General features: G+C 33.7%; 6 protein-coding genes across 10 annotated transcripts; all 6 read left to right on the forward strand.

Annotated features, from left to right (window-relative positions):
- Positions 1-11,828: 11,828 nt before the first annotated feature.
- Positions 11,829-14,396, forward strand: LOC135847983 (uncharacterized). Its single transcript, XM_065367734.1, has 6 exons — positions 11,829-12,235; positions 12,339-12,497; positions 12,647-12,794; positions 12,915-13,026; positions 13,112-13,354; positions 14,037-14,396. The coding sequence occupies exons 1-6, from the start codon at positions 12,169-12,171 to the stop codon at positions 14,202-14,204; spliced, it is 897 nt and encodes a 298-aa protein (XP_065223806.1). The 5' UTR covers positions 11,829-12,168; the 3' UTR covers positions 14,205-14,396.
- Positions 14,397-14,683: 287 nt separating this feature from the next.
- On the forward strand, positions 14,684-16,379 carry LOC135847982 (carbonic anhydrase 7-like). The gene is made up of 6 exons (XM_065367733.1): positions 14,684-14,886; positions 14,995-15,159; positions 15,246-15,393; positions 15,492-15,600; positions 15,724-15,972; positions 16,069-16,379. Exons 1-6 carry the CDS (start codon positions 14,766-14,768, stop codon positions 16,222-16,224), a joined length of 948 nt encoding a protein of 315 aa, XP_065223805.1. The 5' UTR covers positions 14,684-14,765; the 3' UTR covers positions 16,225-16,379.
- Positions 16,380-27,906: 11,527 nt separating this feature from the next.
- LOC135846932 (uncharacterized) lies at positions 27,907-35,130 on the forward strand. Of its 3 annotated transcripts, none has more exons than XM_065366295.1 (16): positions 27,907-28,268; positions 28,345-28,458; positions 28,552-28,684; positions 28,810-28,921; positions 29,047-29,298; positions 29,386-30,394; positions 30,472-30,564; positions 30,668-30,785; positions 30,864-30,975; positions 31,076-31,321; positions 31,448-33,460; positions 33,568-33,630; positions 33,945-34,062; positions 34,161-34,272; positions 34,368-34,616; positions 34,740-35,129. In XM_065366295.1, exons 11-16 carry the CDS (start codon positions 33,388-33,390, stop codon positions 34,866-34,868), a joined length of 744 nt encoding a protein of 247 aa, XP_065222367.1. In that variant the 5' UTR covers positions 27,907-28,268; positions 28,345-28,458; positions 28,552-28,684; positions 28,810-28,921; positions 29,047-29,298; positions 29,386-30,394; positions 30,472-30,564; positions 30,668-30,785; positions 30,864-30,975; positions 31,076-31,321; positions 31,448-33,387; the 3' UTR covers positions 34,869-35,129. The 3 variants fall into 3 exon arrangements, 2 of the variants coding, with proteins under 2 accessions (XP_065222367.1, XP_065222366.1); XR_010559046.1 differs by having other exon boundaries at positions 28,094-28,268; positions 34,740-35,130; XM_065366294.1 differs by lacking the exons at positions 30,472-30,564; positions 30,668-30,785; positions 30,864-30,975; ... (5 more) ...; positions 34,368-34,616; positions 34,740-35,129 and having other exon boundaries at positions 28,115-28,268; positions 29,386-30,298.
- Positions 35,131-35,429: 299 nt separating this feature from the next.
- LOC135847862 (uncharacterized) lies at positions 35,430-37,618 on the forward strand. Its single transcript, XM_065367591.1, has 6 exons — positions 35,430-35,977; positions 36,069-36,173; positions 36,240-36,357; positions 36,449-36,560; positions 36,666-36,914; positions 37,274-37,618. Exons 1-6 carry the CDS (start codon positions 35,905-35,907, stop codon positions 37,400-37,402), a joined length of 786 nt encoding a protein of 261 aa, XP_065223663.1. The 5' UTR covers positions 35,430-35,904; the 3' UTR covers positions 37,403-37,618.
- Positions 37,619-39,322: 1,704 nt separating this feature from the next.
- LOC135847947 (uncharacterized) lies at positions 39,323-43,204 on the forward strand. Of its 2 annotated transcripts, XM_065367688.1 has the most exons (6): positions 39,323-39,454; positions 41,897-42,017; positions 42,122-42,233; positions 42,319-42,430; positions 42,565-42,810; positions 42,962-43,204. In XM_065367688.1, the coding sequence occupies exons 2-6, from the start codon at positions 41,993-41,995 to the stop codon at positions 43,085-43,087; spliced, it is 621 nt and encodes a 206-aa protein (XP_065223760.1). In that variant the 5' UTR covers positions 39,323-39,454; positions 41,897-41,992; the 3' UTR covers positions 43,088-43,204. The 2 variants fall into 2 exon arrangements, with proteins under 2 accessions (XP_065223760.1, XP_065223761.1); XM_065367689.1 differs by lacking the exon at positions 39,323-39,454 and having other exon boundaries at positions 41,269-42,017.
- A 4,197-nt stretch (positions 43,205-47,401) lies between these two features.
- LOC135848709 (uncharacterized) lies at positions 47,402-49,735 on the forward strand. 2 transcript variants are annotated; one of them, XM_065368675.1, is made up of 7 exons: positions 47,402-47,561; positions 47,656-47,862; positions 47,944-48,058; positions 48,517-48,628; positions 48,743-48,988; positions 49,111-49,241; positions 49,449-49,735. In XM_065368675.1, exons 1-6 carry the CDS (start codon positions 47,474-47,476, stop codon positions 49,234-49,236), a joined length of 894 nt encoding a protein of 297 aa, XP_065224747.1. In that variant the 5' UTR covers positions 47,402-47,473; the 3' UTR covers positions 49,237-49,241; positions 49,449-49,735. The 2 variants fall into 2 exon arrangements, with proteins under 2 accessions (XP_065224747.1, XP_065224748.1); XM_065368676.1 differs by having other exon boundaries at positions 49,111-49,237.
- Positions 49,736-71,213: the final 21,478 nt, after the last annotated feature.

Consider the following 71,213-nt stretch of genomic DNA (forward strand, 5'->3'; position numbering starts at 1 on the left):
TATTTTCTGATTTTACCGATGTATCTGAATCATCGGTGGGCATTTGGCTTTTAAATTTTTGTTGGTCCTTGTTTTGATTTCCTTGTAGTTGAGGGCGGTATTCTTTGTTTGCAGTTTTATCCGCATATGATTCATTTGTTTTGGGAGCTTGAGGCATATTTTGCATATATTCTTTATTTGAAGCCGAGAGCGCGTTCATGTTACCGACGTTTAGGAGAGATTGTTGGCCTGGTGGTTGTTGGCCCTGAGATTGTGCACTATTTTGTGCGATTTGTTTGTTATCAATGTCAAATTTCAGCTTCGGAGCAGTACTGATTTGTAGAGCCCTCTCGTATTGCTTTGTTTTCTCCGCTACCTCTCTTTCTAACGTCTGGATTCTTTTTTCGAGTAGGTTGATATTATTTATGTAGGCTTGCGTGTTATTTTCAAAAATCTTAATACGATCTTGGGTGATTTTCAATTCAGTTTCGTACGCACTTTTTAATTCTGATTCGAGGCTCTGATTATTTGTTACTGCTGGCGTTATTACACGCGTCAATGGATACATCGGGTAGATTTGTTCCATGTTGATCATCGCACCACAAGTTGGGTATATACAAAATATTGTTTTTACCTGGTTGAACACGTTTGTAGTTGAATTAAATGTGTCGATCAAGCAGCTGTAGTGGTAGGTGTGACGACACACGGTCATGGTGATAGGATCGCCGGTACCCATCTGATCGGTTGCCATCTCGGAACCATCGCCGAATTATTGCATTTTGGGCATACCGGCACAATTACACCATCTGAAGTTGTTATACTATTCGTTGGCTGGGGGTTAGGTGCCCCTGGTGACATCGGTGTGGCCATAGGTACGTTGGCCGTATTCATCTTACGTCACACGTGGTACGCACACGCGACACAGTACACTTTCACAAATTTCTGCGAAAAAATGGTTCGCAATCACGATAAATTAATCGTTCGATCAAGAGTCACGACGATATGTAGCACATAAACAAGAAATAATTACCGAAAGGCACATAAAAACACACGAAAAACCGCAAAATAGCGAGCTGATACGCAATGAGAAGTTCGCACATCGAGAGAAAGAAAAGAAATGTTCTCGAATGTGTTGCGTTTGTGCGTGCGTTGAGGGTGTTTTGTGCTTTTCCCTTTCCCCACCTCAGCGGATGGTTTCTATCGCTTATCATATCTGCCGTATTATCGGCGACGTTCAGACGGGTGTATATCTGATGGAATGCTCGAGGCAGTTTTTCGTCTACTTTGACGTATGTGTGAGTGAGCTAGAGCATTGTATTTCTAGGAATTTCGCTGTGTCGATACTTGCTTCGTTCGATACGAATCAGATTTTGTACAATACTTTTTGTATGCTCTGTTGCCAAATATATTTTTTAATTTGTTGCATTTTTTATTTGTTGTTTATTTTTCTAGGTTTCAGATTTCTCTTTTTGTTGATCGAATTTTGTTATAATTTTTTCTAGTCATTTTCTGTTTTACTGAATCAATTTTGGCTACTTTGCCATTTCCTTTCTATTCGCAAGACAAATAATACGTGTTTGAAAATATAATGCTTTTATTGAATAGATCAGATCATTCTCTTATTTTTTAATTTACTTCGTAAAACATAGGAACCTTTTTTTCTTAACGTATTTACATCTTACACATTAGTTTGGTTTTTGTCTTACTTCAGACATTGAAGTTTTATGTTCGCCGACTTATTCTTCAGCTTCGTTGATTTTTAATATTTTAAAAATGAACTCAACTTCTCGATATGGGATTCTTGCACGTTGAATTTCACCACCGTTGATTAGAGTCGTGAATCTTCGATATAATAAGTCATCTTCCATCGTTGTTACATAGATATCAAATCGGTATGGTGTGTTTGGGACGTCGAATTGATAATTGATGGCCATAATTTCCAAAATACGCGCAAAGATTGAGAACGGAATCTGGATCGGCTTGTTTTTTCCAATTTTCAGTTCGTAGTTCGAGCTGCCGTCGTCGTTGGTCGATTTTGACATTACATGGATCGAAAAATACATGATACAGCTACTTTGCTGTGGAAATACGTTCATGTTACTTCATCGTAATGTAATTTCACTTAGATAGGTATTTGAGATTTGGTACTTACCACAGTCGATCTTGAATATTTTTTGTGTTGGATCTTGCTATTTTGCAAATTGTATCTATTTCGTCAGTATTTACCGCATCCGAAAATTACTTGTTCTATTTTGATCTCGATTTGTACTAAGCTATTTTGCTCGAAAATCAAACTTTGCAATTACGCACGTTAGCTTTGGCTATTTTGTTCACAGGGTACTCGCGTTGATGAACTTGTTGCTTACACGATACTGTGACGTAGTTTGTTGTATAGCCAAGGTTGCTAAAATTTGTTAGGGTCGGTTTGAATTTTCGACGAAATAAGCGTTTTATTATATTATTTTTTTATTTTTTGTTTCAGCCATGCTTTGAATTGATTGAAATATTTTTTCTTATTTTCCTTTTTTGAAGTATTTATCCAATTTTCCTCGGATGATAAGGAGTCATCTGATAGTTCTGTATCGGATGTTTTTTCGTCTATGTTTGTTGTGATATTTTTCACTTCAAAAATCTCTTCTCCTTCAGATTCATTGGGTTCATCTTCATCTATCATTTTATCCACATATCCAACATCCATTTTCCGAATCAATTCTTTTTCAGGAATTTCATCTGGATAATTGCTGTAGTAATCATGATGACATTTTTCTACTTCGTTTTGAAATTGAATCTGGTTTATTCTCTGATAGGTACGTTTTGATTCGTGACCCATTCTCATTTTTCTAGCCGCAATTCGTGCTGATTTTCTCAATTTGTTTTCCAAAATAGGAATCTCATTTTCACTACTCTGTGAGGTTTCATTTTTTTGTGTGATTGGTTTGAGTGGTGTAGATTCAGGTTTCGATTCATTTTCACTTTTTTGTTTTTGTTTTTTCCTCTTTTTTGCTTCTGCTTTTTCAGTTTTATTTTTCTTTGTGATTTTGGGGGTTTTTGGTAGTTCTTCCCCTTTTTTGAGGAGTTCTTCGCGTTTTGCTTCTCTTTTTAATCTTCGTTCTTCACGAGCTGCAGCGAGCAATCTTTTTGTTACAATTTTCGTAGCTTCAGACATTAATTTTTTCTTTACATTGTCTGGTACTTTTATTTTTTGAATTTTTTCTATGCCTGGTTCGCTTTCACTGACGGTTTCTTCTTGCGATGAATTTTTATATTTTTCAAGAAATTCGTGAATCCTTTTCATTAATTCTTTGGGATCCATGTATGATTGTAGACATTTTTCTGTCTTCATTGTGTCTATTTCAGCTTGAGTTAGGAATAGTGTTAGCTGTCGTATATTTGCGACACGATAATCTTTTGTTCCATCAGTCGGTTCTAGTAGGTATGAATTAATACCAGTTTTACTTACTATTGTGTAAGGTCCTGTCCGTTTTTGGTAAAATTTTTCAGCCATGCCTTTATCGCGGCTCGACTGACGATGGTTTGTAAGTAAAACCAAATCTCCTGAATTCAATTCAGTTGGATCGTTATGTTCTTTGTTATATTTATATTCTTCTTCTATGAATTTTAGTCTGCGTCTTTCCCTAATGTAGGCTTCAATGATTTGCCTTTCTGTCATTTCTTCAATTTTGAATTTCTTATGTTCGGTTGTGTATACTGCCTTTTTTGCTAGATGGTCAGCTATTATGTTGGTGTATTCATTTTTTCGAGCATACACATGGTGGAATTCTATATTGAGAAATTGTTCTTTTAGTTCTAAGATTCTTTCGAATAGTTTTCGATGGTGAACTGGTTTTTTGCGCGAATTTAACCAGTTGTTTTTCTTCCATGTATTTATGGAATAATTTAGTGCTTTTATTGCGTAGTTCGAATCCGAATATATTTTTACTTTTCCTATTTCGTTATGTTTTAGAATTTCTAGTGCTCGAATTATGGCAATTAATTCCGCGTAATTATTAGATAAATGGAAATCTTCTTCTGCTTCGAGTCGATCAGATACATTTCTCACTGAATCTGGAGCAAAACATATGCCTATTCCGGCAATTGCATCCGTGTCTCCATTTTTGGAGCAAGCCCCGTCAGCTGTTACTCTTACGTAACCATCGGGGTCTATTATGAGGTCGTCCTTAATATTTAACTTTTTTGTGTAACACTCAGCTGTTGTTACGGAAGGAGCATCAATGTTACTCATTTTTTCAGTTAGTTGTACTAATTTGAATTTAAAATCATATGGGTGTTTCTTATGTGGTATTTTTTTGCTAAAGCGGTCCTTTATGCCCCAAGCCTCATTTGGTGTGAAACCAAAAGTGGTGGGGGTGTTATTGATTTCATCTTCTATATCACGCACATGTTTTTGCCATCCAAAATGAGATTTATGAGGATTTTGAATTTTGTTTAATTTGACACGAATTTTGTCACCAATAATTCTCATTGTCCTTTCGACGGATGACGATTGCGGGTTGTACGCATTCGTGTGTGCGACTTTTATGTCATTTGACTCCAGTAATTTGTACCACGAATCGCTAATGAATTGCGATCCATTGTCTGTTATGACTTTTTTTATTTTTAAATTATATTTCTTTACGTCAGTTAGTACTGTTTGCATGGCTGTGCATACACTAGTGGTTTGAATATTCATCATTGTTCTAATCCAGTTTTTTCCAGAAAATATGTCTTTTATGACCAACAGGTATTTTGGGTTATTTTGGACGGCAGGAATTGGTCCATAAATATCGACGGAGAAAACGTCTCCAAGCGCGTATGCTTCAATCGATCCAAATTCAATAATTTTTGGATTCGCATAATTTTTATTTACCTTGCAAATTATGCAAGAATTTGTAATGTCGCGAATGTATTCCAATGATTTCGGATGATAATACGTGCGTCGAAATATGACGTCTAATTTAGCCGCTCCTATATGCCCGTATCGGTGGTGCAAGTGGTCCACTGTATCATAAAATAATAAATCAGGGAGGTATGGAACCCTTGCCCCATTTTCCAGTATTTTTAATAGAATCTCTTTTTTTTTTACATTGTCTTCAATTGGTTCATCTGCTTCTGTTGTCGTGATTTCTTCCGTTTTTTCACGTATGTTCACATGTTTTATTATAAATTTTTTAGCTAATCGCTTCTGTTTGTCTAATTCTTTTTTGGAGTCTGGTTGTTTCTAGAGTATCGTCATTATGTCATTACATTTTGTATCAGTCATTTGATATTTTGGGATATCGTTTAAATTTTTGTATAATTTTTCAGTGTCTTCTTCTACCGCATTTACATCGTAGGGCTTTAATTCAGTCCGAAAGTGTTTCAGTTCTAATTCTTTAGCTCTCATTGCGTATAACATGCGTTGAGATTTATCATCAGTATATCTTAGGTCAAAACAATTCAGCCAGGTAATCCAGTACGCAGCCTTACGATGGGTTTGTACCATTTCTCGGTATCTGTCTACAATTGAACTTAAATTTTTTCTCACGTGAATAACACGTCCATTTACCCACATTTGTACTTTTTTCAGTACTTGCACCATACACATCATTTCTTTATCGAATAAGGTGAAGTGTTTTTGGTGTTCTTCGAATGCAATCGACACGAGTAAGCAAATTTGCTTTTGACCATCTTTATCAATATAGAACAAGACTGCATTCATGGCATCTTCAGTGAGATGCGTGTCTAAGTGTAGGTCTCCCGTTTTCGGAGGTGGTTTTAATTTAAAATCTTTACAGAACTCTGTTTTGAGTTTTTCAAATGCTTCTTCTTGTTCTTTATCCCATTTCACATTTGTGTTGGCTCTAGTTAGTTTGTAGATAGGTGCCAGTATTTGCATGTATTCATCAATAAAATTTCTATATAGACCAGTTAATCCTACTAGGGCTAAGATTTCTTTTACTGTTTTGCATGCGAATTTGCCCTTGTGAGTGTGTTTTTTTACAAATTCCATAAATTTGGTAATTTTCTCATTTTGTTTCGCGACTTCATCTTTTGAAATCACAAAACCTAGGTGGTCCGCATATTTGCGGAAAAACTGTGTTTTATTTGGATTCAATTTTAGTCCATTTTTACGAATTGCTTCGAATACGAGCAGTAATCTTTCCAATGTTTCTTGGAATGTTTTTCCCGATACTTTTACGTCATCGACGAATTTTGTTATGCCTTCCTTGTCCGGAATAACTTGATTGATCATGTGGACGAATTCTCCACTTGAAATTTTAAGTCCATAAGGCAGACGACAAAATTCATATACTTGTCCACAAACTTGGAACGGTGTAAATTTTCTTGATGCTTCGTCTAAAACAATTTGCCAAAATCCGGCAGTGAAATCAAGTGTGCAAAAATATTCGTCACCTTGATTTTCGAATATAATTTGTTCGACTGGATTTGGTTCAGTAAAAACTGCTTTTAATAATTTGTTTAATTCATCTGCGTCCAAGCACAGTCTTATGTCTCCATTCTTTTTTATTACAGGTACGACTGTATTTATATATTTTGACTTTGATGGGCGAATTATGCCTAGTTTAATCATTTTCGCAATAGTTCTGCGTAATGCTTCGATTATTTTTTGTGATGGACGAAATTTTTCGCCTCTCCATGGCCCAAGTGCGGGATTTTTATCGAACTCGAATGCTATTGGTTTTCCCACATATCTTCCTGGATTGTTACTAAAAATATCGCAGTATGCAGTTGCTTTTTTCCAGGCATCACTTGCTACTTCTTTAGTTATTTCACCATTTTGAATTAATGCATCCAAATCAGCTTTCAGATTTTTCTTGAAAATTTCTATGGCTTTTTGATGCTCGTGAGCCCAGTCATCGTCTAAGAATCCTGTTTTGGATTTTATTTTATGGATGGTTTCATGTTTGTATTTATTAAGTAATCTAATTTTAAATACAGCGAGCGCGTCTCTGTATTCATCTTCCATCAAGTAAGGAATTCTGATTTTTTTACCATTTTTTAGTGTACAATTAGCGTAATTTTTTCCATTTTTTATCCTTGGTTCAATATTTAAATATCGCATCGCAACACGTCCCATGATCATGGACCTACTTGGGCAGTCCATTACATAAAAAGGTGCATGGATGAGTTGCGTTCCTACACGCATACAAATTTCGACCATGTTTGACATGGTACGTATTGGTTCACTATTCGGTAATTTTAGCAATACTTCTCTTTTAAGTGGTATGTAGTTTATCCAGGCTGGGTGCTCTCGTGTAATGTACTCTACAACTGGTTTTGTGATTACATTCGGGAGTGCCCCAGAGTCCAGGAGCATCGCTAAAGGTCTATCACCCACTAATACTGGGATTACCGTTGCTATATCTTCAGTACTTTCTGATATTATCATTTCATCAGTGCCGGGGCGAGGATGTCCTGGTTTAAAATGTGTAAATTCTAGATTTTCAACTAGTTTTACTTCTTTTTCTTTATCGGGTTCTTTGACCTTTTCGTTGCTTTTATCCGGTTCTTTTATTTCAGTTTCTACGTTTTTTACGTCTAACGTTATTTTTTTCTTTTTAAAATTATTATTTTCATCTAAATCGTCATCGAAAATATCTTGTAGTTCTTCTCGTAATTTGAGATATTTTCTTCCTTGGAATTTCGGCTCTTTAGCAGGTTTTGATAATTGTCCTGCTCTTGCTTTTTTATAGTAGGTAATTTTTTGGAATGTAGCGTTTCCATCTTTATTTATTGTTTTGCGTTCGTATTCGCCATCTTCGGGGAGGCATTCTATTTTTTGTGCCAATAGGTAAACTAATTTTTTCATTGATATGTTGTCAATATTTATATGAGTATCTATTACATTTGGGTGTAGATTGACTACTGGTTTTGGTTCATAATTTGATTCTTTAAATATCTCATTTTTTTGCTTTTGTTTATTTTCCCCAGTTGAGGGGTCATCAAACCATACTCGTTTGTTTTCCCATTTTTCCAGAGCTTCTTTTGTTTGTTCGTAAATTTCTTGGTACATGTCTAGGTGCATGTAATATTTTTCAAATGGTACTGAGTAGTAAAATCTTTCCGGTTTTGGGACGATTTTCTTTTTGTGATCGACCATTGGTCGATAATAATCGTCCCCTATTTCGGGGGTTACTATTTCCAAATTTAAGAAATTCCAACATAAATGTCTGAAAAATGTGATTTTTGGATGTTCAGCTAGTGCCACAAACATATCACGATATGCTATGTATCTATTTAGAGGTACACCAATTTCTCCGGGTTTACAGGGTTTTACTACAGGAAAAATTAAAATGATATGAAATGGCTCTTGTTCGAGTAATAATTCAATGATATTATGTAGTTCACGTTCTACTACTGCGTAGGGTTTTCTGGAGTAATTCAACTCCAATTGCGCTGCTGAGAGAACAATTGTAGCATTTTTTGGAAATGTTACATTCAATAATATCTTGTATAATTCTTCAAGCGGTATTTGGTCTCGTAAATATCGAGGCATATCTTTGGCAAATGTTTCTTTGCCGCGCCGTAAATGGTGTACTAAACCATCTCCTATCCAAAAGTATCTTTCAAAAATTGATGGTTCGGGGGGGTGTGTGCTAGGTGATTTCCCATTTTCACCTAGCTTTATTTGTTTCCCGTAGTTTGGGTAACTTTTGTTTCAGCTTGTGTAGCGTGTGCTGTTTTTAGTGGTATTTTTACTTCTGTATTTTGAGTGGCTCCTTGTTGAGTCTGTGTGAGTGGTATGTTTAACACTCCTGGTGTAGGTTGCATGGTAGCGCCTACATTATTTACGTCTAACGTTTGCGTACCTTGGCCAGCATTGGAGATTTCAGTCACCGTAGCTCCTCCTCCTTGTGTACCTTGGGTTGCAAAGTTCGCATCCATAGGCATTTGTTGTGGATATGGATAGCCATAATTTGGCATTTGTGGGGGGTACTGAATTTCGTCCCATGTTTGATCATGATTTAGATCAGCATAATATGGGTCAAAATTTGGATCAGCCATTTGTCCATAATTCGGATAACTGGGGTAGAATGGGTTTCCATAACAGTCGTATGAAATTTGATTCAAAGGTAGTGCAATTGCATTATTGTTTTTATTTTTATTTTCAGCATCTGTATTTACTTCGGTAATCGTTGGTCCTTGTTGGATTGCATTTTGTCAATTTTGTCTATTTTGATTGTTGTATCTGGGGTAACCGTTTCTATGGTAATTTCTTGGTGGTCTATTCATCGCTACGCCATGTGGGTACGATCCATCGTATGTTAGTCTATATCCTTGGGGGGTATTGTAAAAATTTTGCCCCTGTTGTAGATACCGTGGAGGTGGGTATTGGAGGTTTTGCGGTGGTGGAAAACGCATCGTACCGGCAAACATATTCATCATATTCATAAATGCCATCGCGTCGGGTGTAGGCGGGGTTACATTTGTCATGTGTTTATCTACTTTGAACCGACGTCGTTGCGTTAAATCAATATCTTCTTCGCTTAATTTGCGAATTTTTTCGACAAATTGCTCTATTGTTTGGCCAGGTTCTTTCAGCCTTTCTTGGAAAACTAATGGAACTTTTTGAATCATAGTTTTAATCACCTGTTCTGGTGATTTTGTTTCTACGTGGCTTAACGCATATGTTAATCTAATCATTTGACCAGTAATGTCTTGGAAACTACTGCCCCTTTCCGCTTTGTCACATAGTTCTATCATGTCATTTTGGGCTCTATCGTTCCAGTAAAATCGTAAGAAACATTCTTTTGTTTCTTCGTAGGTATCTTCTGGTCTTAAATTATTTACCCATGAATCTTTGTCAGATGTTTCGACTAATGAACAAAATAGTTCAGCTTTAAAATCGTCATTAATGCTCGTATTACGAGTGTGACGTTCAAAACGTCTAATAAATTCATGTGGAAATAACCTATTATGGTCATAGAATCGAATATTTGATTTTGATAAAAAAACTAGGTCTAATTTCGTACCCCTGTGGCCTCCACGACAGGGAGTTTGACGTTTGAATTCTTCTTTTAATTTTGTTAATTCTTTTACAGTTTGTTTGCTTATTTCAGCTTCCTCAAGAACAGTGTTGGCCAGTGTTTCTCTGGCGTCGTCTACGTCTTGAACCTCTTGGACGAGATTATCTAAATCTGTACGAATATTTCTTATTGTTTCTTTAGTCTCAGCTTTGTACTGGTTATTCTTTTCGACGTATTCATTAGCCCAACCTTCTAATTTGCTAGTTTGCTGTTCACAATTTCTCGCTTTTTCGTGTGCTTTTCTAGCACACGCTGCCGTTGATTCTTGCAATTTAGAAAGCTGTTCTGTTTTTGTTTTTAGATCGGTAATTTGGCTTTGTTGTGCCATTTGCGTTTCTACTACTTTTTTCATTTTTCGACCTTCTAATACCCAAGTCATTTTTAGTTTCTTTGCTAATAGATCGGAATTGACTTCTTCGTCAGGTTTAAATGGTAAATCTTCTTATGTGATTTCATTTTCATCGATATTATCGTCGCGAGTCATTTTATTGGTTTTGGGAGGAGTAATATCGTCTTGATGATTTTCCACTGGTATTGTTGGGATTTTGTTTGGTTTTTCTTTTATCGGGGTGTTTTGATAGCGATTTTGTAATGCTTTTTCGTTCAGATTTTTTCTCTCTTTGTTACAGAGATGATACATATATTTATTACTAAAATTACAACAATACAAAATAGTATTTAAAAATATTACAGTATTCACAATGTGGTCCACGAGGTACCGGTGGTAAAAAGTGCGCGAAATTTGGCGCGAATATTCGTAGATCTGTTCGTAATAGAACAATCAGGTGACGAGTTCGTTGCGCGGCAGCTGCGGCTACGGCACAACGGTCGATGCGAAAACGTCGGGTGGGTGGGTGCGGCGTGGATAGCAGCGGGACCGTTACCACGTTTTCGCCAAATTTGGATTTTGGCGCTTCTGGAAAAAATATACAATGCTTTTAATTTAAAGAATGTATTATTACAGTAGCACTAAAACTTTCACTGGTGATATTTTTCACCATATTGGTTAGGTATATAGTACCTAATACACAAGCGCGCGAACGAAAAGTTGAGCTTTTCGTGACACTTAACAACTTGCAAGTTAAGTAATTGGGCGCCAATGTTATAATGAGCCGTCACTGTACCCCTGAGAGTGTAAATTGAGAGATAGTCCAAGCCCGAAGGGCACTTACCCCAATGTATAGATGTGAGATCGCGTACGACACAATAAACAGTAAAAGCACGCTCGAGTACAAAATATATTATCGTCTTATCGACAATATCAAATACAACACAATAATAAAAATATATAAAAGAATGCACAAATCATAAATGAGGAAATACCTCTTAAACTCTTACAACATAAAATACTTAAACTAGAACACATTCAAACCTCGGAAGATCCGCGAGTATGATAAAAAACACATAAAAAACTGACCGCCTGAATATTGCTGAAAACAGACTGCCACGATGCCAGCGTCGCTCGTAGGCTCATAGCCGCGACCGACGCTCTTAATCAGTGTTACCCGAATTAGGGTGCATTACATTACTCTAATGCGAGTCACCCTTAGGCATATTTCCCTCCTTACAAAACAATCAGTCTAGTCCTTTTCGGAAATAAAAATTTTGAAAAATTATCAAATAGGTATCCCTACTCTTTGAGAAATGATTTTTTATAAAGTGAATAAAACCCTTTAACGCGTGAAGAGAGCACCGGTTTCTTTCCTCAAATGAATGAAAATTCAATTTAAAATATACAAAAGTATATGAATTCATTTTGGCCAAATTTGGTCGCGTTACTGGTTCTGTTCCTAAGTCATTATAAGGCGCAAGTTCACGCTAGCTTTCATGGTTTTATGAGCTGTTGGTGAATTCATACGTGTGTTTCAAATTTTATGCACTAAAAGAACAAAATTCACGGTTTTGTTGAGGTCATTGCAATGGCAAGCTCGTATAACGTTATTTTCCGTTTGCAATTAAGATAAAATATACACGGACTGAAGAACAAATTATATTTTTACCCAAAGACATAACTGATAGTAATCCCTATATAAAAACATTTTTCGCGGCAGAAACCACCAATCCAGAAAAAAATTTCTAGTTGTGGTTAACTGAAAATTTTAAAACAAAATTCGGCTGGTTCGTGTATTAAGTATAAAATACTTTCAACATTTCTAAGGCAATGGCTGGCATTAATATTGCTGTAATTTTTGTAGCAATCTGTTGCGTGCAATATATTTCTGCTGATGGTAATGTAATTGCAAATACCTACTGGGATTTTTTTATCATATGTACTTACTTACATTTTATTCGACATTTCTGCATATTTCAAGTTTTAAAATGTCACCTTAGATAAAGCACATTTGCCGTTCAGCAAAAAGGGGTTCGATCCAAAGACACCGACGCCAATTAACATTGATACCAGTAAAGTGAAGGATATCATCACAAAACCTCTAATACTAACCGTTGGTCTTGCAGAAAAAGTTATATTGAAAAATACTGGAAAATCGGGTTAGTTTTTATTTTCTCAATACAAGAAAATAACTCAAATAATAAAGCAAGTTAGTAGGTATAACGTAAATCCTATTTTAAAATATGAAAACGGGTACATGTCGATAACTCGATCACCTTTGATCAACATTTATGTATTTTGTTCACAGTGGAAGTAACTTTAGCCTCTCCTTTTACTTCAACCTTTGCATTTGGTGGGGTGCTTTACAATAATTTCTACATATACCACAGCCAAAAGTATTTCTTCTCAAATAAAGAAGGTGGAATCGCTGCTACTACGGTGGATGGGAAAGGCGGGTGAGTGGTACATGAATAATAAGCGAAATTTTTAAATCGTATTGGTATTGGCTTGCGTGAATATGAAACGACAATGGAGTAAGTTAAGTATCACTTATCAATTTCGAATATTTTTTAAAGAACTCAACTTGAAGCATCCATAGTTTATTCCAATATTAAGTATGGGTCTTTCGAAAACGCTTTAAAATATCGTGACGGTACATTCGAAATTCGTTCTCGTATAATAGTGGGCGTAAGTATTCTATTTGAGAGTTCGCTAGTTGGCCTGATATTAGTGTTTTTATTATGCAACAATATTGTTTACCTATTTTTTCCAGGATTGTCACGAAAATCTTGCATTTAATAAATTTGCGTATTATTTGGAACAAATTGTCAACCCCGGAAGTAGTGTAGAAATGTCCATCGTACCGACCTTTGCATTTTATAACCTATTTCCGGAAAAGGTGCAGTATTTCGCTTTTCCAGGATCATATATTAATCAAGTCTCAGGAAAACAATATTACTCTTCCACCACACTTGTTAAGCCAGTCCTTCCCTACCGGTGCATAACGCAGGAACAGGTACCTGTGCTGGTTTTTTTCTCAACATTAGATACCTACTTAAAAGCTGAATTCAAAGGTCATTGGTTGGTAAGAATAGTAGATTGACCTTCATTAGGATATTCAAACTCACTATAGCAATGCTTAGTATGTACTCTTCTTGAAACTGATTGCATGTACTATTTCATTTGTTCACCCTGCTGCACCTTGAAAAGAAAATTCTATTTACGTTTTGAAAGATTTTGATGAGGTGGCCGGAGACGAAAATGATTGTAAATTTCAAATTTTTTATTGGTTTGGTTGACAGAAACCAAAAATGACCCAAAACAGCTTTTTTTGTTACCTTGAATCAACTTTCTGAATAAAAAGAAACAATTGTATAGGTAGGCCTCTAACGCTGGTCTGGTTAGGAGAGTATGTGGATTGTGGATGTAAACCAAAAACGGAACGGTAGTGTTAGGACCAGCGCGACAAATTTAGCATTGCTCAGTTGTAATATTCTTTCATTTGAAAGAATGATTTGGTCAGGAATCGACTTCAGAAATAACAATTTTATAGTTATGTCATTGAAATCAACGTCAAACGACGAATTTCAAAATTCGAGCTGAAAATAAGAAGTGATTGAAAATTCTTACCAATCAATACCTTTTCCCGATTAATGTGATTCTGATATACCTGTGTGCAATTCAACATTTGAATATAGTTCGATAATTCATTTGGAAAGCTGAAGAACAGTCACGGAGGAGAATTAGACACTGCACTTTCACAAAAACCTGCTGGAGATAGACCCATTGTGAGCACTAGTGGCATTATAGAAATTCCAGTGCCTTTGAACTTGTTCCCTTCAATTGGAGGTTACATTCATCATTGAAAATTACATACATAATTATTCTGCAATTCCTACATTAGGTATTAATGTGTTGTACGAAATACGATTTTGACTAAATTCTACGAAGACTTTTATTTCAAGTTGAAAGTCAGTCGGAAATTCTTCAAGCCCAGATGGTATAGGTATAGGTAGGTATCTCTGAAAACGAGATACTTACAGACCCTTAAAGGCGAAAGCATTATTTTTTTTTTTTTGAAATTTTCAATATTACTTATTAGCAGATGAATCACAATCAAAACTTGGATTTTTAGGTACCGCATTTTCAGAATGTTATGTAGTTATTCTGATTTTTTTTTACTTTTTATCTACTTTTCACAACGTTCCACATAAATGAAATGTGACGATGTCACTTCAAGTGATGACTTTTTTCGATGCCAGAAAAAAATAGGTACCTGAGATGCTCATGAAATAACTCATTACCTTATCAATGGAGTAGATACGTTTCATTTGAGGCTCAAAAAATCGTAAATTTAGTCAAATCGACAGCAAGTAGATATACTTATTAGGTATATACACGTGCGTACAAAGTTCACAGCATGACCAATGTTTCAAGGTGATAACCGTACATTGTTAGAACTTCAGCTACCACCTACAGGTATAATGCGTCGGATATCTATTTGTGTATTTTTCTGCTTAATAAGCCCTTGTTTTACATCATTATCAGGTAAGAAAGTGAATTTTTTCCAAGTGTTTTACGAAGCTTATCATTGAATTTTTTGAATATACCTAAATACTTATCATCCACGGGACTATACTACGTGTACTGCTTTAGATGACTATTTTTTGCCATTTAGTGGACTTATTTCTCCACTGCCTCCTGAAACTCCCGAACCGATAAACATTATTAGTAGTAAAGCAAAACCTATTGTTACAACGCCTCTAGTTATACTTTCGGGTTTATTCGATAGAGTTCATTTGAGAAATACTGGACATTCTGGTAAGTATGGCATGAACGATCTTTATAGTCTCGTACAATTTAACTTTGATGATAGTCCATCATTAGACCTATATTACAATTTTCAGTTGAAATTAATTTGGATCAACCGATAACTTCGTCGATAGCTACTGGTGGAGTATTGTATAATAATATTTACGTATTAAATAGCTTTAAATTTCATTGGACAGATGATTTAAATGGGATTTCTGGCACAACATGTGATGGAAAAGACGGGTAGATAAAGTCTTTAAAACAATATTATTACCTTCCATTTCATACGTACATACCTACAAGTAAGTATGTATAATGAATGGAATTATTTTTACCTACAGGACACCCTTAGAGGTATCAATATGGTATTGTAGTAAGAAATGTGGCTCGTTCTCAAACTGCTTAAATGACCGCGATGGTCTTTTTGAACTTCGTATTCGTATTAATGTGGTAGGTACCTCTACCTATAGGTATTCTAAAAATTAACTATTCTAATTCCAAATCAATTCGTTCAATTGAGTCTAAACCGATCGACTGGGTTTATATATTGACTCAAAATACAATTTATTTCAGAGAGGATCAGTTCCTAATCCATTGTTTTCCCCACTCCAACAATACCTGAAGCAAATAAGAAAAGCTAATACGGTCTCGGAAGATTTTCCAATCGCTTTAGCGTTCTTGTGGTTTGATATTTTCCCCCCTTGGAACCAATATTACGCTTACCCAGGATCTTATTTTAAAGAAAGCAATGGAAGACATTATTACTGCAGTACTACGGTTGTTCCTCCTCTATTTCCATTCCATTTCATATCGAAAGAACAAGTAAACTCTTACCTATACCCACTTGAGTATAAATTTGGTATTCCTGCGTGGATCCGTTTTTAACATCATATTGAGGTAACTCTCAATGATTTTCAGTTTAAAGATACGTTTGGAAAATTTCAAAGGCTCAATGGAACAAGGTTAACCGATGCTAATCCGCAAGCTCTTCAGGGAAGAAGACCAGTTGTGGTGACAAGAGGTGTACTTAATATTCCTACAATAGGAATACCATTTGCTCCTACACCTTTTTAACGTGCGGTAAATGGACGTTGTTCCTACCTAAAGAGATTCGTGAATTAAAAAGTGTTCATTAATAAGAGATCAAGTGAGCTTATACTATGTGCTATCACGTCTCTGAGTAAATACACATTTTGTTTCATTCTTACAATAAATACAATTCAAAAGTGCCTATATACTTATCTATAATGAATTTCTTAAAAATCCTTCATCTCATTTTCAAAAAAAAAAATATTTCTCCACTATTTAGGTAAGGTAGAGTGGGGTAATTGCAACAATGGGGTAATTGAAAAATTGTGACCTCATACAAAAAATATCAATTTTCTGGTTGTGCCAACTAGGGGATGTCGAAGCAACAACCTTTACTATACCGACATATTCACCTGGTCACAACTCTCGCGGTTCAACTTGTCGCTCCGTAGCAAACACTTTTATCAAAACATGTTGAAACCACTCATAAGTAAAGTAAGAAGTGTTTTTTTAAAAAATGCATGTGAAATATAAAAAACTGTCGATTTATCTGGAATTTTCACGATTTAGGGTCATGAAGGATTGGATTGAAGTTTAAGGTAAAAGATATCGCAATTTGAAATTTTTTTTTATTTTGGCCGTAAATTGCGGTTTTTTTTCATTTTTGCATTTACTTACCACAATTTTTTTTGCCTCAAGTAACTTGAAAATGGTTTGAAATTACAAAAAAAAATAAACTTCCACGGTCACATGATGAGTTACACATTAGAGAAGTGATTAGCAGTTTTACTGAATTTTAAAATTACTAGTGGACCCGTAAAAATACCGGTAAAATGTAATTAAACTAATCAAATTCGGGTAGTAATGATACTGATAAAGTTAAAAAAAATTGCCATTTGGATGTTATCAACTTGTTTTGATTTGAATCACTACATAATAATAATACCTAACCTAAACCTATAAACGAAAATTTTAACCAAATTGGCCAAAAACTAATGGAATCTTCCAAAAAAAGGGAAAAAATCTTGTGAATAGATTTATTCTAAATAAATTGTCAAAATCCATAATTTTTTTATGTTTATACCTGAAGAAAAATTGTTTTGTTTGGCTAGAACGTTGCTTACAAGTTAAATAAATTCATTTGGTTGCATAAATTGATCAAAATTGAAATTGATATGTATTATCAAGTTGAATGGTGTTTTGGAAAACATTATCAATTTATCAAATCCTATGGGAAAAAAGCTCATAGGTAAATCACTGCATAAACAAAATCGTACAAAATTTCAGTAAATTTGACAAAAACCTTGTTTTAAAAAAAGTTAACTTTGAGAACAAAAAACATGAGACGATAAAATTTTAATCGCAAATGTACCTAATGAAGAATCAGCAGACCTAAACAAAATATCGGAAAATAGCAGTACCTTACCTACACTGAATTAATTTTTTCAGTTCGAAAAAATGAGGACTAAAACAATGGGAAAAAACACTACAACTTTGAAAAAAGGCATAAAAACCACTGAATAAAATATGAAAACCCAAAGTATGCATAGGAAAATTAATAAAAGCAAAAAAATTACAATTTTACAGCCAGAAATTCGTTTTTCGAGTTCAGATCATAAAAGTTCACTCCATTGTATGATGAACGTCATCGTCGTGGCTCGTTGGATGAGATTATAAGGCATGGAAAAATGGAAAATGATGTTTTTATAAATCTCAAATTCAAAAAAAAAATGGAAATCGCAAATTTCTGCAACGAATTACTCAAAGCGTTGTCTATATCGTCAAATTTATCCATCCCCCCCCCCCGCTATCTCCCAATCGAATGTCACAATTTCTTGAGCTAAGCTGTAGCTTCCAGCAAAAGTTCAAAGTGAGGAAATGGAAAATGATGTTTTTACAAATCTCAAATTCAAAAAAATCAAAAATTGGTAATTTTTGCAACGACTTACTCCAAACTTTGTCTACTTTGAAAAGAAAATCCTGTCATAAGATAAAGTGTACCCTCCAGTGGAAATTTGCATTTTGCAATCAACAACATCATTTATACTTGCCTAATATACGATTTTGTTCAACACTGATAGAAAGTTCATTTGTTTTCAAAAATTTGCAAAAAATTTAAATTTAAATTTGAAAAAAATCAGCCTTTAAAATAATCATAAACGCTGCATTTCAAAAGAAAAAAAATGAAAGTTTTTCCAAAAAAATAACCCTAACCGAAATAAAATGAATCGGATACCAATAATTTTGGTTAAGGTTATGGAAAAAAATTAAATCCATAATTTTGGTTACAGTAGTGGTTATTTATGGTTACAAATTTTTCCATCCCTGCAATGATCAAAAGCTTGATAAACTAAATTTAACCAATTTATTGATCTTTAGAAATATTTTCAAAGTCGAATGGCGTTTCAGAAAATCTCATCGAAACTTCATAAACGCCAGAAAAATGGCATAATAACTCACCAAATAAATAAAAATCTTCAAAATGTCACTCAATTTGACAAAAAAAATCACATAATAATATTATTTTAAAAAAAGGAAAATTGTGAACAAACACATCACGTACTCGTAAAGAATTACAATAATTTTAATTGATAGGTAATGAGTTCCGCACTGGCATACCTAAACAAAATTTCGGAAAAATAGTCAAAGATTCCATAAATTTTACACTAAACCTGATCAAAACTTCTTAAATGTCTATAAAAATCAATGAATAACAAACCTACAGAATTTCAGTCAAATCGACAAAAACTTGAGAAATTGTTTTAGTTTGTATTTAAAAGCATTAAAATGTTTTCTTTTTTTACATTATTTTTAAAAGCAAGGTGTTGTAAAAAATTGAAAATTTCAAATTGGCCAATTGATAAAAAAAAATTGAAAATTTTATTTAGAAAGAAATTGTTGGCTGGTAATCTAAAGTGACTAAAAAATATTGAAAATTTTTTTTAGAAAGAAAAATTGTTGAAAAATGTACGATAAATCGATAAAAATCGATAAATCTGACTCAAAGAATATTGACTTTTAATCAAACAATTCGACATACTAAAACATAACGACTCAAAATAAATAGAAATATTTATTTACTCGGTCAATGACCTAAGTCAATGAACCAAAACAAAAACAAAATTGAGCAGAAGCTCGACAACTTTATAACTCGACGAACTTATATACATAACGAAAACAACGAAAAATAAACGATAATTTAACAGCCAACAGTTTACGCGATTTTACGAAAAGAACAAAATTTCATTAAAAACATAACCAGCGATATTTAGAATTCGCGAAACGAATTTTATTTTTTATTTAAAAATAAAAACTAAAATTACCGAGCATAAACGTTACGGTTACGGTATCAATTTTGCCAACACCCCACCATAAAAATATTTTACCTAACACGCGTACCACTTAAATAAACGTAAAACTTGTTGCTTCTTATCATTACCGGTGTTTGTAAACACTACGATAAAAAAAATATTTTTACAGCAAAATTTCAGTTAAAACTATACTTATATTATACAAAAATCTACTCGAAAACATAATTTAAGTGTTAAACAATGACTCACAGAGTCTGTCGAATACGGTACGTGTCGTGGCTTTGGTCAAAATATCGGCAAGTTGATCTGCCGAGGATATCTTTTGCAAGTAGATTATCTGTTTCGTGACTAAATCGCGTATATGATGGTAACAGACATCTATATGTCTGGTACGTTTAGATTCGACCGTGTTCGCTACGGCAATCGCTGCGTTAGAATCGCAGTACACCGGTACGGTATCAATACGAACTTCCAATTCAACAAACAAATTTCGCCAAGACAAGACTTCCTTTCCAGATGTACTTAACGCAACGTATTCAGCTTCACACGACGAAAGACTTACACAATTTTGTTTCTTAACTACCCAGTCAATTACGTTGCCATAATGTAACACGAAAATTCCAGACGTTGACTTCCTGTCTAAACAATCACCAGCGAAGTCCGAATCTACGTACACTCTTACAGAGTGTTTATCAACGACTTCAGGTATTACGTAGGTAAGTTTCACGTTCAACGTACTACGTAAATACCTGAGAATACGCTTACTATATTCGAATAGCTCCTTGTTTGCCAAGTGCTGGTATCTGCTTAGAAAGTTTACAGCAAAAGCGATATCGGGACGTGTTCCCCTTGCTATGTAACTTAAACTTCCTAAGAGACCACGCACTTTGGTTTCATAACTTTTATCGAGCTTGAGATTGGTAATCTTCAAGCCCGGTTTGATTGGAGTTGAGATACTATTCGAATTAGATAAACCGTAATCATTAACTAACTGCTCGATATATGAATTTTGATGTATTTCTAACTTTTCTTTACTACGATTAATTTCCATTCCAATGAACTTCTTGCATTGTTCCAGGTCTCTGATTCCAAAACGCTCATTCAAACGCTTGACCAACCACTCAATTAGACGATCATCGCAACCTGTAATTAGAAAATCGTCTACATAAACGACAAACACGCAACGTAGAGGATTTTCGGCATCGAAATACACACAAGGATCGACTTTACTCCTTACGAAACCGAGCGAAAGTAAGTACTCGTTCAATTTAGCGTTCCACGACTTGGGACTCGTTTTTAACCCATATAACGAACGTTTGAGAATATATACGACACCTTTTTCTTCGTTAGTCCCTTTCAGTGGGTTGAACATAATACCTCGGTTTATATCTCCATTGAGAAATGCAGTACTTACATCTAGCTGTCTCAACTGCCACTTGTTGACCATAGCTAGATTAAGCATCGAGCGTATTATTGGTTGATTAGGTGTTGGAGCGTAAATTTCATCCAATTCATAGAAATGATTGTCTTTGAAACCACGCAACACCAATCTCGCCTTAAATTTCACCCCACCATTCCAGTTGATTTTTTTCTTTAGAACCCACTTACTGTCTACTTTCGAATAATTCTCTTTATTTACGCTTTTTTCAGATGCTGAATACCAAACGTCCTTGATCTCCATCGCCTTTAACTCTTCATCTATCGCTACACGCCAAAATTTCGACTCAGGACCGTTTAACGCTTCTTCATACGTAAGGTCATCGACCCCAGCGAGTGCAAAACAAGCAAAATCATCGGATCGATCGTCGGTAACCGAAGTATCAATCATACTACGATCAACGTTAATTTCACCGCTACGTTCGGCTTCGCTTAACTCATCTGGATTTACCCAAGATGAGCACCCAGGAGCTGGCTCTACCGAACTACGTACATCTTGTTGATTCGTAGGTATGATATCTACGTCTTTTATACTTACAGTTACAGACGTTTTGATCAAATGATCGTTGATGATATCGTGTATCTTACGCGTTTCATCTACTTCTACGCAACTCGAATTTGTAAATTTATTTCGTAGAACATCGTACAATACATAACCTGTCTCGGTAAAACCGAGCAAAACCATATCGATCGACTTCTCATCGGTTTTCTTTCTCTTTTCAGGCGGTACTAAAACTCGTGCAACGCTTCCAAACAACCTTACTCTCGATAAATCTGGCTTTCGGCGATTCCACAGCTCGTACGGTGACAGATCGTTCAAGGCAGAATGCGGTAAACGATTGTACACGTAGTTCGCCGTGTATGCAGCGTAAAGCCAAAATTTATTCGTTAACCCGCCTTCGTATAACAGAGCTCGCATTTTTTCTTGGATGGTTCGGAAAAAACGCTCGACGGTGCCATTATGCTGCTTCTCATACGGCTCACTGTTCTGCATCGATATGCCTTTCTCATCGACAAACTCTTTGAAGGTACCTCCGATAAACTCGCTAGCGTTGTCGCACCTTATACGCTTAACCTTCGTATTCCATAACGTTTCACTAATATTGACATATTTTTTTAGGTAGGTACCTACTTCGGCTTTACTTCTCATTCCGAACGTTACTCCCCATCTCGTACAGTCATCTACGAAGCCAATCAAATATCGCTCGCCTTCTAGTCCTTCTGTAATAGGACCCATTACGTCAATATGAACAAGATCGAGCGGATTTGGATACCTATACCTACTCGAATCATAGGTATGTTTTTTCTGTTTAGCTTTGCAACAAATCTGACATTGATTAAAAGGTGGACAATCACATCCACGTAACTCAGGGATCTTATCTAGTACCGTCTTGCTCGTATGAGCCAACCTACGATGCCAGATGTCACCTTCACCTTTCAACTTATTTACTTTCTTTTTATTTTTCAGATTTACATCACTGTCACTACACGTACTGGTATTTCCTATACCTACACTTGAAACGTTCGATACTACAACTCCAGAATCATTACCTATCGTCGTCGAAGTATTGCCTACATTTGTCGAGTCACTACTATCGTCAGAAATTAACGCAGATGAATAATTTGAACAAGAATACAAAAGAGGAGGTATATTGATCATAAATTGAATCGTATACAATCCATTATCGTTAAGTACTAATCTAGAAACTATATTTCCCGCAGGATCGACCAAACGAGGATCTTCATCGAAGAAGAAACGATAACCATTCGCTACGATTTTCGACACGGACAGAAGACTAAAAGAAAGACTAGGTACGTAGTATACCTCGTTCAACCAATAGACGTTTCCGTCATCGGCTAGAACTCTCAATCGACCTACTCCTTCTTTGATCAAAGAGACTTCACAATGAGCGGATTGTAAACTTTCGTTTATTTTCCTCTCATCATGCAAGACTCCACGATGTTTCAGAAAGTGCGACGTCGCGCCACTATCGACGACAAACGTGATAAAATCGACGCCGTCGTCGTCGTTTGTCTCGACGTATGCATTTTCTTCACCGAGATTCAAAGCGGTCGAGTCACCTAAAAAATAGTTCAACCCGATATTTATGTTACGCGAATTTCCGAAATTAGAAATCGCGACACTGTCACCGAAACTACTACGACCGACACTATTTTTAACGAATTCATCTACGATATTACCACTACGACTGTCTTCTAACGAGAAATTTTTCTTTTTTTCAGAAGTCGACGGAAAAAGACCTAACGCGATAGACGGACGAGGACCTGACGAACCGGACGAACCTGCAGTACCAGACGTACCCGACGTACCACTCGACGAACCGTTACCACCGTTATTACGCGACGAATTACCGTTCTGCGGACAATTACGACCTATATGCCCGGTTAGATTGCATCGATAGCAAACGATACTTCCCCGAGGGTTGGTATCGTTTCTATAATTCCCTCCGGCGGATCGACAAGACTTGGCCATATGGCCCCGTTTATTACACTTATAGCAGGTACGATCTTTGGCTTGAACGAAGCCATTTTTACCACTACGATCACCGTTACCGTTCGACGAATTACCGGACGAGTTCGAATTACTACTACGCGATTTATTACGATTACGATTACGATTATTATTATTACCGGATTGATCGGATGCGGCCATCGCTGAACCGGTACTTGTCGAACTCTTCGAGGTCGAGGAGTTCTTCGAGGTATCTTCCAAACTCAAAAGCAACGAGGAGATTACTTTTGGATTTGGATCTCCAGCTGTGACGTGAATCAGTCCCCGAGCAGTCATACGCACTGACTCGTACTTGGGCGAATTGCCCAAAGCATTTATCAGATACGTATACGTTTCTGATGGAGTCAACTTCACGTCCAAACTCTCCATATCGTTGACAAGCGTATAAAATGCCTCCAAGAACTCCTTCGGACCTTTGTACATATCGATGACAATCTTCGAAATACGAGTTCGACAGTCGATAATTGCTGCTTGGTTTTCCGCCTGGTACAAGGAGTTGAGCTCCGTCCAGAATACGTACGGATCCTCTGTCTCCTTGACCAGTCGGAAAACGTTCTCAGCTACGTGCCTAATTAAAATTTCGAGAGCTTTCGCTTTTTTACGCGCCGATAACATATTTACTTCGAGAATCGCGGTTTGAAGTCCTTTGGCCGCCAAAATAACCTTTATTTTTCTCTTCCAGGACACGAAGCCCGTACCGCGAAAGACCATCGACTCCATTACGCGACTATCACCGGCACCGAACATACTTTCACTCGACGAACTGCTCGAATCGGATTCTACAGCTGCTACGTCGTCGGACTCGTCGTCGCTACTTTCACTACCTTCGGACTCGTCGTCGGATGGACCAGGAGGTGGAGGAGGTGGAGGACCAGATGGTGGATTAGAGGGAGGAGGAACGGAATCAACAGGGATCGACGGATCGTTGGAAATATCACCGGAACCCGACGAACTTGGACCAGCTTCGGTATCACCTGCTGACTCAGATACGTGCTCGACGTTTACTTTACTTTTACCTTTCGACTTCGGTATACTTTGTTCTGGTTTTTCTTTTTCAGAAAAACCTCGAAACTCAGCGCTCGATTTATGCTTATCCACACTACTATCGTCGTCGTCTACGTTGACTGATTTTCCTGACCTCAAGTAGGACAGGACTGTCGACATTTACTTCGTCGAACACTACACGAACCGAAAATTCAACAGCTACACAAGCCGGATACTTGGACGAGCAAATCCACACAGGATACCAGAACGTCGTCGAACTACAGAGCGTTTCACCAACCTCGCTCACGCTACCATGTACGATAAATCGATAAAAATCGATAAATCTGACTCAAAGAATATTGACTTTTAATCAAACAATTCGACATACTAAAACATAACGACTCAAAATAAATAGAAATATTTATTTACTCGGTCAATGACCTAAGTCAATGAACCAAAACAAAAACAAAATTGAGCAGAAGCTCGACAACTTTATAACTCGACGATTGAATCAATATTAACACGACGAACTTATATACATAACGAAAACAACGAAAAATAAACGATAATTTAACAGCCAACAGTTTACGCGATTTTACGAAAAGAACAAAATTTCATTAAAAACATAACCAGCGATATTTAGAATTCGCGAAACAAATTTTATTTTTTATTTAAAAATAAAAACTAAAATTACCGAGCATAAACGTTACGGTTACGGTATCAATTTTGCCAACAAAAAAAAGTTGAAAATTTTATTTATAAGAAATTGTTGGCTAGTGAAACAGAATTTAAATTATTTATCATATTGTTACCACATCCACTTATAGCAGCTGGAACTGGATAGCTACGCTTGTATGCAAAACAAACTTTGGAAAATCTACCAATCATAGCGGCAAATTTTACCTACCTATTGGGCAGCATTAGCCGCGAATTCGCACCAAAAAGTTGAAAAAATTCTCGATACTAATAAGCAGGTAAATCTCTAAATTCTATTATTTAGATTGCTCAGCTCAAACCAGAGTATTATCAAAAAGTGTTCCTTATTTACGATTTCCTACTTTGATTTGAAGTGCAATCATTTACCAACCAGCAATTTCTATTGTTTTTAGGAAACGAAATCGTAATTTACCGTGACAAATTTTGCGATGTTGCCAAAGTGAGCATATTGGTTGAGACAAATCATGTTTTATTGAGGAATATCATTTTTTTTTTCATAAAAGTATTTAAAATTGAAAATTGAGTACAGGAAACCTTCAAAAACATTACTTAGTTTATAAAAAATTGGAGAGTTTGTCAAAATTAAAAAATTTGACTATTCAGCATCCAATGGACCAAAAAAGAGAAATTAAAATTTAATGACTGTGGAATGAGAAGTACTCCCGCATTAATTAATAAAATTCGAAATAATTTAATTTAACTTCAAGTTTTGATTGTTTTTCATCTTAAGAAAACACATTTCTGACTTCAAAACATCAAGTTATGAACCAAAACAGAAAAGAATGATACTCTACATTTCTGAGATCTCACTTCACTTTTTGCACCACCTACCCCCCCCCAAAAATTTTCAATAGAGACGCCGAAACGGCCAATTTTAAGAAAACTGCTGGCCCCCTTCAAAGGTCAATAACTCCGACATGAAGAGGTTTTTGTCCATGGTGTATATAACATTTTTTTCTCCTATTTATGAGTAGAATACGTGGTTTTAATTTTTCAGGTCTTATCCGAATCACCCCATATATGAGGCCTATAGAATCAAATGCCTACTTCTCCACTTTTTTTCAAAAATGAGTTAAGCATGGTTTGGTATACTACAACATGTCCCGCATCTGATGAAAATGTCAAAATTTGAATTTCGGTCAAGGAAGTATGGTAAAACAGCGTGTAAAGTTAGGGGTTAGAATCAAAACTCTACTTTTTTAATGGAGAAGTCGAGTTTTCAAACGAACCTGGCGGATTTCGAATGAAGGACTAGTGTTATGCCTTGAAATTAGGCTTGAAATTGAATAAATTCATCAAGTGAGGACCCATCCCCCAAAAAACACCTTCCATTTTTATTAACAAAAATTAATTTTTTTTACTTTGAAAAAAAAGGAAAATAATTTCAATTTCCAAATGAATGGTCAAAAATGCAATATTATTTTAATTTCTCAAACTTTCCAAGCTTTCTTCAACTTTTAGCACCATATTACTAGAAAAATTTTTGATTGAGTGCCCTAAAACGATGTAAAAAGTGTACGGTTGGAGACAAAACTTAACTTCTCCTAACTTCAAACTGCCCAGGAACTCTTACGGCAACGCGTAGGGTAAAACAAACATGTGGGTCACTATCGTCTTGTTGGTACAAAAATATTAGACATATTACCTCGGTATTTTATGTTACGATAAATGCTAGGGAGGTTTTTTGCGTTTTTCTCAAAAAGTTCGAAAATGGAGAAGTAGAGATTTGATTCTAGTGGCCTCATATCTAAATTTCAAAATCAATTTAAATCACTAAAATTTTTATTAAAACAAGTTTGTTACTTATTCGAATTTTTATTCATTACACTACTTAATAAAGTAAAATTAATGCGAATCAGCTCCATTTTTATATTTTTGGCTTAGTTGAGAAAGTCCAAGTCCACGTAACTGAGTGCTTTTGATGTCACTATCTCTCAATAATTTTATAAACCATAAAAAGTACCTAGCTGATTCGCGAATATCATGCTTTGAATGATTGTTCACTTGAATTGCAAATAAATGCAATTTATTGAACATTGCTGTTCATTTGGTTGCCGGAATAGAAACCTAGAAGGAGTTTCCAAAATTGTTTGGCATGAAAAAATCTATTTTCTGAATTTTTTTATTTTTGGACTTTAGGGTACACGCGTCTAAAACATGTTTTTTCATATTTGAACATTTTTTTTCGGCAATATTAATTTTAAAATGGCACGATGAAAGATGTTTTGATGTAGAGAATTTCAAGTTTTGAATACAAACGTTCAACACAGCATTTATTTTTGTTCAATAAAACTCAAAAAAAAAAAAACAACAAATTATACAGACAACGAACCTTTTGGACTTTCTGTCATTGATTGTGCTGATGTTTTTACTATAGTACATAAATATAAGGATTTGAGGACCCATAGTGGCTCATAAAAAAACTCAGGTGTCCTTCAAAAAGCTGAAGGTCCTGCAAGGTATTGAGTTTGGTCTCCAAATTCGATGGTGACTGGATATGTCAAAATAGAAGATCCCCAGTGCTGCAGCTAACCAGTTGTTAATTTTCATAATTTTATAGTTTTGTTTTTCTTTGTTTGTTTTTTTGTTGTTTTTGGTAAGGATCCTTAAAAATGTGTATTTTAAACTACATAGAACTACTTCTTTCTGTGTAAGTACACGATTTTAAAAAATTAGAGAACCTACTTGAAAATTAGTAAACGGAAGTATTTTTTCACCGAAACACTCAAACGACCGACTAAGTAAATATAAAGATAGGTAAGTGAATGTAGGTAGGTACTACCTACGTAAATACCTACAATGAAACCAACAGCCACTGCTCTTGAAGTATGGTATCCAACTGTGAGATGAATTACAACCCATCACCTGTCCAATAATAAGACTTAAGTAGCATTAGTGACACAGAAATGAGATGGATAGATAGATATGAGTATGGGTAAGTAAATGGGTGACATAAATATGAAGCAAAAAACTGATGAAATGCATAAACACGAGTATGCTAGTGAAAGAGAATAAAATAATCGTCATGTATTGTACAATTCGAATAATTTTTTTGAGCCTTTTATTTCTCAAACTTGAAGGATTAATATTCTTAAAATTCGTCTCAGGTGAGTATCTATTACTTCAGTAATACATACATTTATATTTTCCATGAAATTCTAGATCATAACAAAACTTATTTAGCTTCTGAACATTCGTTGTTTGATAAAAGTAAAAGTTTCAATGCACCTAAGAAACCATTGACATTTTTAACACCATTCGACGAAGTATTTGTACTAAAACATACCGGACGATCACGTAAGTAACGATCACAAATTAAAATTAATTACTTACTGTTTAAAAAAAACAAAAGCAAAAACAAATGCACTCGTATTGTTTGAACCACTGTAGTTGATCTTGATCTTATCACACCTAAAACTGTTGGTGCTTTAACTGGAGGTCTCTTAGGAGAAAATATCTATAGATTTCATAAATGTCGGTGGTACTGGCAGGATGGTTTGAGTTCAGGAAACTGTAATAACGGGTAAGTCATCATAAATACCTAGGTACCTACTTGAAATGTCATTCTGATTCTGTATCTGTATCTGCCTATGATACTCGTATTTTATTGTGCTAATCGATTCTCATTTCAATTTTTTTTCTAAACAGATCGGTTTTAGAATCGAGGTTATATTATTTCAATATAAAATATGGCAGTTTCAAAAATGCTTTACATTATCCAAATGGTGTCATTGATGTTTTTATTCCAATTGAAACCAATGTAGGTTTTAGGTTATTTCTTCACTCGTCTTTATAAATATTCTGCTGTTTTTTTTTGTTTTTTTTTGTTTTTTTAACTTAGGTAGGTACTTAGTCCTTCAATTTAAAATATGAATAATTTTTCAGGGCCATATTTACAACCCATTATATTGGGAATTTGAGAAACAAATGGGAGAAAAAATCAAGAAACCGGATGATCAGGCTTTGATTAATGGAGGAGTTACGTACCTTTGGTATGAACATTTTACTTATAAGGATGTTTACAGTTTATATTCAGGATCATCTCATTTTGATGAAGAAAGTGGTAAAACGTATTTTAATACGATTACCATCGAGTTACCATTAAACCGTCTAGTAAACTTCGTGTCTCATGAACAGGTAGGACAATGAAATATATTTTATACCTACAGAAATGGGAATTTACTTTCTATGTAAGTACTTTATTTTTTTAATCGTCAATTTCAGTTCAAACACACATTTGGTTCGTTGGTGAACTGTTCAGGGAAACCTTTGAGCAATCCGGTACCTGACATTCAACATTCATCGCGAGTTAAAAAAGAAAAAGGAATTTGCGTGATAAACTTACCAGCCTGAATCACCTATCAAAATGAAATAGCAAATGGATGGATAATAAACTTTTTCATCAATCAATTTCGTTGTCCATAATGTATCGAGTGATGGAGTGAATTCATCAATAATATTTGTACATAGTACCTTACCTACAAGCATTGCACAAATTTTTTGAAATTATTCACTTTGATACCTTAAGTACCTACTATAAAATTCTCCTACCTAAATAGAGGTGTCTAAAAAGAAATCGCGGATTAAATTTATATATATAGGTATTATATATTGTCAGATACCACTTTGTAAAAAAAAAAAATGAAATGAGAGAATTTTGAATATTTTTCGCACTGTTTAGGGTAACATACTTATGTACCTACCTATTTTTAAATGTTGAAATCTTGAATTACATTTCATTGAAAAAAATGTAAAACTGGAATACCTAATCGCACTCAGATAATTTCGAAGTTTACATCAAACTTGTGAATCAATATCTACCTACTCCTTCAATTTCATTTTGAAAATGGGCTGATGAGTCAGCAACATTTGTTCCCCTAAAGGTAACCATAATAATAACTAGGTAGGTTGTATGTATGTACATATGTACTTTTTTTATTTTATGAATCTTAAGTCACTTATGCAATCAATCACAAATTATCACTCATTTTTTTCACGTGTATCCATAAAATGTCCTTTTTGTCTGGAAACAGCTTTCAAACATGTTCATAAGTAATTAATTTTTATGTCTTACTAAGTGACGAATTTGATAATGCAAAAATATATACTCCATCAATGCATGGAATCTTAAGTTCAATATCTATTTGCTTATTGACCAAGATGTACTTATCACGTTTAATTTTATCATGTTTTATAATTTTAAGCTGGAACGGGCCATCGTGTTCGATATCAGGTAGAGATGGCAATTCAAGTCCTCTAATAGGCTATCTATTTCAGTTGAAGCTTTCAACGAATCTGATTTTTGTTTAGCTCAAAACATCTGCAAAGGGTGCAATGAAAAATTTGCCAATTTTCACGCCGTATCAGATGAAACATTTTTACTCAAATACACAGGAAAATCAAGTAGGTACCTACAAATTCAGTTTTCTTTCAAGAATATTGAAACATATCGCACACCTAGAATAAAAAACTTATTTTCTATACATCTAAAACTCTTAAATTTCAGTCGAACTTTCAGGCTCAGTGGCAACAAATGCTTCAGCGACTGGTGGTATTTTTGGAAAAGAATTATATAAATTCTATAAGCTAATTTATCATTGGAAAACTCCTAATTTTATAAAAACGTATGTATCCAAGTTTCTCATAAATTTTGAACTATTGCACTTGAGCTTAAACTGATACCGATTATTTTTAATAAATAGATGCCTCTTACAAGTAAGGGTTATTTATTTCAATTCAAAATACGAATCGTATAAAAATGCGTTGCGCTATTCGGATGGTATACTTGAAGTAAATTATCCTGTTTTTGCTGACGTTAGTATATTTGTATATTCACTAAATAAATAAATTCAGTTTTTTTTGTCGGTGGCAAAACCTTATACTAATATACTTAAGATGCAAATTAAATTCTCAGGCACTCGTAGACAATCCACAATTTATCGGGTTCGAGAAAAAACTTCACGAAATCAAGCATCCTGGAAAATCCACACATATCCATAGTCGGCTATCTTGGAGCTGGTTAGCTAATTTTCCTCCATCTACAGCTTACTCGTATTATAAAAGCGAATATTTGGACGAAGACACTGGAAAAAAATATCCTTGTGCTATAAAAATACTGGCACCTCTAATCAAACATTCAAACTATATATCTCGTCAGCAGGTAAAATTTATTATTGGAAAATATATTCGATTTAACATCTTGCTGCTTCGTATAAGAACTTTAAAAGTGCTGCATTCATAAGACTATAGGTTGGTTGGTATACTAATGCTGTAGTTCTGGTTTCAGTTTTTAAACTCATTTGGATCATTGGAAAATGTATTTGGGAAACTTACGAATAATCTTCCAGCTTATGAACTTCCGAAGTCACTTGCTGCCATAGCGATAGGAGTTATCATAAGCATTATTTGAATGCGATCAGCGAAAAATGATTATATCTGATCACTGATCAGATCGGATTAAATCTGATCAATATTATTGGGACATTCTCGAGGTCCAATTTGTTCTTACCAGATCTGATCAGATCAGAGTTTTGATCAAGATCCAATATTTTTCGTTTATATGGGAACAAAAATAATTATATGTACCTACTTATTTGAAGTTTTGAGTTTTTGTTGTGAGGGAAGAGAGGAATAAGTAGGTATATAAATTAAGTACAATAATTTTTTCACAAAAAGATAGAGCTTGCTTTTTTTAAAATTTTTTTTTAAAAATATGCAACCTGGACAATAAATTTTCTGCACCACACAAAAGAAATATAAAATAGGTAGGTATTTGGGTATCTGTGGGTCAGTTGCATAAGCCTTGTATCGACGCGATTTTGAAAAATTCAAACATAAATTAGATATGATCATTAAGAAGATTTAAAATAAAATTGGTGAAATTGAACATACATTGTAGGTAGGTGTACAGTAATTATATCATACGTAATGCACTTTTATGCACCACGTATGCCTCCTCCTCCTCCTCCTCCTCCTCCTCCTACATGTAAAATTTTATATCAGATTATGACCTCGTGTGTAGAATTGCAGCATAACTTCGTAAATTTCCATTCCATATGACATATCCACATGCAGATAGATAGTAGATACCTAAACCTACACGTGTAATAAAGGACAAAAACAATGTAAAAGAGCTGTCGTCTAAAGATGATACCAGTCAACAGCTTTAAATTTGGAAATGAAAAATATGTCACGGGCTATCAGCGTTGACATTTGCCTGAATGCGATTATCAACCGTTAGTTATATTGTTATTTTCAAGGACTAACAAGTCACGTTGTTTTGAAAACAATGATAACAAAATTTTAAATTTACTTACGTAAATTTCAAAAATTTGGCTTGTGAATGTGAGCACTTTTAAAATTTTCATCCATTATAATCACTTCCTCTGCTCCGCAAAAATGATATTATTTGGCTGATGTTCTTTTGAATAAAATGTGAAGTACATAGGTACCTACATAGATGTAGTATTCTGTATGAGTGGGATTTTTTTTTGCATGATTCAAAATCTATATTTTCAAAATTCTATTTTAAAAAACACTCATTTTCATTGAAAAAATTAGGCTTGTGTACATTAGATAATAAGTACCTAACTAAGTAGATTGGCTGATATTCATTAACGCACGTATTCTTCGAGTTGGAAAAAAATGGATACTCGCATTAACAAATCACGCATTCATTACCAGTGTACGATAAGCTGCATATATCAAGCGTCGAAGGAATAAATTTGTATCTAAAATAATGTTAAACCAGTTGAAAAGTTAATGAGCAATACAGGAGGAAGTTTTTGAACCCAATTCCTTGAAAAAATGAAGTTGTGCAAACAAATTTTCCCCTAAAAATATTAGACAATTTCTAAAATCTCGAGTGACAAATTTACCGAAAAAAAATGAGTGAATGAGTTCCTACCTAAGTATTATCCGCCATTTGTTGAAGTGATCAGGCTACTTTTACAGAATAGATAGGCAAGGTACCATAAAAAATTATCTCTAGGTTACTGTTTTCTTTCTCCTTAAAATTTCCATACGAAAAATAACTAAGTACCTATAGATAGGTAGGTGATGTCTATACCTTAACATGAGTTTTTAAAACTTGAAAATATGTGTTTCTCTGACATAATATTTTACGATTGCGAAAACGATCGATACCCAACAAAAAAAATTCGTATGTGTATATTTCTAGCAAAGTAGTCTTTATTCAGCGAAGCTTTGTAATATTCAACAAGTAAAATGTACTGTGATCGAATATTGTTGACATTTTTGTTAGCTTTTTACTTGACCATGCCACTCAGATGGGTTTCAGGTGAATATTATCATTCTTAATGAAATTTTCCAGACAAGTTATATTGTATTGATGTGCCTACCTATAATACTATAACAAAAAATTGATCTGACCTTTTTCTCATTCAGCATCGGTCAACTTCTTCGCTGCCACAGACGAAACATTTTCAATGAAATTTACAGGAAAATCGGGTAAAAATTTGAACTAAGTATAAAGATTAGCACCCAATTGTGAGCTTCCAATTTCAAATAAGTAGCTGAGCATTCTTTCATTTTTTAGCATCTAAAAAATGGACCGGAAACACTGATTTTACAGATCACTTGCAGAATCAGTATCACTATAAGCATTTTAGAATTATTTCAGCTATGAAATATACCTAAGCAAAACAGATGCTCACATCAATAGGTGTACACTTACTTCACCTATATACTATTTACCTACATGGATTAAAAAAGGAAATAACGTATAGGTACCTATCAATTTGCGAAATATTTTTAAATTTCAGTTGAAGCCTTAGGTCCACACAAAGCCAATGGCACCATAACGCACGGTTTTTTAAGCCTAGATGTCTATCAATTCCATAAACTGGTATATTATTGGGTAACCAATAATTCTACACACAAGTAGGTACATCAAAAAATCTTTTATTTGGCATATTTGGAGTCTACATTATTGTGCTAGGTAGTTATTCCGCACTTTTTAAAAATATTTTCTCCAACAGATTCACGTTACATGTGGAAGATATTTTTTTCAATAGAAAATATGGGTCTTATCAGAAGGCATTTTATCACCCTGACGGCATAGTTCAAGTTTGTGTTCCTGTTTTTGCCAACGTTGGTATATTTTTTATTTTTCACCCACAGCCAATAATACCAAGGTAGGCTAAAATGTTTTTCTATTTTTTAATTAGATAGGTACCTATTTCTAGGCATTAATTGACAATCCGCTGTACTATAAATTTGAAGAAGCGTTCAATAAAATCAAGAATAAGCCCGGAAAAACCACTGATATCATAAGTGAATCTACGTACAGTTGGATAATGAATTTTTTTCCAGGAGTTATATACGTGCATTATAAAAGTAGATATTTTGACGAAGATTCTGGAAAAAGTTGTCCTTATGCAACAACTATTATGTTACCGATAGTACCTTCGCTGAATTTCATATCCAGTCGACAGGTAAATATACAAAACAACTTTTTAGAAGCATAGGTACGAGTAGTTGCTAAAAACATAGGTACTCGTAATTCATTAAACAAAATGAGTTGGTAACACGTTTTCCTTATTTAATCATTTTTACAGTACCTCAGCACATTCGGATCATTGGTTGATTCTTCAAAAAGACCCTTGAATGATCCACCACCCCTAGCATTTCCAAGATCTTTCGTAGGCATTGGAATAAATATAATACTTATCCACATAAAGGGATAAGTAGATGACTAACACATTCGAAATTAAATTAATTCTAGAAAAAAGAAAGGATCACGAGGATTTTCAAATTTTTATAAAAATAACATTTTTTTTGTTCTGTAAGCTCTGATTATTTTTTTAATTTTTTGAAAAAGGTTCATGTCTTAAGTACATATAATTACTTCAAAATAATATATGTATTAAAAAAAAATTATTGTGATGTACTTGCCTTTGTAAACTCTAATAAAATCATGAACAGATTAGATACTCGTATAGATACTTAGGTACCTGACTAATCAATAAATAAATACATATGATGAATTGATGATCTTCAATTGCCTTAACAATGTAAAAATCTTCATGATCTGGAATCCCCCATAATCGAATGTGTTTTTGAATGCTCTTTCCATTTAGCTGTGTCTGACTGGATTTTTTTCGATACTGGAGATACCTACCTCTCTCGTATGTAGGATAAATTGCATACACCACGTTTGAAGGAATAAATTTATTGTAGAAATAAACAAGGAGAAAGTGATCGATAAGAGCCGTCGAGACTCGAAAATTACCTTCAGGAAGTGTTATCTCCCACTCCATAAAAAATTGAGTTGGGGAAAATGTCGAATTTTATTTCCTACACCTACTTAATTGCTCAGTCAAAAAGAACAAGAAAATTAAACTCAAATTCATCATAAGCCCTTCAATTTTTGGCACCTCTAGAAAACGATGAAGTCTGTCCCCTAATTGATGAAAAATTGTAAGAAAGCATTCAAGAGTTATTGAAATTGACGAGACCAGTTTACGACACCCCGAAATATTATCACTATAGGTTATTTCCTTTTTTTCTTTCTCTCTAAAATTTCCGCACTTGAAATATGTGCTTTCTGCACAATTATGAACATTGGTCCGACTCCGACTTGAAATTTATGTGATTTCTATAATCATAACTTAAATATACTTTTGAAATATGTTTTCCTTGCAAACTTAACTTTTACAATCACGAGAACGGTAGCAAAAACTGCATTTTATAAAGGCAGTTCTGTTACTTTCATCGAGTAAAATGTACATTTCACGAGTAATATTGACATTTCTACTAACTTTTTACTTAAATATACCATTCAACGAAGTTTCAGGTGAATAATTCGCTCGTAATAAATTTACATCTTACCTACTGAGTTTAATTTAAATTCAACGAAAATTTACCTTAATCGATATTTTTTTCAGCAATTTATCCTTCTTCGCTGATCTGTAAAGAATGTGAGGAGAATTCCATCAGTTTTCACGCAGCTAAAAATGAAAAATTTTCATTAAAATATACAGGAAACGCGGGTAAACATATTTTGAACTATTCTGTTTTATAGGAATAATTATTAACACTAAGAACCGAATTTTTAGTTGAAGCTTTTGGTCCACCAACAACAAATGGCACATTAACAGGTGGTATTTTTGGTGACGAAGTTTATCAATTCTATAAACTGGCATATTTTTGGAAAACCGATTATTTCACATACAAGTACTAGATATCGAAATTGAATAATTTTTATTAAATAAGCTGCGTGTTCAAATATTTTTTTTACATGCCTACTTATCTATTATTTCAACAGATTCACATTACAAGTAGGAGATATTTTTTTCAACAAAAAGTACGAGTCTTATAAAAACGCACTAAATTATCCTGATGGTATAGTTCAAATTTGTACTCCTGTTTTTGCCAACGTTGGTATTTTCAATTGTTTTCCCTAGACTTATTGCTAAAATTCGTAAATTTATCCCCTTTTTTAAAAATATTGTGAACCTACTTATTATCATCAACACTTTCAGGGACTAATTGACAATCCATTGTTTACTAAATTTGAAAAAGCGTTTAATCAAATCAAAAGTAATCCAGGAAAAATCACATGTATAGAAAGTGGGCCTACATTTAATTGGATACAGCATTTTCCTCCTGAAGTGACATACGTGTATTTTAAAAGTATGTATTTTGACAAAGATACGGGAAAAAGCTATCCTTGTGCTACCACTGTCAAGTTACCATTGAAACCTCTGCTGAATTTCATATCTTGTCGACAGGTATGTAGGTTCTTTCGAAGTAGTCGAGTTTATGTACCTCTTATACACTGAAAAAAAAAAACAATAAAAATTACTATTTTAGTATAGTAACCGGACCCAATCCAAAAATAATAGTGATTTTTACTCAGCCAAAAAATACATTTTACCTATAGAATTAGGTAAAATTTATTACTCTCATAGTAAAATTTACTAATCTCATAGTAAAATTTACTAATCTCATAGTAAAAATCGCAATATTTTTGAATGGGATCCGGTTACTGTATGAAATAGTAAAAATTATCCATAATTTTTTTTTCCGTGTAAGTACCTACTTAGTTTATTTAGAAAACTTCAGTACCTTCTATTGATTGCTTTTGCAGTACCTCAGCACATTCGGATCACTGGTTGATATTTCAAAGAGACCCTTGAACAATCCACCATTGTTAGATATTCCAAAATCTCTCGTAGGTTTTGGATGGAATATAAAAGTTATTGATGTAGATGAATGAATGTTGCCGATCTTGAGAAATAAATTCTCAAAAAAGAAATTGAGCCCTATAGGTACCTAGAAGAAGAAAAATGGGCTTGCGGAGATACCATTGAAAAACAATTCTCTTATTGAAGTACAAATAGATAAAATAATAGATACTTTATACGAGTATTTGTATCGTCAACTAATTCATGTTGAATTTAGTGCAATTATTAATAAAGATGGTGATTTTGGTTTGCTCAAATAGTGTGATTCTTTAGATGTTTTCTCAAATGGATGGAGGTCGTGCAGACCTGACCTGAAAATTTTTCAATTTTAGCTGGATCTTTGAATTGAAAAATAATGTATCGGATTTCATAAAGGAAGAAAAATTCTACAAACATTCTTCTTATTTTGCAATATTGAAAGTGTACCATTTAGGTGGGTAGATATTCAAAAATAAAAATATGTAGGTAGGTACCCAAATTGAAAAAAAAAACGGGAAGTAAGTAATTTTTGCACTACAAAAAAAAGGGCGTCAGCAGGACAAGCATTTTTACATTCATAGAAGTCGAACAAAGACAAACAATGATATAGTTACACGCCAGATAGAGCCCGATAGTAAGTATGTAGAGTATGAATAATGAGAACAACTAAGAAAGTGTATTGTTTAGGTAATGAGATGAGCTGAGCACTAAACACGCCTAAATAGATTTCAATCACAACAGAACATATCTCGCCGCCGACATGGAATATTTGAAGGGAGGGGGGGCTGAATTCTCAAAAATTAGTTTCTTTCAAAAAGAGAAAAGCTTGTGAAATTACATTACACTCATTTTGAAAATGAAATCACTAAAAGCTTATCAAATAAGTACCTATTACTGGAATCAAAATTGGATTACAATTGATGGAAAATAAACAGTCGATTGAACAGAATATCATTTTGGGAAATGACTCAAAAATTCTTGATCAGCATTAAAAAAACTGCAGACATCATGAAAAATTGGACAAATATCATCAAATAGGAAAGGAATAGGTATTGCAAAAATTACAAAAAATATTTTTCAAAAACTGCATGATCAACAAAGAATTTCTAAATAAAATCCCAGAATGAATGCAGTTTGAGTGAAATGAAACAAAATCTAGCAAGAGTTGAACCATAAAAAGAAGTTTCCCTCATCAATCGTCAATAAGCGAAATCTATTCCAATAGGTCAAAAAAAAGGGGGAAAAGTCATCTCTCAAATGCCTAGAAAATGTTTGTGCTCAGTTTATTTTTTACATACTTACTTACCTACTTGGTCATTTTTTTAGTATACGAGTAATTTTAATAATTTTTTCAACGTTTATTTTTGTTGGTAAAATGTCTCTTTTTTCACGGAAAAAGTGTGTTGTATGTACATGGTCTTATATTATGTCAGTTTCAAGTGATAAAACGTGTTGTGACTTTTTTTATTGATCGTCGTTCGACACATTATCTTGTTGTTTGAACAATTTCTCAGTCTAGGTACCTACCTTAGTTCTTTACTGTTGGAGATTCACAAATTTAGTCGTGGTAATGACTTTTCTGCCATGAAAGTGTCTAAGTATGCTTATTGTTATGACGTCCTTTTTTGTCACGGTCTAAAATCGCATCCAAACCCGTACCAAAAATTGCACTGTATAAGTAAATCATGCAAAGTCTATCATGGATGAGAAAAAATTTATAAAAAGAAGCACACAGCTCATTCCAAAAAAGTCAACAATTTTTATCTGTTTAGGTAGGTACTTAATGTCCATGTTGTAAACTATAGTGTTATCTAGAAATAGAACAATAAGTTGAAAATTGTATAGCCCTTATCTTTTTCCTTTGTGCGATCTCAATATTATGACATTACAAATTATCATCAAGAGACACACGGCGATAAATTTATACCATAGGTACCTGCTAACTACGAATATGTAACCTCTCTACTGGTATAGTTGTCCTTTCATGCACTCTAACAGTGTGAGTTGTCTCAAATTTCAACATTATACCCAATATTGTTTTCCATTCATTGCAATATTTCACTCACGAGCCAACCTTCTTGAACTACCAGATTTAATTTCGTAAGGTAAAAACATATCAAATTCTTGAATCCTACGTATAGCCTAAGTCCCAGAGTTATGTAAAAAAAAAAAAATTATACCTACCTACTTTTTAAAGATTCTCAATCATTTTTAAACTTTGAGAAGGGTTTTGAATTTAGATGCAAATGCACTGTACGAGTAGAACTTTGCTGTACACGAGGTAGGTATAGATCTTAAAGTAGGTAGGTACATTTTTATCTCGATTTCGTGCTAAAAAATTAGGGACCTAGTTACTTTTAATTTTTTTTTAATTTCATGGAATTATGTAGGTGGGTAATTCTCACAAAAAGGTAAAATTCGTGTACATGGCAAATTTCTCAACGGTTTTAGCATGAATTTTTTTTTTTTTTTTTTTTGGTCCATTCAAGAATGACCCCGCACACATTTCACACATGGTATTGAGGTTTTTAGACCCTCCTTTCATTGGTGTACATTTGATTTTATACCCCAAATGTCCTTCGACTTGGCTGTCACACATCATGTTTTTAAAAATGAATGTTATAAAGTGTCATGAACTTCATTTTTTTTTGGAAAAATTGACACATTCTCATTATCATAGAACATGAAGGTCTCTTATTGTGCAAATTGCAATTGCAATAAGTCTATAGGAAGCTCACAATTCACATTTGAAAACTGTCACACACTTTTTGCGCAAATTTTCGAGCAATTTTCAATTATTTTTGGTAGCTTCCCAATCCAACATTTTTTTCTGGTGAGTGGCTGCACTGGTTCACTGTTCTCATAGAAATGTTACCCCGCACCGTTCTTTTTAAAAACTACATTACAGCTCGTTCTGATCGTACTTGTCTCTGAAAATATGATATTTCGCAAAATTGGTGTCCTTCGGCTTGCCTTTTTATTTACCCTGATGAACCCGCCAAAAACGATAATTGAGAAAGGGAAGTTATTCTACATAATAAGTACACATTTATTACGTGTTAAAAATCGAATAATGTCCAATAGGTAAGGCTAGAAACGAAAAAACGTTGAGATTGTCCTTCGGCTTGTCCAGCGCCCATTTGTCCTTCGACTTGGCCAAATTTCAGACAGCTGTACTTTTATCGCGCTAGTCGGCATATTACACGATAATACAAGCAAAATTTTACATTTTCTCCCTCCCCACACTTCACCTCTACCCCTACCAAAAAAATAAGTCCAGATTCGAACTCTGCGGCCTGAAAAACATAAATCCACATATTACACGATAATATAAGAAAAATTTGACATTTTCCCCCTCCCCACGCCTCACCCTCCACCTCTACAAAAAAAAATAACTCCAGATTCGAATTCTACGACCTCGAAAACATGCCAATCGACATATTACACATCGATGAGGGTCTAATTCTAATTATCGCCGTTTTAGGGGGGCCGGGGTCCACAGTGGGGGGGATTGAATTGAGGCCAACACTAGAAAAGGGATCTGGGACACATATACAAATGATTCCAACTTGAAATTTTCCAAAAAAATGATTTTCGTTTTTCAAAATTATGCATATCAAAATCGACCCTTTTTCTGAGAATTACCCAGGTACCTATTTATGTACTTACTTATTCCCTAATTAATTAAAAGTAGGAACCTACCTAAAACAATTTTTTTGGAAAATGAAAATTTTCATAAGCAAAAGTTAATTGTGCAATTTTTCCAGAACTGGGGGGGAGGAATTGATTCCTTTCCTTCAGGCCGAGAGTAAAAATATTCAACTGATTTCATCTTTCTTTAGCATTGCGCACGGGGGGGGGGATATTTTGTAATTTGAAATATCTTTTTAGGAAATAAAGAAATATTGATTGATTGAAAATTTTATGGTTAAAGTACTTAAGTACCTATACGAGTATAAAATCGTAAAATCTTTACCTAGCATTTCTTCTACAAAATATTAAAATAAATATTGTTATGATAATTTTCAATAATGTCAATCATGAAAAATATCAGTGAAACATGATGTAAGTCTGCCTAATAATTGAATATATTTATTTACCATCGTATGCGTTCTACCTTTGTGAGCATGGTTGAATTTTTCAAAAAGTGTGACATTCAAACTGCTGACGTCCCACTGTGATTTATGACTCATTACATAGGTAGATAGATATTCGGTTAGTCTAAATTCGCTAGTATGAATAAAATTCCTGAAGCTACGTTATTTAAAAATATATGCTTTTTATTTCAACTACAGTAATATACAGTACACACACATTTTTGCTTGGATGCTTGAATTAAGCAAAGTAGATATTCCTAGATTTTTTTTCGTTCAAGATTCTCGATTTACACCTTTTTAATCAAGAAAATTCGGTTACAAATATGCACGTTTCGAATTACTTAATATTCTGTGCTCTGATGTTTGGCTCGATGAAGTTTTCATTCGCGTTTGAAACAAAATTGCCAAGTAAATAATACCTACATTTTTTTCCTTCTGAATTAACTGCAGGATACTTAAATTTAAAAGAATAATGGATGAATAATAAATGAAAATTATTGATACGAGAAATCTTTGAGTTTTCACACCGCCTCAACAGAAAAATGGATGTTGAAGCAAACTGGGAAATCAGGTAAAATTTTGTCATTGGCTTTTGTTGGTGAGAAACCCATTATTATGTATGTAAATAAATTTATACGCGTACATATTTCTCTAACCTCAAATGTTTTAATGCAGTTGAAGTAATATCCCCTTCAACCACAAATGGTACTGTAACTGGAGGTGTCTTTGGTGATGATTTGTATAAATTCTACAAATTTCTATTTAATTTTCAGATTTGTGGAAACAAGTAATTCTATTATACTGCTTTTTTTTTTTTTGAAGATTTAAATTTAGTTAACTATTTTTAATGCGCAAAAACTTTTTAAAAATAGTGTCACCTTCGAGATACGGGATTTCTTTTATAATACGCTTTATAATTCCTTTGAGAATTCTTTGAATTATGAAAATGGCATCATCCAAGTGTTTATCAATGTCGACGTCAGTGTAAGTACTAGCAATACATATCCACCTACCTACCTACTCACCTAATTACCAATTGGCTGGAGTAATTTTTCACATCCTACAGATTTTATTTAATGTTTTTGGTTTATATCTATATTTTTTTTGTAAAATTTCAGGGAAAGAAAAATAATCCGCTGTTCAATAAATTTATGCCAGCTTTGAAAAAAGTTAAAGAACCAGGAGATAGTATACAAGTTGACAGCGAAAAATCTTTTGCATGGTTCAAGAATTTCCCTACAGGAGCAGTGTATACATTTTTTAGAAGTTCATTATTTAATGTAGATGACGGAAAAACATACTCTTGTGCGACAACCGTCGATTTACCAAAGGAAAAAAAACTAAATTACATGTCACGTGAGCAGGTACTTAGATAGCTTGCACCTCGAATAAAAACATTTTACTTGATCTCATAATTACTTATGTATACCTAATTAATTTACTTACCGATGTGTATTATCATAATTATGTAGATATATCTTGATTAAATTGGATTCATGGCTTGTATATTTTCAGTTCGACGAAACATTTGGAGAGATGGTTGATGAGAATGGAAAAAAGCTGAATAATCTGATACCACCTAAAGATGAACCAACATCGAGTGTGAAACAAGCAAAAGGGATCAAAGTTACCAGCATCTGATGTATAAATTAAATACCAATCAAGTGAAGATACTACCTACCTATTGTACACCTACTTTATGTACCTAGGTTTTATAAGAGATAAGACTTGATACGAGTAAATTTTCTATGACTATTATTTATGTAGGTTGTGTTTTTTTTTCAATTGTCAAATTTATACCTACTTTATCAGCTATACTTACTTGTGGGTCATTTCGTGCCAGATCGACGGATTTTTGCACGAGAGATCTTTGATTTTTTTCAAAATCAGATCATGTGTATAAGTCATCAAACGATGAGAAATGACGCAAACCGGACATTTTTTCGATTTTTTTTTTTGGTGGAGTTGTGGGGCTTCACAGTTCTCTAAAATGGCCGAAAATGGAAAATTTCAGTTGTAAATTGCTCCGGTTGTACGTGATATAGAATTTTGAACTTTTGTTTAAATTGTAGTACTTCGAGAGGGTAATCGACGAATTATGTCAAAATCAGTGTTGCCACTTTCAAAATCAAAAAAAAAAGATTTAAAAACTTAAAATTTAAATATAACCATGATCTCGACGAGTAAAAATTCTGAAAAAAATCGCAGTTTTAGCCCTTTTTATGTAAAAAATAACATATCAAAAAATTAGGCTGGCATATTTTTTCATTTTCCAGAAAAAAAATTACAAGTTTTACACTTTTTGCAAAAATACCATCAGAAACCTAAAAAATGCAAATTTTTACATTTTTGAGATATTTTACCAATGTGTAGACAAAACATGTGAGAAATCCCCCTCCTCTCCATTTGTCAGTGCATTGTCGAGAAATACCGTTTTTCGTGCTATAATTTTAAAAGCGAAATCCTCGTATTTAAAAAATTTCACCGCCGCGCCGTTTTAAACAAAAAGCAGGAACCTAAAAAATGAATATTTTTTTGCATTTTTGAAATATTTCACCAATATGTAGACAGACATGTGAAAAAATCTCCCCTCCTCCCTCCCTCAATTTTAAAAAAAAGATTTGCTGAAAAAACATACTTTTTTGACGATTTTTATGGTAAATTTCAGAATTTAAATAGAATTTGAAAGTAAGATAGAGAACTGGTGGTTCAAGTGGAGACTTAAAATTTTTCCTATGATCTTTTGACGTAAACTCGAGTACCTAGATGAGTATTATGAATTAGAACGACGTAATACTGGTATAATAATAAATCAAATAAGTCCATGACGTGTTTTGCAAAACATCAAAAACATGATTACGATTTTGAAGTTGACGCAAAAATAAAAAAATAAGTAAACAAATAAATCATAAATAAACGAAGAAGAGGTATTTTTTTGTATAGAAAAATAAAAATAAAAAAAATACCTACCCAAAATCAGTTACCTATTTTGTTTATTTTTTGCGTAATATTTTGACAGAATAAACATAAAAGTACTTACTTACTAGCTTGCTTATAATCAGAAAAATTCCGATAAAGGAAGCCGAAATAAAATCCAGTATCTGATTTTCAAAATTTATTGCTGCCTCTTCTTTTTTGTATTTTCAATAGGTTAGCAGCTATTTTTCAAGAGCTGACCAATTCAAATATTCTCTGTGTAGGCTTTAGAATAGTTTCCAAGACCACAATCTACATTGATAATTTTGTTTCTTGACAAAGAATTTCCCTTTCTCTCCCTCCCCCCCTAATTCGCTAGAGAAGATTTGTAATTATAATTAGCAGAAGTACATTTATGTACATTTTGAATATTTTAGTCTACATTGATTGGAAGTGTCACCAAAAACTACTAATTCCTGTAGATACCAAAACATAGAAAAATCATATTATTGACTCTCTGGTGATTTCCAGCTGACAGATTCACCAAGCAGTGACCATAATCATGTGATTGATTTTGTACTTGGTGACTTTTGCAGTGACCATATGTGATCGATTTCGTACATGGTGACTTTTAATGAATCTTGGTGAATGATGGTGAATCAGTTACCAAAAAGTCACCAAAATATAGAAAATTCATATTTAACTCGCATGGTGACTTCTTGGTGACAGAGACAGATTTACCAAGCAGTGACCATGTGATCGACTTCGTCCATCGTGACTTTTGGTGAATCATGGTGACTAAATTTCATTTTGGTAAAATTCTGTGGCTATCTTTTCAAAACCGGGGACTTTTGCAGAAATCCGCTGGAAGCTTGAAAATGGTTCCGAGCCTTTGAACAATTTTGAAGCGGTTAGAAAATTTCTGGAAATTACAACTTCCACGAAATTTCACGCTATCAAATTAGAAAACTAACTGGTTTGAATCACGCTTTCAACCTCGATGATCGATTGAAGACGGTTTCAATTTATTCTTGAATTTCTATAATGAAAAATGAACTTTATTTAGCACCTCAAAGTTTAGTGTTGATTGCGTATTTCTACGGACTCTCTTGACCTAATATGTAGCTATGTCATAACGACGTTATTTTTTAAATGATACAGATATGTATCTACCTGCATTTCTAGTGAGAAAAATGTAAATACCACCATCTAATTCCCAAGATAAAAATAAGAAACTTTCCAAAATTGGTGATAGTAGGTAATAGGTATGTAAGTACTTCAAAATTATGAAAATTTTTGCTTTTTCAGTAGGTAGGTAGTAGGTACCTACGTATAAATTTCTCAGAAATGATTCTCACTTTTTCAAATATACCTTTAAAAAATATATATATTTTGTTCTGTTGGATCCAAAACTAGAAAAATTAAAATTGCCACACGAGAAAATCTAAAACTCGTCACATGTTTTTTATCGCTCGCCATTTTTTTTTCATATGAAGTAAATAAGTACGATTTTCATTTTCAATGCTGTTACACAATTTTTTTTCCAAGAAGTATGTACACCTGATTTTCATTCATCAAGTCTGATATTATATTTATCTTTCAAATGTGTAGCGAAATGGTGGAAAATTTAATATCTACCTGATTTCGAAATGAGAAAGCTAACAGCAATGTCATACGTATGTATCATTATCTTTTGAAATGACGCAAATGACTTATCATATATGCACCAAAAAATGCAACTGGGACCTATCTATATAGAAATTGCATGATTGCAAAATTGTACTTTAAAAAATAACAATAAATTAACTTCGGCAAAAACTGCAATAGACCCATTTACATCAAATGATTTTAAAAAAAACTTTTATTAGGTACCTTCTTGGAATTGTTATTTTGTTGTTTGCATTAGGCATCTACAAAAGCTGATCAAAATGTCATTGGACTCTTCGTATAACTCAGGCTGGAATAATACTAGCACGTTCGTTAATACATTTATCTACTGCTGGAAATAGCAAACCTTCCTCTAGAACAAGTTTTCTACATGAAGGGGTTCAAGAGAGGTACCTAAGGCACGTTCTGCAAATTTTTTAAAAAGTGAAAAAACGTACCTACCTATAAAAAATTTACTTGAAGAGTCTACGAGGAATACTTTAAGTATAATTATGCGCTTCTATAATAGGTATAATGAAGTATTAAGTTCATAAAAACTAAAAGTAAGCAGGTATACTTAGGTATTCATTAATTTTATTTTTTGAAAACTATATTATTTTTAGTCGTTTGTTACCTATCATACGAAAATACCTAATTCTCGAAGAATTTTTTAAAATGAAAAATGACTTTGATAAAATTATGAAAAATTGAAATGTAAAATTTTCAAGACGGTCCCTCTATTTTTCATTGCGATAATCTACAAAATTGTCAAAATATTTTCTCATTTATTAAAGGAAAAAAATGCAAAATGCAAAAATTCCCACTTTTAATTGTTTTTGAGGTTGTTTTTTTTTTGGAAATTCCAGGTCGTTCTTATTTAACTTGAAACTTTTAAACTTTTGTTGCTTCTCACTGGAATTTTTTCGCGAACTTAATTTTTCATTAAGAAGGAATAATTATCTACCTATAAGTATATATACCTATTCAATAATTGGAACAGAAAAAAATTATAGTGGGTACTAAGTAGGTACTCAAAATTCGCAAGCTCAATTTGTTATGATTTTCCCTCGGCCTTGATATTTGACAACTGAGGCCTGAGCCCAGAAGTTTCGAAGAATGGTGCAAAATTATTCGCAAATGCTACATTTTTTTGCATTTATGTTCAAATTTCAGATAAGTTCCTACTTAGGAATTGGGTAATAATTTATTTCTGAATAAAAAAATGAAAACTCCAAAATATATATATGGTAACAAACATGAACTTTTAAGCGAAAATTTATGATAAGAAGGTATTCAACGAATAAAGAAAATATGTGCCTAACCATCTACCTGACGTGAATTAGATAAAAGGAATAACATTATTAGAGGTAAAAAAGTGAGAATTTCGAAATATTTTCGCAACAACAAAATAATAAAAACAAAACTTTGTGGTTTTGGAACTAGTCGTCCAAAGTACATAGCAAAATGCGCATTTCAAGTAATTTTTTATTTTGTATTTTAATACTTGGTTCTGCAAAATATTCGTTTGCTGAATCAGATCCCCATTCATCAGGTATAAAATCACTTTATAATTCAAATTGCGAATTTTCTCAAACTTATAATTGCGTAAGACGACTGTAATAAAAACGTGCTTATAATTTTTCTAGTCTTAGAACCAGTCACAACATCAGTAGAATCAATTCTTGATCTTTTCAACAATAACACACCATCTGAGGGAGAAAAAACACCTGAAACTGAAAAATCTGATACATCTGAGCCAAAGACGCCACCATGCCAACAATGTGATGATGAAGCTGCGTCATTTCACACAGCCCAAAGCGAAACTTGGACATTGAGCCTGACAGGTGCATCAGGTAAGAGTAAATTCATAGTGTGAATGTGTAATACTTCTGATGTAAATAAATTATGCATTGAAATTACTCGTGCGTCTATAGTTCGAGTAACTCCAGGCTCAGAAACAGACGGAACTGTAACTGGAGGAGATGCTTTTGGTGAAAATCTTTACAAGTTTTTATACATACGATACACCTGGAGACATTGCGCAAACAAGTAAGTGCTCACGTGTCTCAATTTTTTCCAATTATTCTGGAATTTTTACCTCTTTTTTTTCGTGAATGAAGTTTTCTAATAAATTTTCAAGTAGGGGTATTTTATTGTTGTACTCTAAAATAATAGCAACTGTGATAAAATGAATAAATTCTAAAATTAAATTCTAACTTGATCATTTATTATTACGCTTTTCTTGCGAGTCGAAACGTCGTGAGAAAAACGTAATAATCAGATCAAGTTAAAACTTGGTTCAAAATTTTTTTCATTTTATTTCAGTTGATACGAAAGTAGGTAAGTATAGGTACTTGATCTTTTTATAATTTCTCTCATCTTTTTTTGTGTCAAAATAATAGTTGAAATTAGGTATAATTCTGCTGCATGCGTAAAAAAATTCTCCTTGCAATAAATTTAGGCTACATGCGATTACATTTTTATGAACTTATAATACCTACTTACAGGATTGTATTCGAAGTGGTTGTCTGCTTTTACAATACTGAATTTGAGTCAAGTAAACAAGCTGTTTCGTATCCTCATGGAATAGCTCAAGTTCATATTCCTATCGAAGCGAACGTTTGTACCTCTACCTACCAATAATTTTACTTTTAAATTGAATTTTCCTCATAAAAAAAATGGGTTTATGGTTACTAGCGTTGCACAATGTAAATGTCCTATCAAATTTTCTAGGGAAAGAAAAACAATTCTAATTTTAATGAAATGAATAATAAAATGAAAGAGATCAAGAAACCAGGAGATAGTACGCAGATTCATAGCATCGATACATACTCTTGGTTTGATAACTTCCCTGTGGACGCAGTTTATGAATATTTTGATAGCACTTACTATGATGAAGATTCCGGACAAAACTACAATTGTTCTATAAGTGTTTACTTACCATCAGAACCAGAGGAAAATTACATCTCAATCCTACAGGTAGGTATTTTCGTAACAAAGTATTAGGCCACATATGTATAATTATGTATAATTTTAACAACATTTTCCACTCGATAAAAAAATATTGCAAGCTGCTGAAATAACGACGGCATGTTTTTCAGTTCTATGATGCTTTTGGATCATTGAAAGATAAGTCGGGAGACGATCTGAAGAGTAATATGCCACCCAAAGATACGCCATTGTCGAGTCCGAAAAAAGGAACAGGAATCAATGTTATTCCCACGTAAAGTAGGTAATAAATATTTTCAAAAAGAGATATTATACCTACGTATGAGTACAAAATTTATTTTTAATAAATAGTTAAAATTACTGGTTAATTAGGTACCTACTCATTTGTTTACTTATAGGTAGGTATTTCATTTATTAGCCAGATATACTATTGGGACCAAGTTGGATTCTTGCTACAAAATCACTTTTGTTTGTTTTTTTTTTCAAATAGGTACCCACGATTCTCAGTCAAGCCAACAAAATTATTTAATTTAAATAATTCATGAAAGAAAAAAGAACACCAGAGTAGAAAAATAGCCGTCACTTCGATCAATCATATAATTTCTGTGGCATTATTAAAAGTTAACCGATTTCGGTTCAATTCTGCGAGTGATATCATTTAAACGAATCACAATTGGTTCATCCAATAAATCACACCCCGTATAAAGATACTCACCATCCTGTATAGAAAAAACTTGCGAAATGTATTTTGAATTATTAAAAAGTATCCATCATCAACACTTTAATTTGATTTTCATTCTACGACCTGTGCGAAGAATACGTGTAAATAAAGTGATACCTACCTATCTTCCTCTCAACCAAACCATTTCATCGTCTCAGGACTTATTCGATGACCCTTTGAGAAAAATTCAATTAAAAATAATCAATACAGAAGTACCTACCTATGGTTTGTTTGGGACAGCGCTAATCAGTTAACATACGAATACGTATAGAATATGTATACTACTATCGAGAACCTTTGACGCAATGGGCGTAAAAACACTCAAATTAAATATTTAATTAATTTCGTCCAACGGGTATTTTTTTTTCACGGTGTACTCTGGTATAGGTACTTTGAAATGCGGTGAACTGATATATGTGGGTCAGTCCTAGCACGGATAAATCATATTAATACGTACCTACAGTCTCGTTAAGTTGGTTGAGATGGGTGTATTCGAGCTTGGAAAAGCTTTTGATAGGTACACGAATATCTGACTAATTATCTTGTATGTTGTTGGATTGTTGATTACTATAACCAACTGCCCTCTGTATGAAAATAAAATCTGATGTATTGTGTAGCAATAAACTTTTATGCAAGAAATAAAATGAAACGGAAATACGACATTGAACCATTAAAGTGACACTAAATTTATAAACAATTTGCCTGAATGAAATTTCTCGTCTTTATTATAGACTGTATTTTTTTTTTAAATCCAAAAATTCCGCGATTAAGTTTCAACTTTTTGCTTCTTTTCCTATTTTTCAACGGTTTTTTTAGTAGATATATTATATCTAAATCATACCTTTTTTCGAAAAAAAAAATGTTGTGGGCCTCTAAACAATGTTGGTTTCTTTAAGGAGCCTCCCCCCACCCCCAATAAATTGGAAAAATATAAAAATTGTAATCTGTGATTTTTTTTGAAAAAATGATATAATTGGAATTTGTGAATTTTTTTCTTGAAATTTATTTTTCGAGAAAAAACTTTTTTCTATCCCCCTCTCTTTCTCCAGAAATATTCACCCTCTCTCTCATAAAATTAAAAATTGAAGCGTGTAAAAAATTATTTCTAGTCAAAACCCTTTTAAATTACCCTCTTAATGAGAAAATAACCGTCACCCCCCCCCCCCCCCAGGGGAATTGAGATGGATTTCGAGTTTTGACTGGAAATGAAAATTTTCCGAACAATTCTTGAACTTTGGAGGCTTTAATTTTTTATTTTCCAACATTATATCCCCAATAGGTGTTTTTGTAAGGCTTAATACATATATAGAAAATGAACAAAATGGTTTGAGGGACGAGGGAAGGTTTTTTTCTTAAGAAATGATTATCTACTCGTAGTAGAATTCTAATGCAAAAATGGAAAAAGTTTGAATAAACAAGATTAATTCATTCCTTTGAGTTTGGAGAGAGGAGCAAATCAGCATGACATGACTTCAATGAGGAAATTTTCAGGTTTTTTCCCCCCATAAAAGGTACATATGTATAACAACTTTGGAATTTGGAGGATGGGAGTAAAATAGTTACAAACAATTTCTCATCAGTATAATATAAGCCACTCCCTGGCTGGACTATATTGACTTAATTTGCATTTAGTAACCTCAAAATAGTCATAAGAATATTATATATCTAGGTAAAAGCTATACATAGTATGTAAGTATTTTTGCAAAGACGTTTTTGAATCAATTTTTAGTCTGGAAAAAGTTTATGACCAGAAGTGAATTACCTATGGTCAAATAAAAAAACATATTATAAGAATATTTAACCCAAATTTGGTCTCGATTCCAAACCAATTCCTCCCTCCTATCTTGAGGTTATTCTGCTTACGTTCATGGATATCGAATTACTCTACTTCGTAATGAAAATTGAATTTCAATTGTTTTTCGAGCGTTTTTTTGGTCATTTCTTTACTGGAAACCAGTTTAAAATTTTGCATAATTTTTATGTTTTTCGTTCTATGTACTTAACAACCTATATATTTTTAGATCTTTTCCAATCTTTTTCCAAATTTTCTGGATATTTTTTGTAGTTTTTGTTTTTGTTTTTTTTTTTAAAAATAGATATTCGCTATCTACTTATATAATTTTGGTCTCAAATTCTGCTACTTTTTTTTTGCATTTTTTGCCCATCAACTGAAAGAACAATACAACTTGAAAATTTTCAAAATTCTGATGCTTATTTCAAAATAAAAATCTAAGTTACCTAAGATGTAATACTCTCTGTATGAGAAAACGCCTAGCTATACAGTTTTTCAAACAAGATATTGGCCTAGGAATTTTCTTGAGTGAATATCCTACTCAATTTAATGATTAATAAAAACGTAATTTCTCAACAGTTTGAGCTCATCTTGACCTTCCTGTCATAATTTGCACATCTCTTGGCGTCTTTATTTACTACATAGTGGAACTTCGGATCTTTGTAATCATTCAACGTAGGGTATTGGTCTCCTCCTTGACCCTTGAAATTTTTTGAATATCTTTTATTTAATACCTGTTCGATCAAATAACTTTAAGAGGCTTCCCTATCGTTTATTCAATACGCATCAAATATTTTTACAAACTATTATCTACTCGAGCGTTTATTTAAACTCATAATATCTTGTTTGGCTATAATGCATTAACTGTACAGACACTCGTCGAAATTAGGCTAATCAGTTAGTTCTACGTTTACTTCTACGTATATGTACATACGTACATACATACCTACGGTAAAACTGAATAATGAATACAAGTAGTAAGTATCGACTATTGTCGCACTATAGTAAACCAATACGAGGTCAGACAAGACATAGACAATCTTAATTAGTTTATTTACGTGAAAATGAGCAGTCTGTGTGAGTTAAGTAAATACTTCTACCTCTACCTATTATTATGATGAGTGAATATACATAAAACAATCAAATCAATACAATTATCCACCTATGATCAAATGGTGCTACATAATTTATTCTAAAAAGAATTGAAAAAATTGCTAGTGAAGTGTGAAACACATACGCATACCTTTACCTACCTACCAACGTATATTAAAAATGCAACGAGCGTTTCGTGGTTACGAACTCGTAGTTCAATATAAAATTTTGTCGCGAAAAAACAGCCTACCTTTTTTTTCCATCCAAATGTAAATATTCTTTGTCAGGCAAAGCTAGACAAGTGAAAATTGAATCCAAAGCACGTAAACATTTTTTTGTCAAATTTACCTTCGGTGTATTCCGTAAAATATTGGAAAAAGTTGCTGAGAAGTTTACAAGATGTAGGGCTACTTATATTCGAAGGCTTGCTCAGCTCTTGAGTGAGTCATTTATTTAAAAATCTCCAATCAATAACAATTGAAAGATTTTGGTTAAATAGAAGACAAAAATCTATTTTTAGGTAGGTACCTATATGTAGGTAAATTTGTAAACTTGGAAGGGGCAAGGGTTGACAGGAAGTTTTCAAAATTTGTAAATAGTCACCCTTGTACTACCTACATATACCTAGGTACATCTTCTCGATTATTTTCTCATTAACTACATTAAAATTTTATAAGTAGGTAGGTATAGGTATTTAATTTTTTGAGTTCGTGCCATGATGGGCCATTTATCTCGTCACACATCTGGAATGTTTTATAACAGAAAATAAAATACCTACTTAGGTACATTTTGTTATGACGGAACATGTAGTAGTGCAAATTTTCTAGGTATTATACGACTTATTTATCGTTTAAAATCGCAAAAATGTAGAGAAGATGCCACAGAGTATGTAATCGTGAATTTTGTAACCACTTCATAAAACTATACAAATGATACGTGGTGACGTTTTGATAGCTCTGGTTCGTGCTGATGAGGAGACTTATAGTTAGGTCTGCGTTTCGCATAAGGTGGACACAACGCATCATACCGCGATAATTAAATTATGTGTGTCATTAAGGTGATCTGTACAAGATGTTAAATGTATCACGTAATTTATCACGTAGCCATATTGCAGAGCAAGAGGGTAATTAAGTACTTTGTAGAAGCTCGAGCTCACGTCACGTTCATCTTATGCGAAGCTCGTACGAGTGTATTATAAATGTAGATTGTAGGTATATTGTATATAGGTATCTATGCGATATGATATGATGTAAAAATTTAAGACCGTGAGAATACCATCCTCCATTGGTGGTCTAATTATACACGTAGGCGCATTTTACTTTTTGTCTACTTACCTATGCTACGTGAAGAAAACATAAAAAAAGAGGTACCTACCTAGTACATCGAGAGAAACACGTTTAGAGTAAATTATCATTTAGGCATATATGAATCTGTGTACCTTACTCGCATGATTATTGTCATTAAACCGACAAACGAAGGATATTCCACCGACTCTCGGTACATGTCTTTGAAGTTTTCCACTGTTGGCGAATTTTTTTCCACCATTTTTACGTAAATTATTCATAACTAAGCAGACCAGTTGTATCATTTCGAAGTATCGATACGATCGATTTGGTAATGCAATTTTTCCAACGCGTGATGAAATAATTGATCGCGAGTCTTGTGGCCTAATTCACCCCTCGACTGCCGATAATGGCCCATTAATCTTGCTAACGAGAATATTGTGGAATGCGCGATGGCGCAGGCGATCGTGAATCGTAATGGTCAATGCGAAAATTACCTAATGAAATTTTATAATAACCATTGTCAAATTTTTTTCCACTAATATCCCAGACCCACATTCGGGCCAATTTCATGTACTGTATTCCGGACACGTTGTTGCACGTTTGTTGCTCACTCTCTCTGTGTACCTTACCTATCTCGTTCCCTTTCCCTGTGATATATCATTTTATTATAAATTTTTTTAATCACGAGGTGATTAGTTCGCAATTAACGATCCGACAATGTTATACTATTGGATTATTAATAGGTAAGGTATATTCGTGTATAGGTACCTATCAAAGCATTTACAAGCTCGAATACACCCATCTCGTCATTTCATTCGAGCAACATGTACATACGAGTACGTACATACCTAGAGAGATTGTGCGAATTAATATAAATACTAGATATTCAGATGTTGTAGGGATGACCCATATGTATCTGGTTCATATTTCAAAGTAGATGGGTCGTGAAATGTATATTTGCAGACGTTTTGTTGATTGAGAACTCAATGTAGATAGGTACTTATTTAATTGAAATATCTCAACAAATCGTGTACGTTGCATTTGAAAGGGCTAAAGTTCTTTGGATAAGCACAGGTTTTGTGAGAAAATATACCATTTTGAAAAATGATCAAATAAATCGATAGTACGTCTGAAAGTGAAACTTTTTTTTTACTACATAACCTTACTAACGGCATCAGCGTTTAAATTTTGGTGAGTTCGTATGTTTCTTAATATCATTTGAAATATCAATTCATGCAGAAAAAACTATCGCAATTAATTTGTTTACTTTTAGGCTACTCTTAAGACATCTATATATATAGCAAAATCGCGAAAAATGTGTTCAGGCCCCCCCCTAATTTTCAATCCCGTAATTAAAAAAGTCATTGAAGAGAAATTAAACTCAGAAGGGGTCGTCTTTGAAAAATAAAAGCTCTGGTGAAATTACTCGTACATGCTCGATGAACTTATTTCTGGAAGAAATGTCCCACCTTACCAAGTCATACCACTTTTTGGTGACAGATTCAGAAAGCAGTGACAATTTGAGATCGATTTTCTTGGTGACTTTTGGTGAATCTGTCACCACGAAGTCACCAAAGCATAGAAAATTCATTTTTGCCGATCTTTTGACTTTTTGGTGACATATTCACCCAGAAGTGATCATTTTTGATCGATTTTTTTTTACTTTGGTGACCTTTCGTAACTCTTGGTAAATCTTGGTGAATTTTGGCAAATATTGGTGATTTTTGGTGAATCTTGGTGACTGTTGGTGAATCTGTCACGAAGAAGTAAATTCATACTTGGCCATCTGGTGACGTTTTGGTCACTGATTCACCAAGCAGTGATCATTTGTGATCAATTTTTTACTTGGCAACTTTTGGTGAATCTTGGTGACTGATTCACCGAAAGTCATCAAGATTCACCAAAACATAGAAAATTCACATTTGATTCTCTGCCCCATTGGATGAAAATCTGCTGATGATACCCGACAAAAAAACTCAGCAGGAATTGCAACACTTTCTGCCAATACTTTTCTACTCATTAATCAGCGCGCATATTTTTTCACGCAATAAATTCTGCCAATGTACAATATTCATGAAATTTTTTTTGGCTCTGCCAGGAATTGAACCTAGGTCTATGAGTTGCAGAGCAACTTTTCTACTTGCCTAACCACTGGGGCATGTGATAGAATGAATGCAAATATTTCTATGCTATGCTAAAACATTCGTTTAAAATACCACATTACACATGTTATTTAGCAAATACGCGAAAGAATACACCAAAAAACAGGTTAGTGGCATATTTTGTAGTTGGTTTCTTCCAGTGCGAAGAAACACGCCATGTAATTGGAAAGCACTGTGGCCTTACACCAGAAAAATACGCTACAAAATATTCACGTAGTGTATTTTTTAGCAGATATTTTTTGGTGCACCAATCCGTCTTCTGAACAGTGAACAGCGCTTTTTCATGCGTATATTCAGAATACATAAACCAGCTGGTTTTGGCATCTTTTTCAGCGAATGGGTAGATTTTTCCCAAATGGGGTGGTGACTTCTTGGTTACAGATTCACCAAGCTGTTACAATTTGTAATCAATTTTAAACGTGGTGACTTGGTGAATTGGTCACCAAGAAGTCACCATAACATTCAAAATTCATATTTGACTGTCTGGTGACTTCTTGGTGACTGATTCACCTAGCAGTGGCCATTTATGTCATCAATTTCTGAACTTGGTATTTTTTGGTGAATCTTTGTGATTTTTGGATAATCTTGATGACTTTTGGTGAATGTTTCACCAGAAAGTCGCCAAAACATTGAAATTTCATACTGGCTTCATGGTGACTTCTTGGTGACATATTCTGTCAGTAAACCAAATTTCAGCTTGATCAGTTGTGGTGTGGTGAACAAGAGGGGAGTGTGGAGTTGTCTCACTCCTCCTCACTCCTCCTCACTCCACCTAACAGAAAAATTTAGATGAGAATTTTTGGTAAAAATCGGGTGAGTTGGAAAAAGAGTTGGGAAACTTGAGAAAGTTGGGAAGAAATTGTGTTAAGCAGGGAAAATCAAAGAATTACTGACCCGATGAGCTGTTCAGCCCCTCTGGGAAACTGTAGAAGAATTGCTAGCCAATGTGTCATCAAGTTGTTTCTTCAGTCTTCCTCTGCTCCTTATTCTGCCAGTTGGAGTGTATTCTTTGACTTTTTGAAGGGGACTGTAGGTCAGGCATTCTATCAATGTTTCTTCACCATTTCTTTCTGTAATCATTCACCCATCGAATGACTGACTCTGCTTGTAGCTCCTTCAGGAAGTCTTTATTCCTTTTTGTAGTGTCTTTTTTGTATAACTCGCTGTGGCTTGCATGAATCTCATTTCCACTGCAAGTGACTCTGCTTTTTATTTATAAGGTACACCGGGGCAAGTCAGAATGATTTTTTGCAATTTCATTTTTGACCAGCTGTTACTCCCCTTCTAATGAACCAATACGGATCAAATTTATTATGTAGGTTCCCATAAGGGTTCTTAACCTATGGTGAAAATTTGAGCGTGATTGACACAGTAGCTTTCGCTCAGTGGAATAAAATATAAACTGTTCTGACTTCCCCCAATTGGAGGAAGTCAGAAACAGAGCATCCTAGAAAAATTGCATAGCAACAAAGGCGCTAGAGCAAGTTTTCTAACTTACCCCAAATTCCAACTTCCCCGGTGCACCTTAAGTACAATATTTTCTCATCATCCATGTTTTGCTTCCATACAGCAGCATTGGCCTTGCCAGTGTATTGTACCTAGGTACTAGAGCTAAAAACAGTACTTGCTGACAGCGGATAACTACTGTACCCGTACTGTAAATTCTCACTTCTTGCTAGTAGCTTGCAGCAAGTTGAAAAACTTTCACACTGGTTCACATTATAACTTGTAGCAAGTTAAATGCATTGCCGGTCAGCTGGTGTACCGGCATGACACCAACATTGACATCAAACACTGTCAAACATCAATCGCACTTACAAATGACAGGTGTCAAAGCGTAACTCCTCCCACTTACCCATTATCAAGTTTTGGGGTCCATGCGCAGACTAAGTTCAAAATCAATTGGGTTGTGCTCGCTATATGCTACTATCTACACCCAAATCAACTCGATACCAGCCACTAGTGGGTTTAGCCGGTATTTTCACCAGGTACCGGTTAGCGGGTAGCGTAACCATTTTCAGCTCAACTAGGTACGTAAATTCTTATTCGAGTTTTGGCTCTGACTTTTCTTGGAGGGCTGGCTTGGTTTATCACAACTTCTGCTGAAATATCAAAAATGTCCTTTATAAAAATTATGTTCTGAAAAATTTTTTTAAAAAAATAAAGAATTGGGAATTGTTGAGAGCTTGCTCGGGGCCTCCTTCATATTTTTGAAAATATATTGTAATTTCCTGAAAACTGAAAATTCTGGAGTCATGGAAACCAATTTTTGCATCATCAAAAATCTGAAAACTAATTGTTAAAATATCTATAAGTTAAAGCTATGAAAATCAACTTCTTGCATCAGTTATTTTACTTTTCAAATTATCAATTTTTCCAAAGTTTTTGCTCTCACTTTGCTGAGGCAGATCTGAATTCTACTGTACAATTTTTGGAACATTTTCAAGAATGAAATATTAACTTTAGAAATTTAAGAAACATAACCAAATCAATGCAGAATTGGTGCTGGTACAAAAAAGTGCGTTTTATTTGAAAATACCAAAAGACAAAAAGCACAAAATGTTGGCGTTGAAACTTTTCGTTCTCATGTAAATTTTATGAAGCTTTTCCTCTCGCTTCACTCGGGCAAAATGGAAAACATTCTGTTCTTTTTTTTTTGAATTTGATTTTCAGACGCCAAAAGGCTGAAAAACACGAAATAATAAAGTGAGAATATTTGATTTTAGATTTCAGTAGGTACCAACCTTTCAATGGAACAATTCAAATTTTTGTTAAGTATAAAATTATCGTTTTGAACATTTGAAATTATTCAACATTAATGCTTTCAACTCCCCCTTTCAAAATCTGTTCGAACCACATCTGCCTAATTAGCATGAAAAATCCCGGAGGGAAGAGGTCTGAGGTAAAAAAAAGGGGGGAAATCTGGCACTGTCGATCAGAGTTGTAATTTGACTGAAACAAAAAAAAAAGTAAGTGCACCTTGTTTACTAATAAATAACAGGCAGATAAGAAGTATGGTAATGACATTTTTATTTTTCCGAACAGAAAAAATATTGTTGATGTTTCAAAACACTCCAATCTACCTACCTCATATTTTTTCTTCGCATAGACTATTTGCCTCGAAAATTACATACTTATGTGGGTATAAAAAAAAATTCCGTATCCTCGTTAGTAATAACCTTCCCTCTTCTTTCCTCACAATATCCATAGACGTGATAAAAATAACACTATTTTTCGAGTCAGAATTCACGTATGTGTACCTGTAGATGGATAGGTGTAAGATACATTATATGTCTACAGACCAGACCTACGTTGGTATTATTTCCGCTATATTAATTGAAATGTAATCAAACGCCAAAATGCCGCCTACGATTACGTGGAAATTACTATACTCTAACCAATACAGATTAGAATAAAAACTATAATTTATCAGTGGAAAACAACCAGGTAAGGTGAATATAGGTCTCCAGTCTATACTTTGTAATAAGAATATAGCGCGCAGCACCAGCAGTAAGTACAAGTACATACCTACACATAATAATTAGAGTTACCTAAAATATGACTAAATTGGTCGTGGAGGTGGACGCGAGCGACCGACGTCTACGATGACCACGTAATGCTACATTTAGTCGAGATGTAATCACATCGCGCCAATGGATGCGAAAAAATCGTACACAGTAGCGTGAACCTGCGCTGCGGTGCGGTGGGTTTGAATTTAAATAACAATACCTTATATACGAAACCAGTTTCTAAATGTCCGACAACAGAGAGTGAAGACAGTCGAGCGACGATTCCCACTTCTCGTAAGACTCTCCTAAGTACATCTTACGAGGTACCTACGAGTAGTATCCGAAACAATGAGTAATTGCCTGAGTGGCGTTGAAACACGCCATTATATTACCAAAAGGTCGTAAGGTTCAATACGATAGATAATTTTTCACAATTCTTCGATTAATTGTACCTGCACACATTTCTGCCATGGCGAATAAATCACAGTCAAATTTATCTTACGTATATCAACCCTTGCTGCAGAGAATCTCCCTTTCATTAGTATTCATTGCCACACACGTGTGTAAAGTTTTTGAAAAATGTTATAGATTATAGAAACACGATTTATTACATCACAATTTTTTTTTATTGACGTTATCGAATCATTAGCAATCAATAATAAAAAAAAAACTGCATGACTATGTGACTTCTTTATTCACACTTGATACAGCAGAATGTAGTAGGTAGGTAGGTACGAGTATGTGCTCGATTTTTTTTTTTACAATGTAACGAACATCTGGCGAGTTTATATATTCGCAAATGGTAAATACGAATATTTGTAAATGTAAATTAACCTATTGGATTGTGCAACACCTGAACCTTAAGACTTCACTCTTTCACACATTAAAAGCTTAGCTACGTAGATAGCTGTCTCTTTCAAAAGATCCAAGGAGCTTCACATAATATAGATTTTCTCTCTCTCATTCTGTTTCTCCAACTCATATAATGTTTTAAAAAGATAACTTTTTATCAGTTTTTCAGCAAGTTGACTCACTAATAGAAAAATTTAATCACTCGGATGCGTATATACTGACGAGTATTTAAATTTACCCTCGATACGTATAAGATCATAAGTCTTTAATCTTTCGTTTGCTTAGATGTGAAAAGAGTCACGTTGTGTTATAAAATCAATTCATCGCGTAAGCTCCCCAGAAGAATAAATAATTTCCTCGTGAAATTTTTCACTATAGAGGTACAGTTTAACTACATAGAAGATGTGTAAGAATAGTACTTAAGTGTCTATGATATTCGATGGTGTATAATGACACTAGTTAACCTCGTCTCTTACAGCTCGGGTGGTACGGTCAAGGCGACAAGATGATTTTCTCAACAATTAACGCGTTTTATTACCGCCACAATGATATTCAAACAGCCTAGGTGCAATTTTCATACAAAGATATCTTCGGTATTTCCATATTACATAAGATCTCACGTGTACCTACCTCAAGTTTAGGTACTTTTATATGAATACCGAGTAAGTAATAGGTACGTACGAGTAGATATTTGAGTGTGTATAAAATTACCTATAGGTAGCTCTTGGCAAAGGTACACTGGCACTTTGACTTTTCATGTGCGGGTTTTGAAAATCTATGACGAAACTTCGTGTAAGTAGGTACCTACTTATTCGTAATTTAAAAGAAACGTTATTTAGCTCAAAGCTAAAGAAGTAAGAACCGATGAGTTTTCTTAATTTTTTTTCTTTTTTCAGTTTCCTGTGCCACGCGAGATGATGATGCTGCAGAACTTCCACAGCATTTAAGTAAGCGGTGTGTTTTATTCAAATGCTGCTGCGGGAAAAAGCAAATGAAAATTGTATGAAAATGTGAAAGACATAGGCTTTGCAAGTGTACATAATATTTGAATGTCAATGAGATGCAATGGAAAGAAAATAGAAATTAAGAATGAGACAACGCGAGAAAAATGTATTTTGAATTCGTAGTATTTAGGCCATGTTTTTTTTTCAACGAGCAATTTAAATTTGTATGTTATCTTTGTGAGAAAATGCATTTGGATGCGATGACCAATTACACTGATCAAGAAAATTTTTCTATATTTCTATCTCTAAAAAAATTAAATTCCGTCGTTTTTTTCACAAAAATATCAAAACTTGAAATGCAAGCAAAACTTTTAATTTGAGAGTGAAAATTTTCGAAAATAAATAAACAAACAATTTTTCAAAATATTCAACCATTTGTTAAAACTGATGAAGATTTTATAAAATCTGCAAGCTGCAAACTTGAATTTTTCCTACCGGAAAACATTTTAAAACGGGTAAGTTTGTAATATTGGCATGTTCGTGTAGATGGCGCTGTAAGCTGGGAAAAGCGTGAAAATATTTACCATAACTGACGAGGAAAAGGTTTCCATTTCTTGCTGTTGACGACAAAATATCGAAAAAAATGAAAAAGAATTTTCGTCATATATTATAAGATTACTTACTTACCTACATAGGTAATAATAGTGTTTAAAATATCACCATTCTTTTCCGTTCTTTTCAAAGAAACATTTCACACCACCTAAGCTAAAAATGATTTTATATACAGTGATTCCAAAAAAATTTGGAAATCCAACCCCCCCCCCCCTTCTAAACAACAAAAACGGAATATTTAGAACTAAGAATTCCTAGTAGATAAACTCAAAACCTCTGAATAAAAATCATCAACAAATTTTGAATTTGGATTAGGTATGAATTCATCCATTTTTTGTTGCAAAGAAAGCGTGATTGAAAAATTGTACGTATTTGGAAGGATTAAATGGGGTAAATTTTTATTTTAAACCCCTATCGACTATGGCCGTAATTTGATGGAGTATCTACAGCAGAAAAATTGTTGTCAAAAAAAGACGGAAAATGTTGAATTCTGCAAGTATAGGTAAATATGTACACATTATGTATTTACCATTCTATCCTTCTTTTCTTTGTCTATCCTTCAAGTTCAAAATCTATTGGTGTTAAATTAATAGCTTGAAACATATCTAGGAAATTTTGATTTAAAAAAGTATGATTTTTTGCATTTGGAATTTCAGTAAAAAAAAAGTTTCTTTCTAAGATTTTTTGATGATTCTTTTTTTAAAAACAAACAAACAAACAAAATCAGTTTTTTTTCAATTTTGACACAGAAAAAAAAGATTTTCAAGTGACAGAAAAAGTATAACTTTCTGAACATTTTGACCAAAAGAAATAGTTTTGTTTTTCATGCAATTTAAAAAAAAAAACAAAAAAAAACAAGGTAGGTACAAGGAAAATAGGTTACAATAATTTTGATTTAAAAAAATAAAGACAGTCGACTTTTTGGTAATTGTGACAAAAAAATGGGCATTTTCTCACTGTTTTGCAAAAAAGTAGACTTGACCACAATTTTGGAAAAAAGTGAGATTTTTTTTGTAATTTTGACCAAGGCTCCCTGGAAAGGTTTAGGAAAAAAATCATTTTCTGCAATTTTGGCAAAAAACTGAAGTTTGTGAATTCAGTAGGTAGGTGATCATTCAGAAAAATAGTAATTCGGGTTTTTTCCATTCAGGAAAATGTATTGGGGGGGAATGCTCAAGAATCCCATTTTGGGATTTTGAAATTTCGCCAAAAGCCAAAAAATAAACACTTCTCATTTTTGATGAATTTTTCAAAATTTAATCAATCAATCAATCAATCAACATTTATTAAAAACGATATTTCAAATTACAAAATACAAAATATCCCCCCCCCAATGCGCCATTGGTGCAATTTCTTCAATTCACAGACAGTAATGAAAATGTGTTAGACTGTATACAAGCACAAATACGATATAGTGGAAGGATGAGAATAATTCCCTAACGAGTGAATGGATTAGAAATATCCTTATAGTTATGGGTACATATTTCTAATATCAGGAAGAAACTATCTATTTACTTACTCCTTGCTAGCTCAGCTTATACCACATATGTTGCATGTACATCAACATAATAAGCACATCAATGAATTAATGAGGCTCACGGATTTGCAAATTAATTAAAATACAGATTCGTTTCACCAAAGTAATCGTTGTAGTAAAATCACATCAATGTCTCTTAAATATAAGGTTTTTAGAAATGTAAACATTCACCGCTATAAATAACAAGATTAGGAGAAGACGCTGTGTATGATTACCTAATCACGTGTCAAAATCACATTAACTATTATTCCTGCAAAGGAGATTGAATTTATCTTAAAACTATAGAAGTACAAAATTATGCTGAAAAGCATGCATAACAGTGTATGATTTTGGACTGGTGTAAAAGCGTGCATTATCGCGTTAAAAATGTACATTTTTGCATGCTAAACAGAAGCAATCTAGCAACCAAGTAGGTGTTTTCTAAAATGCACCAGTGAGTAAAAATTTTTTCAAGTCCAAAAATTGATAACATTTATGCAAAAATAACCTCTTATCTTTAAAGCTCCGAGGTGGCCGAGTGAGTTAAGCAGTCCCACATTGAAGAAACCTGGGATTGATCCCTGCACCCACCGGAAATTTTTAAATTTTTTTTTCAATTTTTTTGAAAAAATTATTTATTAGAATGTCTTAAAATTCACAATTAATCAGTAGATAGTATTGCCTGTGAGTTTGAGCAATTTTTCTGCTAAAATTTCCCCACTTTTTGTACATACTTTTGGTTTACTTTTAAGCATGCTATTCACTGGCTGAATAGCATGCGATTTTCTGAAAAAGTCCAAATTTACGCATGCGTGTGATATGCAAAAAAGCATGCATTTCAGCATGTTGTACACATAATTTTTGTCAATAGAGAAGAGATTATAAACTAGCATCATGTTATCAAATATGGGAAATATAAGAATGTTAAGAATGCAAACCCTCGCCAATTCTGAAGTAAGTACACCCTTCAAATTCGCGAGTATCTGCTTCATACATTAATAAATCAAACGATTCCTAAGTTGTCAAGACCTAAAAGATCGAATTATCGAACCCTACAGGATCTCACCAGCTTAAGGAATCATTACGTTATGCACTGCCAAGACAGTAAGGCCATAATGCCACTGTATCATTTAAATGATACCTATGGAACCCATAGTACTTGAGTAGACGAACAAATAATGTTGGTATGACCAAAATTGCCTATCTTTAAAATTGAAGGGGCAAACACAATTTAAAAATTCAAATTTGGGGCACTCTAAATTTGGAAATTTTGAATTAGGTTTGCCCCTTCAATTTTGAAGTCAGGCAATTGGTCATGATAACATTTCTGTTCATCCACTCGAGAACCTATACCATGGGTTAGGTTAGGTCGGGGGCATCATTTGAATGATTCAAACAATTTTTTTAAATGAATTTTTCAAAATTGGTAAATTTACAGTTTTGCAAAGCACGTAGCGCCTTCATTTTACAAGATAGGCAACTTATCATAATAACGTTTCTTGTTCGTCTACTCAAGTTGCATCTGTTGAGAAATTATTGCCTACAGTTTAAGAAACACCCTGTAGATATGCTTGTACTGAAATTAAACAAAATTAATAGGTACCTAGGCAGGCTTTTTCTTATCCCTTCTTTTTGGGGGGGGGGGCATGTACCAATTCTCAAAAGTTGTATTTTCATTTTTTTTATTGGAAATTTTTTGAAATTTTTGAACCTTCCCCCTTTTTTCTGGGATAAAATTGTGTGAAAAAATTTGTAAAAATAAGAAAATGAATTTCAATGCAGAAAACGTTGGAAAATAGAAATTGAAGCTTTCTAAAATTCTAAGCTCTTTTTTCGATCAACTTATTTTGTTTTCGTTGGATTCAGTTCCTGTTAACTCAAATAGTTCTCTGGTTGGAATTTTACATACAAATTTTAAACTGAATACGTATACGATTCAATTTTCTTTCAAGGTTAGGTATACCAATGCTGAAAAAGAAAGTAAGAGAGGTTTGGCCTAATTTGAAATTTTTTCATTCCATTTATAGATCGAATGCGGAACATTGGAAAAATAAAACATGAAGTACCTACCTATCTACCTACCAATATTACGAAAAAAACATATTTATTTAGTGAATTGTATAGCTCAGGTACTACCTACGTACCTACTGCATACTCGTACATCTTATACCTACCCATTACCTATACATGGTGTACGTATTCTTAATATCAGTTTAACTCGTTCTTCCGAATACTTACGTGTTCAATTCCATTAAAAATGGTATTCGATCGAACGGCTTCTTTTTCGCCATACAGCAAAGTATATTCGTCGTTAATGAGATTATCGCTTTTCTTCCACAGATCGAACACGGTTTCATTAAAAGGTTTTAAAATACCATCTGCTCGCGGCGAGGCAAAAGTTTCGCCCGATGAAATTTAATTAAGAAGTTTATTCTATCGGATGGGTATAGCCATAGCCAAGAAAAAAATTAATCTCGATAGGTCGTCGCAAAACCAGGCGATGAGACGATTGGAAAAACTTGGCTAATGTTTACAAATTGGTAACTTTTTACGTTTACGTTAATTTTTTGCCTTTTTTTTTTTTTGGTTCTTAATCCGATGAATATTACTGGGAAAAAACGTATTATAACTCGAAAAGTTCGCTTTTTGTTGGAGAACTTTTGCTCACGCGACGAACTCGGTTACGATGACGCCATCGAGATGTATGTATTTTGAAATTCGCTGGACATCTCCAAGTACATAAGTTAGATGTAATGAAATGTAAATCTTTGTTGGAAAACCTCCATATTCTTATGCATCTCTTTCAAACGAGGTGAGAATTTCTTTAAACCTGTTAGATATACGATAAGTGTAATACACATAAGCGCTATATAAAGGTATCCTACGCTTAATTTTTTGCATCTTATAGAAAAAACAAATACCTACCTTAACTCATACGCATCAAAACCGCCACGATGTATCGACAACCTTGAAGATAAAAACCTCTTTTCTCAGTATAACGTTGTTACAGATACAAAGATAAACATACACGTTTATTGGGGGCTTTTCATTGTACATACGAAACCACGCCATTTAATATTTGTTTATTTTATTAATTTCGTTACGATAGGTTTTTTTTTATTACGAGAGAGACGTCCATCGAAAGAATATTATAATTACCTGGAAGAGAGAAGTTCATTGCTTCAACTCAACATTTACCTTCGAACCTTCACCTACATTTCAATATAATCATTTCACGATCGATTTGTTTTTTATTTTACTCTTTTGGACATCGTGAAGTAAAATCAACTTACGAAATTTTCATCTTCACCGATCTGCAGACTGGTCGCCGATTTAAATACAATCGCTTAGGTAGATGCAATTTTTTAGAGGAAAAAAAATCGTGCCGGCTTATCTCATTTGAAAATCTATATTTTGCGGAATTCTGTCGGTATTTTCTCCTGATACTAGGAATCGTGTGTAGTAAGGTACCTAGCGCGTGAAAAATTTACTTTTTTCATGACTAAATGTGTGGTAAATTGTATCATCATCACACATATTAACGCGAGCAGCATCAGACCGTACATGAATAAAATGTATTACTTACCTTAATTAATCGTATTTAAATAGCCTGTTATCGCGATATACTACTTATCCAACCTTATCCCAAGGTATTCGACTACTCAACCAAGTACCTACCTACATAATATTTTGAAACGAAGACGATCCTTTCTTTTGCTCGAGTAAGAGTGAACTGAAAAAAAAAGTGTTGATATTTTCACGTACCTGTAGGTATATTCTTATGCTGAGAGGTATACCTAGGCCAATTTCCGGAAGATTTTAATCTCATACGTGAGATAATTTTGTATACATTACGTTTCGCTGTGTATAATACGATGATTTTATATGTAATTTCGTACATGTAGATGTGTAGCAAAGCTTTGGGTAAATCATTAATACGAGATTAAACGTTGTTTAAATGAAGCACGATTTTCTTATATACCCGTGTCGTCGTTCACCTTCGCCGCACCATCTCATCGTCCTTATGTACTTATACCTACGTGAATACATTTTACGCATGAAAAATGTCGTGTCGCGTTTGGATTTTCGACGACGCTAATTAAAAGTTTTATACGAGTTTTCAACAATGTCGAGCTCCCAGAAAGCATTTTGCTAGCATGCATTTAGCGACGAATAGTTTTGATGAGTTGGCTCACTCTGTGGTGTAGTGATTCATGAGTCTTGTGCGCGAATTTTATTGGCGGTTTCAACAGATAAGTTTGATGGTGTTTGAATAAGTCGCTTTACGAGATGGTTGGATGAGGGAGACGCTGGCTCGAAGAAATACCTACTTATGGAGGGATGGGATGTTATTTTATGGTTCGGATGAGGTTTATTTTGATGTTTTGGAATTTTCGGTTTGCTGGAGGATTTTGTAGGGATTTGTTTTATTGATCTATGTTCGAAGTTCGCGTGGGTTTTGGTGGGGTTTTAAGGATGGTTGTGATTTTAAAATGAATGATGGTCGGAATGCTCCTCTGGATTGGTTCAAAAATTTTGAAATAATTATATTGATCGAATTTATTTTAGACCTTTGAATGACGAAGTTTATGAAAGAATAAAGGAGGGCCATAATTTTTGGAGAGAACAGGCCTGAAACCCTCATAATCAAAACTTCAGGTGCCAAAATCGATTTTTCGGATTTTGGTAAATTTTTGAACATTCAAAATTAACCATTTTTAGCAATTTAACTGTTTTTTTTTTTTAATTTTTTTAATATGCATAATTATTCATTAAAAATGATGAGAGCTAGTCTTGAAACTAATATAAACTCCTCTTAACGGAATTTCACTAGTTTTGGCCATTCTGGAGCCTTCAACAAGAATCCAGTTTCTTAAAAATTCCAAACACCAGAAAACGTGGAAATCAATTTGGGCAGCTAAACGTCGAGTTGTGGCTTGTTCTCGATTTTCTGAAAAGGTAATCCAGATTTGAGCTTTTGAAATTCAAAGAAATGGTTTTCTTTGTCCGTAACCAATCCTACGAATTCGAGTTATACCGTTCCCAGCCATTCTGTACCTCGCCTACAGCGATTTTCGAAATCTCCTTGAATTTTAAAATTTATTGAAAAGGCTTCCGCATTTCAACTGATTTTCAGGTGGGCACCTCAAATGCGATTTTTTTGACCAACATTGATAGGTACCTAAGTAAAGAATTCTGTTCGGAAAAAACTCTGACGTATCCAACTGAAAATCAGCCCAAATGTGGAGAAAATAGTCAAAAATGAATCGAGAATAAGCCACAGCTCGATTTTTCGTACCTAACCCATTGGCTCAAAATTGTGAAATTCTTCAGATAAGATGCAGCCATTCTTGAAATTTCCAAAAATTTTCCCTACTACGTACCTAAGTATATAAAAAAATTTAGATTTTTTACATTTTTTTCTTGAATATTTTGATCAAAAAATGCATTGAAGGCGTTCGCGTGAAAATAGGCTCCTTTAAACAGTCTAGAATAAGTCTCAACTCGATTTTTAGCTGTCCAAACTCCAAATTGATTTTCACGCATTCTGGAGAAATTTTGAAATTTCAAAGAAGTCAAGAATCGCGCTGGGAGCACTAGGTATATAGAACATGGCCAGAAATGGCGAAATTCGGTTTGAGAAAATTTATATCAGTTTCAAGACCAATACTTCATTATTTTTACTTTCACTTGAAAAAAAAAAAAATCAAAGATAAATCACTGAAAATTATCAATATTTAATTTTCAAGAATTCTCCCAAAATTGAAAAATCAATTTAGACTACTTATTGAAGTCCTTAGTTTAGGAGGTTTCAGACCACCCTCTTTTCAAAAATCGTGGCTTCGTTCAAATCGGAGAAGGACACCTCGAGATGTTTCCTTGTTAATCAGTGGAACATCTTGAAGCGATGCACTTTGATTTTTACAAAATCAAGTCAGATTGAAGCATCGTCTTCTGAAATTTCTGCTATGAAAATTTTAAATATCAAATCAAGTTCAGTTTTCGTAAATTTTTGAACACTGATGAATTTGAAAAAAAAAAACTTTCAGACAGCTACCCTTAATTGAACTCTGACTTATGCTCTTCCTGCTTATTGGGTTTATTCCCACTGAGGGAAAGGAGTCTTTCTGGCGGACACATTGAGTCTATTTTTTGGCTAGCAATTTTTATTATTCGAAGTCAAATATGGGAAATGGAATGACTCGAGACATCCACCTAAAAATCACTCCAAATGTCGATAAAATCGTTTAAAAAAGTCGAAAATATCCAAGTCAGAACTCTATTTTTAGCTGCCAATAAGTAATTTTCGTAGTTTTTAGAGAGATTATAGAAAATCATTGAAAAATCGAAAATTGTTCTAGGGTCTTCAGAATGGCTGAAAATGGTGGGATTTGGTTTGGAGGAGTCGATATCATCTTCGGATCTGTTTTTCATTATTTTTACTGAAAAGGAGCAGATTTCATGAAAATTGTCATCTTTGGATTTTCAAAAATTCACCAAAAATCTGTTTGCAGGTAGTCGATATATTCGTTATAAGAGTTTTTTTTTTTTTTTTGTAGGTAAGACCATGCTTTTTCAAAACTTGCATTTCCATCCCCCTCATTCTTCGCTGTCTATTTTTTTTTTTTTTTTGATTTGTAGACAAGTGATGAAGTTGGTTTTTCAGTGTATTATTTGAGCAGTCTTGCACAATAATGATAAAAATAGGCCATGAATGGTAGGTAGGTACCTAAGAATCATGATGAGTGATACTTCTCCACCTTTTAGCCGCAACTTTGATGAAGAGTAAGTAATAGCTAAAGTTATCTAACTGAAATTGGGCTCATTCGTAAACGAATAATTGAAATTGAATAACTGCGTTGTAATAAAAAAATAATAATAGGTAGCTGGACATAAAAAGTAAAAGCCTAATGAACCATAAAATGAAATGAAAAAAATTTTTATGACTTTTGAAACTGAGTTGAGCGAAAGTAACTAAAAATTTAAGTGGATTCTGATTTTTTTCATCTATTTTCCTTCGTCAGTAGGTATACAGGTAGGTATACCTATATGAGCGGAGAAAATGCAAGGTATCATGTACGTAGACGTACTTCTAGAAACACGGATTGATTTTCGACGACAATGAAATTAATTATACAATATTGTGAGGTTATTTTTATACATTTATTCGTATGATACGTACTCGTACCTCAGAACCCACTAATTATTGTCTGTATTAGCCTAATGCAGCTGGAATTTATTCTTCATTGCTAAACGTAAATATTAGATTACATAGTCTGAAGCTTTCATATGCAAAGTAAGTACATTTTTTCACGATAAAACCACCCACAAATATATAATGTCTATTCAACATATTAAGCGCCATTACACAGATATACGAATAAGAAAAAATTGCACGTTATTTTATTTTGTTTCTTTTTTCTATAAGTTCATAGACCGAACAAAACAAGGAAACTACATAGAATTTACATTGTCTGCCACGATATTCCTCTTGCGCTCCCTTTGCTTCCACTCGCCTCCAAAAAATCATCTCGAACAAGGATAACACGTAAGTAGGTGTAAGTGCTTATAATCACTCATTCATTGGGAATAATCACTTAATAGTGAAAAAAACACCACGTTTCGAATATTTTTACCTCGAGTCCCATCGCAGTATTGGTAGATAATTCTTGAACTTGATGAACTCATCCAAATATCCATCGCTACTATAACCAATTTTACGCCTCCGATCGATAATTACCATCCAGCAGACGGGACGAAATTATACC

This window comes from Planococcus citri, chromosome 5 (assembly GCF_950023065.1).
Source record: "Planococcus citri chromosome 5, ihPlaCitr1.1, whole genome shotgun sequence".
NCBI lineage: Eukaryota > Metazoa > Arthropoda > Insecta > Hemiptera > Pseudococcidae > Planococcus > Planococcus citri.

Bases quoted from the DNA above. Each gene is read 5' to 3' on its own strand.
- LOC135847983 (XM_065367734.1), top strand. From the start codon at position 12,169: ATGGCTGGCATTAATATTGCTGTAATTTTTGTAGCAATCTGTTGCGTG. The intron at 12,498-12,646 runs GTTAGTTTTTAT...TTTTGTTCACAG, and splicing joins GAAAAATACTGGAAAATCGG to TGGAAGTAACTTTAGCCTCT. The intron at 13,355-14,036 runs GTACCTGTGCTG...ATTTGAATATAG, and splicing joins GGTGCATAACGCAGGAACAG to TTCGATAATTCATTTGGAAA.
- LOC135847982 (XM_065367733.1), top strand. From the start codon at position 14,766: ATGTTTCAAGGTGATAACCGTACATTGTTAGAACTTCAGCTACCACCT. The intron at 14,887-14,994 runs GTAAGAAAGTGA...GTACTGCTTTAG, and splicing joins TTGTTTTACATCATTATCAG to ATGACTATTTTTTGCCATTT. The intron at 15,160-15,245 runs GTAAGTATGGCA...TACAATTTTCAG, and splicing joins GAGAAATACTGGACATTCTG to TTGAAATTAATTTGGATCAA.
- LOC135846932 (XM_065366294.1), top strand. From the start codon at position 28,136: ATGAAATGCATAAACACGAGTATGCTAGTGAAAGAGAATAAAATAATC. The intron at 28,685-28,809 runs GTAAGTCATCAT...TTTTCTAAACAG, and splicing joins TCAGGAAACTGTAATAACGG to ATCGGTTTTAGAATCGAGGT. The intron at 29,299-29,385 runs GTAGGACAATGA...CGTCAATTTCAG, and splicing joins ACTTCGTGTCTCATGAACAG to TTCAAACACACATTTGGTTC.
- LOC135847862 (XM_065367591.1), top strand. From the start codon at position 35,905: ATGTACATTTCACGAGTAATATTGACATTTCTACTAACTTTTTACTTA. The intron at 35,978-36,068 runs GTGAATAATTCG...TATTTTTTTCAG, and splicing joins ACCATTCAACGAAGTTTCAG to CAATTTATCCTTCTTCGCTG. The intron at 36,358-36,448 runs GTACTAGATATC...TTATTTCAACAG, and splicing joins ACCGATTATTTCACATACAA to ATTCACATTACAAGTAGGAG.
- LOC135847947 (XM_065367688.1), top strand. From the start codon at position 41,993: ATGTTGAAGCAAACTGGGAAATCAG. The intron at 42,234-42,318 runs GTAATTCTATTA...TTTTAAAAATAG, and splicing joins TTTCAGATTTGTGGAAACAA to TGTCACCTTCGAGATACGGG. The intron at 42,431-42,564 runs GTAAGTACTAGC...GTAAAATTTCAG, and splicing joins TTATCAATGTCGACGTCAGT to GGAAAGAAAAATAATCCGCT.
- LOC135848709 (XM_065368675.1), top strand. From the start codon at position 47,474: ATGCGCATTTCAAGTAATTTTTTATTTTGTATTTTAATACTTGGTTCT. The intron at 47,863-47,943 runs GTAAGAGTAAAT...GTGCGTCTATAG, and splicing joins GAGCCTGACAGGTGCATCAG to TTCGAGTAACTCCAGGCTCA. The intron at 48,059-48,516 runs GTAAGTGCTCAC...ACCTACTTACAG, and splicing joins TGGAGACATTGCGCAAACAA to GATTGTATTCGAAGTGGTTG.